Genomic DNA, 72,089 nt, shown 5'->3' with positions numbered 1-72,089 from the left:
CTTTAGTTAATTGTTTAATACCTTTGTATGTGGTGATTGTATGATATCTAGTATAGGTTGTGCTTATCCGTCTTATGTGCGTCACGAACATGTAAGATAACCTGTTAATCTCTTGTGAAGCGACAGTGAATCTTGAGATTTGGAACTTGTCATGCTAGCATAGGTTCATGTATTGTATGCATGATTAGTGGGTAACTCTAACCGTTTTACTTGTCCAGTGTAATCATCATGAATAACTTGCGCTTAAATCATTATGTTGTCAAATTCTGTAGACATATAGGGTCTCAACATAATTGATGCCTATTCAACTTCTATCTTAATTGTGGATGCTTGGTAGAATGGTATTCGTACAACGAAATTTGGCGTTTATCAGTTTCGTGTTGTTCGATTAATATCATCACCATTGCATGCTAAAGATAATAACAATAACTATTGAATGAAATAGTAATGAAGTTAGGATCTCATGTGTGTTTAATATTGTTAATTTAAGTGTTTAATTCTCATAAAAATTATTAGTTAACCAACCTTAATTGTTATTGTCTTGACATTGAAGAATAATCATACATTGGTGAGTAAGTGTTAATTAGATATAATTAATCAGAGTCTTTGTGGGAATGAACTAGAAATCATTCTATATTACTTGTGAACGCGTATACTTGCGTGAATTATTTAGCGCATGCTTTGTGCCTAACAAGTTTTTGGCGCCGCTTATGTACTTGCCATCAGTGGTCATTAGGATTTATTGATTAAGACTTGTTACTTACTGCTTCCGCTTACGTTTCAGATACTCTAGCGAGCGTTTATGCAAGCACGTTCGCGCACTCGTAAGAGAAATCTGGATAAAGCTGAGGAAATATATAAAGCTCTTGACTCTCCGGAGAAGATAGTTTTTGAAGATTCGGATAAAGAGAGTGAAAAGAAAGAACCTGAAATAATGGGTGATCGTCTAGTTCAAGCTGATCCAGCTCTTATGGACTTTTCTCGGCCTAAAATTGATGACATTCAGTCAAACATCATTCATCCAGCTATTCAGGCCAATACTATTGAAATCAAGCCGGGCACTATTCAGGTGGTGCAGAATTCCGTCTCTTTTGGAGGTGCTGCGACTGAAGATCCCAACATGCATATCAGGAATTTTGTCGAGATCTGTAGTACTTTCAAATATAATGGTGTTACTGATGAGGCTATCATGCTAGATATATTTGAGAAGTCATGTCTAATATGTTTCATGTTTAGTTTTCAAATCTTAACAAACAGGAAATATCAATACTTACTGGAATCAGTACTTACTGGAAGTCAGAACTTAAGGTCATATTAGAACTTAAGGTTATGTCAGAACTTAAGTGTGGGAGGACTTACAGTTAAGGAAGGAAGCTGATTTACAGGATAGAAGATCAAGACTAAAACAAAAGAAGATATGCATGAAAAGAGTTAGAAGATAAGAAGACTTGTATAAGATATCTGATTGATATATTTTAGGAGACATAATTATATTCCATATCAATTAGAAGTTATCTTGTAACTGTGTACTATATAAATACAGACATAGGTTTATACTATATGTGTTATCATTATCGAGAAGATCATACATTATAACCTAGCAGCTCTTAGTGATATTTGTTCATCACTGAGAGAGAAAAGATCCATTGTAACAGAGATTATTATATTTAATATATCTATTTACTGTTACTTGTGTTCGAAATTGATTTGATTGTATTAAACACTGTATTCAACCTCCTTCTACAATGTTGTGTGACCTAACAATTGGTATCAGAGCTTATCTGTAAACACACGTACAGGTAAAGATCCAAACAATCATATCTGAAGAAGAACAAACTCCAACCAAGCCCACTAAAACTGAAGAAACTCAAAAGACTCAAACCCACAATCGATATGAGACTATTAGGGTTCCCATACTGAGACCTTCTGAGTATCCCATATGGAAAGTGAAGATGGATATGTTTCTGGAAGCCATAGATCCAGAATACCTTGACAGAATTAATGAAGGACCACATAAGCCAACCAAGCTCTCTGTTGTAGTTGCAGATCACCCAGCAAAGACCATACCAAAGGAGAAAAGTGAGTATACAGTTGAAGATATCTCATCTATTTCCAAGGATGCAAAGGTAAGGCATTTGCTGCATAGTACCACTGATAATGTCATGTCAAACAGGGTAATTCATTGCAAGACTGCAAAGGGGATATGGGATGCTTTGAAGACAAGATGTCAGGGAACTGATGCAATCAAGAAGAACAGGATGACTATACTCACTCAAGAGTATGAGCACTTTGACTCAAATACTGATGAGTCATTAACTGACTTATATGACAGGTTTGTCAAACTCTTGAATGATCTGTCACTGATGGACAAGAAATATGATCTTGAAGATTCAAATCTAAAATTTCTCTTAGCTCTTCCTGAAAGTTGGGATTTGAAGTCTACTCCTATAAGAGACAACTATGCTCTTGATGAAACTACTCTTGATAAATTTATGGTATACTCAAGACTTATGAACTTGAGATGGATCAAAGGAGCAAGAGACATAGGAGAAAGTCAAGAACAGTTGCTCTTAAAGCTGAGGAGGAACCCCCCAAGGTGGCTGTCTCAAAGAAAGGCAAAGGAAAGGCTCTCATCATAAAGTCTGATTCAGAATCATCAAGTTCTGATGATGATGATTCAGAAACTGAAAGTTTACCTGAAGTAGATGATGATGAAGAGATGATGAAATTGTGTGCTCTTATGGTGAAGGGTATCACAAAGATAGCCTACAGGAAATTGAGAAATGGGAAAGAAGTTTTACAAGAAAGGTGGAAGTTCTGATAAGAAAGGGTTCAGAAAGTATGAAGGCAAAAGTGCAAAGTCTAACAGAGGAGATAACACAAATGTCAAATGCTAAAATTGTGGTGAAAGAGGCCACATATCTCCTGACTATAAGAAAGGAAATAGTGACAAAGGCAAGGCACTTGTCATACAGAAGAAAAGCTGGACAGACTCTTCAGATTCTGAAGATGAGGTGAATTATGCTTTAATGGTAAATGTTGATGGCAGCCCTGAAATTGTTGAATTGAAGGTACCTCAAACAACTTATGCTTTTCATACTGATGATATTACTGAGTTGAGATTATATCTTAAAACCATGTTTATTAGTTACAGAGATCAAACTTTAACATGTGAAAGATTAACTTCTGAAAATCTTGCTTATAAGAAAATGAATGACTCTTTGGAAAAAGAGTTAGTTATGTTCCATCAAACTCAGAGAGAAAGAGATGATGTTTTTTATGTTAGAGATGAATTGCTAAAATTGAATCAATCTCTAAAAACTGAGTTAGAAAAAGAAAGAGAGATTATCAGGACTTAGACTAACTCTGGCAGAACAACTCAGAACTTATTAAGTAGTGGAAACTGGAAAGAGGGCTTAGGTTATGGAGATGATAAAAGTGAAAAAGAAGTGAACAAATTAAGCCAATTGTTGTTAAACAGACTGTTAAGCAAAAGGTAAATCCTGTTAAGTTTGTAGCTAAAACTGTAAAGTCTGATTCTGAAAAGATGAAAGAGTCTGTGACAGAAGTTAAGGAAAAGTCAACTTCTGACAAATTAGAATAGGATAAACCAGCTGAAGTTAACATAGGCTTAGTGACTAAGAAGCAGCTTAAGCATACGCTGAAAGAAATAAGGAATGTCAACAAGGTAAAGGCAGCTAGGAAAAATAGGATTGGAAAGGAAGGTGTGAATAAAAGCAATAATTATATGCCTGTTCCTAATGCTCCTAGAAAGAAATGTTATAACTGTGGAAACTCTAACCATCTTGCTTCTTTTTGCAGGAAGAATAAGAATATAAACTTTTTACCTCTTAAGTTATGAGTTAAGAGTCAGTCTGTTAGGTTTAAACCACAAAATCCTTCTTTTCATTGTGGCAGTTTATGGCATTCCATTTATACTTGTAAGGAATATCCTAGTTTGTATTATAATTATTATCAAATAAAACCTTCTTTGAAGAAAGTTACTTTAATTCCTTGTAGTGTAAAGTCTGATGCAAAGTTTGATATAAGTTCTGATAAACAGCATGTTAGCATAAACTCTGATATTAAATCCGGCTCAAATGCTAACAAACTTAAAAGGCCAAAGGATCCAAGCAAGTCTGGGTCCTTAAAACTAACCCTTAGTGGTCTTTGTGATTGCAGGGCAACAAGAAAAACATCCTAGTACTGGATAATGGATGTTCAGGACATATGACTGGAAATAAAGCCCTGCTCTCAGACTTTGTGGAGAAAGCTGGCCCATGAGTTTCTTATAGAGATGGAAACATGGGAAAAACTCTGGGATATGGCAATATTAATCTTGGGAATGTCATCATTGAAACAGTAGCTCTTGTCTCAGGACTTAAACACAATATGCTAAGTGTGAGTCAAATCTGTGACAGAGGTTATCATGTGGATTTCTTTGAAGAATAATGTGAAGTTGTAAGCAATTCTACAGGCTTTCTGAAAGGTTACAAGCATGGTAACATTTATGAAGCCAGACTTTTAACAAGTACTGATGGTTCTGCAATCTATCTGTTGAGTAGAGTATCAATTGAAGAAAGCTGAAATTGGCACAAAAGACTCTCTCATTTAAATTTTAACAACATAAATGAGCTTGTAAAGAAAGATCTTGTGAGAGGACTGCCAAAATCAGTATTTGCTCCTGATGCCCTTTGTGATTCATGTCAAAAGGCAAAACAAAGAAAATCTTCTTTCAAGAGCAAAACTGAGTCATCAATTCTTGAGCCTTATCACCTACTACATGTTGATCTATTTGGTCCAGTCAATGTCATGTCTATTGCAAAGAAGAAATATGCTATGGTTATAGTGGATGAGTTCACAAGGTACACATGGGTGTACTTCTTGCACAAGAAGAATGAAACTACATCTACTCTAAGTGATCATGTCAGACAGCTGGATAAGCTGGTCAAAGATTCTGTTAAAATTATAAGAAGTGATAATTGCACTGAGTTCAAGAATTCAATCATGGAAGAGTTCTGCAAAGAGCATGGAATCAAACAGGAATTTTCTGCACCTGGAACTCCACAGCAAAATGGAGTTGTAGAAAGAAAGAACATGACTCTCATTGAAGCTGCACGAACTATGCTTGATGAAGCAAAGCTGCCAACCTACTTTGGGCTGAAGCTATTCAGACTGCTTGTTTTACACAGAATGCTACACTCATAAACATGCATGCAAAACACTGTATGAGATGGTGAAGAAAAAGAAGCCAAATCTGAAATACTTTCATATATTTTGTTGTAAGTGTTTTGTTCTTAAGACTCATCCTGAACCAGCTGTCAAAATTTGATCTAAAAGCTGATGAAGGAATTTTTGTTGGATATCCACTTTCCAGAAAAGCCTTCAGAGTCTACAATTTAAGAACAAGGGTTGTCATGGAATCTATCAATGTATCTTTTGATGATAAGAAGATTACTGGACTTGAAGATTTCAATGATCATGATCAGCTAAGATTTGAAAATGATGACTTAAATTCTGATTCTGCAAATTCTGATGACTTAAAATCTGATCCTGTAAGTTCTAACGGGTTAAGTTCTGATGTCATTGAATCTGTGGTAACAACTCCAAAGGAAAATGCACCTGTCCAGGGGGAGGAAGCTGGAAATCCTACCACATCTCAAGACTCTCAAGAAGCATCGAAACCTGTCACTGGCTCTTCAAGTTCTGATTCATCTAGTTCTGATGAGCCAAATTATGATAATTCTGGAAACTCTGATACTTCAAATCCTGAAGGATCCAAGTCAAATTCTGAAGTCTCAGAGAGCATATCTACAGGGGGAGCATCAGAAAATGCTGATGGAGACAGCATAGATCATGGGGGAGGATCCAATTCTAGAAGTCAACTTTAATCTGCAAGGAAGTGGACCAAATCACATATAATTGGAGATCCTGAAGCAGGTGTCAGAACTAGAATTGCAACATCAAATGAATGTCTCTATCATTCTTTTCTATCTCAGACTAAACCAAAGAAAGTGGAAGAAGCTCTTCAAGATGTTGATTGTGTGCAAGCAATACAGGAAGAGTTAAATGAATTTGAAAGAAATAAAGTCTGGACCCTAGTGCCAAGACCAAAGAACAGATCCATTGTTGGCACAAAATGGGTGTTCAGAAATAAAACTGACAGTGATGACATAATTACAAGGAATAAAACAAGGTTGGTTGATAAAGGCTACTCTCAACATGAGGGTATTGATTATGATGAAACATTTGCACCAGTTGCTAGATTGGAAGCCATAAGAATCTTTTTGGCTTATGCTGCTCACAAAAAGTTTAAAGTCTTTCAAATGGATGTGAAAAGTGCTTTTCTTAATGGAGAATTGGAAGAAGAGGTCTATGTTGAACAACCTCCAGGCTTTGTAGATTCAAAATTTCCAAATCATGTCTACAGGCTTGACAAAGCACTTTATGGACTTAAGCAAGCTCCTAGAGCATGGTATGAGACTTTAGCTCAATTCCTTCTGGAAAGTGGATTTCACAGAGGTACAATTGATAAAACATTGTTCTACCTCAACCATGGAAAGGACCTACTTTTGGTACAGATATATGTTGATGATATCATATTTGGTTCTACCAATGCCAAACTTTGTGAAAGGTTTGCAAAACTAATGCAGTCAAGATATAAAATGAGTATGATGGGAGAACTCATCTATTTTCTGGGACTTCAAGTCAAGCAAAATGAAGAAGGTACTTTTATCTGTCAATCCAAGTACACCAGAAATTTACTGAAGAAATTTGGAATGCAAGATTGTTCAACTGCATCCACTCCCATGGCCACTGCAGCCAAGTTAGATAAAGATATTGGTTCATCAGTAGATATTACTAACAACAGAGGTATGACTGGCTCTTTACTATATTTAACTACAAGTAGACCTGATATCATGTATGCTACCTGTCTTTGTGCAAGATTTCAGGCTGATCCAAGAGAACCTCACTTAATAGCTGTGAAAAGAATTCTCAAGCACCTCAAGGGTACAGCTGATCTAGGATTGTGGTATCCTAGAGAATCAGATTTTAAGCTAATAGGTTACTCAGATGCAGATTTTGCAGGATGCAAAATAGACAGGAAAAGCAGTAATGGAAGCTGCCAATTTCTTGGAGGCAGATTGGTTTCTTGGTTTAGCAAGAAACAGAAGTCAATTTCCAAATCAACTGTAGAAGCAGAATATATTGTTGCAGGAAGCTGTTGTGCACATATTCTTTGGATGAAGAATCAGTTACTGGATTATGGGTTAGAATTTTCTAAAATACCTATTTACTGTGATAATCAAAGTGCTATTAATATGACAGGTAATCTAGTTCAACACTCAATGACAAAGCACATCAGCATTAGGTACCATTTCATAAGGGAACATGTGATGGAAGGAACAGTGGAATTGTATTTTGTTCCAACAGATCAACAACTAGCAGATATCTTCACAAAACCACTATGTGAAGCTACTTTTACAAGACTGGTAAATGAACTTGGAATGGTTTCAGGTTCTTTCTCTAAATCTGCTTAGTTTTTGTTCTCATGCATCAGACTTTATGATCAGTGTTTACAGATTGTCTTATCTTCATGTAATTTGTGCTTAAATTGAAATTCATTAAATGCTGATTGTTATCTGATGTTGATCTATATACCTTGATAAGTGTTTTGAATGTTCTGTGACAATTCAATCCAAAGAGGATAACTGTGCCAGATGCTGACCTAGTAGTCTTTAACATACTAGAATTCCCATGTTTGAATTAATTGTTTATGTGGAAACTCTTTAACACAAGCAAATTCTGATATTGAGCTTAGTCAAGTTTACTTTGTGTATCTTATTACTAAGTCACAAACTAGATTCCTACTTCTTATCTGTCAAATTCTGATGTCAGTAAATCTTAAGAATGAACTAAATGCTGATAAGCCTCACTTATCAAAAGAAAAGAAAAGAAAAGTCAGGTACTCCTTTGAGAGCTAGAGTAAATATGTGAAAGGGAAGACCCAAGTGCATTGCTGGTATTAAGTAATATGCATTAGAAAAGCAAATAAATTTTTCTTGGTGACTTTTCACATTCTCTTATTACTGGAGAAATACTCTGATAATAGCATAAATTCTGTTAAGCAGTTGTGACTCACTTACACTGAGAAGCCACTATAAAAAGGAATTTCAAAAGATGCATAAAATAAGCATAAACAGTTGAGGTGGACTCCTGCATAAATTTGTTCTATAGTAGACTTCATGATTGATGACAAATTTTAAGCACTTTTCTTAGTTATGCCTTATTTCTAAGATGTACTGAAGTTTATCAGACTTTAATCTTTATCTGATATTCTGTTGAATGCACACACTTTCACTCCATATGAATGATGAAAATTAATGTGGTGATTAAGTTGTTTCTGACAAACAGTTAAGTGTCATATGCATAAATTCTGAGGACAAGTTCTGATGGAAGTTCTGATGATTAAACTCTGAATAAAACAAGTCAGTATTTGTATGAAGAATTACATAAGCAAACATTCACTTTTTGACTACAGAAGTCATATTCTAATGACCATTAAGTTCTGATAATAGTCAAGTTCTGATGTAAATCCTGATGGAAACTCTGATACTTACGTGGAATTATTTATTTACTTGACTTATTTGTGGTAAATACTGAACGGTCATATTTAATCAGAATATAATTAGGTGAGATAAAAACAGTCATAATCATTAAGGGTTAGTGGTAAACGTGTCTGTCCTTAAAACCTGCATGTGCACGGTAATTATTGCTTATTTCCCGTGCCCATTAACTTCTGCTTTAACTTTTTACTGACTGTTCACACGTTGCCAGATGTAAATTGTCTTCCATGCTTCAAAAATATAACTGTTGAGTGGAGAGAGTATATATATATGGGAGTTACAAGATTTTTTAATCTTTTACTTATTTTTCTATTCTTAATCTCTCTTATTCTCTCTCTCTAATATTCTCTGAAGCATTTTCTTACAGGACTTTTATCAAACACCTTGCCACCACTCTCTTTCTCACTTAATTTCTTACAGAGATGGCACCAAAAGACTTGATTTTCAATGGAGCTAAGTTTGTTCCTAACAACTACTCGTCTATACTTAGCAAGGATGAAGCTCCATCAAAACTTCACTTTATTCTGGATTTCCTTGCTAATTCTGATATTGGGTATGCTTTGACCCAACCTGAAGCAATCTCTGGAACCCAAGTGCTGGAGTTTTGGAGAAGTGGAATCTATGATGATGGTGGTGCTCAAGGGTCCCCAAGTATCATCTTTACAACAGGGGAGGATGAGCATGTCGTGACTTTGGCTACAGTTCACCAAGCATTGCAACTACCTGAGAATTGCATTTATTCAACTGTTGAGGAGCCAGTTATTCTATAGATGATGGCCAGTCTGGGGTATGAAAAGACATTGGCAAAGCTGGGTCAGTTGAAGAGACCTTACATAAGGAGGGAATGGAGTTTCTTCTTTGACTGCATTACAAAGGCCTTCGCCAACAAAAGTTCTATTTCGATGCAATCCATATACTCAGTCAACAAATCGGGTATGCTCTCATTAATCAAACTGATTTTGATTATGCAAGTGTTGTTTTAGGCTTTATGGGGGATAGGATGACAGAAGATAGGAATACTGTCTATTTTGCTAGATTCTATCAGCTTATTTATAGTTTTTGTTGTGCTAATAAGCCCCAATTAGCTAGTGAATTAATTCCACCATTTAGACTAGATAAAAGAGCTTTTAATGACTTATTATCTACTGATAATAAGAAGGCTGTGTTGAGACCCCTCCAAATTCCTATATCCATCAAACAAGCCTTAATAAACTATGATCCAGTTACATACACTGCACTATATCCTGATGTTCAACCTTCTGAACCTCAACCTTCAACTCCTACCATCACCACACAAACACCTCAAACTTCTCAACAACAACAACAACCAACCATCAGGATATATTTCAAACCAACACAATCATCTCAACCATCAGCACATACCATCGGGCCTTCATCTTCTAAACCTTCTAAGAGGGAAAAGTCTATTCCTCAACCTCCACAAAACTGAAGGAAGATGATTCTCAGCGATGAATCTGATAGTGAAGAGAAAATTGAAGCACATGTTCATGTTTCAGAACCTGTGATAGTTGAAGCTGAGAATGTAAATTTTCAGAAAGAAACAGAAGCTGAAGGGTCAATCCCTCAGGTAAATGCTGAAGCTCAAAGTTCTGATACTTTGAAGAGGAAAAGAACTGTAAACTCTGCTGAAAAGGCAACTCCTTCATTGGTAAGGAGACTAAAGAAAATGAGGGCAAAGAGGTATAATGTTAAATCTCAATCTGAAGATTCTGCAGAAGCTGAGGAAGGGGATCAGGAATCTCTGACCTCAAAAGAGCCAATTATCATTGAAGCCCTTCCAGCTAAAGCTCAAGACACTGTTCCTAATACAGTGATCATTCCTACTGTTTCTCCGGTAAGAGAGACAACAGTTGAAGGTTCAGGATTAAGTCCTGAAATTGATATTACTAGGCTGCACATTCCAACTGTTCTTTATTTGGAAGCTCCTACAGCAGCTCAGCCATCTATAGTCAACTCTCCAATCTTAGATGCTGAGATACCATCTACACCAGTTCTGGAGATAAATTCTGATGCTCAGAATTTAGATGATGTTATTCCTGAATCTCTAGTTGCTTCACACACTGTAGTGCTGTTAGAACATAATGAGTCTTTCTCAAGTTCTGAAGACAGTGTTTCTGTTGAGACTCCAGCTCCCATTCTGGGCAAGGAATCATTGGTAAAGAAATTTGTTGAACATGATGCACCTATTCCTTGGGAGGATACTCACAGAGGTGTGGAGTGGACCAAGAAGTGGAATGAATCAGATTTTATTCCAAGCACCAAAATTTGGACAGAGCATGTGTCAAAAGCTGATGAGTTATTGTCAAATTCTGATTTCAAGACTCAGCTCAAGGTTACAGCTATGAGTACAAGAAGTCTTCATGGTCTACATTCTATTACTCATGCTAAGGTTGATACACTAAAGGAAAATGCTGATAAGCTAGATGTACAGATCAAGCTTGACAAGAATAGATATATCAGACCTACTCTTGAGAAAGTTGAAGCCATTGAGAAGATTCAAGAGAAGCAACAAGCCCAAATTACTTAGGTCCTACAAAATCAAGCTTCTCAGAAAGCTCAATTGGATGAGATCCAATCTTCAGTTGAACTTCTTCTCTCTCTCTTACTTCCTGATGATGCCAAAAAGGGGGAGAAGGTGGTTAAGTCCAAATGCTCACCTACTCAAATACTGAAGAAGAAGGATGACAAAGGTGATGACCAGGGAAACTCTGATAAGAACAGAGGTCAAGGAAAAGTTCAAGGAAAATCTTCACAGAAAGTAATTTCTGATGTTAGCAAATCTTCTACACAAAACAAGTCAAGTTCTGATGATGTGAATGTTAAGAGTCTAAAGTCAAGTTCTAATAAGCAAAGTCTGATGTCAAGTTCTGATATCCTGATTAAGTCAGGATCTAAAGACTCTCAGAAGTTTTTATAAACTCTGAAGCTAAAGGGGAAGCAGACTACTGTTTATTACAACGATCCTAAAATCCAGACACTTGATGAGGAGATAGCTAGAAGATTATTTCTGAAACAAAATCCAGGAATGGATTTGGAAACTCTCAAGGAGGAAGAAGCTAGATTTATAGCTGAGAAGACAAATCTAAAGTCTAAAGCTTCTGATGCAAAGAAACCTCCAAGGCCTAAGGAAAAAGGCATTGTGATCAAGGAAAAGTCAAATTCTGAGGCTTCAAAGTCCAAGACTAGATCACAAACTGAGATTGATCCTAAGTCAAAAGGAAAAGAAAAGGTTGGTGAACCTTTAAAGATTCAGAAAAAGATAAGTTCTTCTATTCCTGTATATCAAGCTACAATGCATGATGATGATTTGATAGAAGATGAAACTGTTCAAATTCTGAAAAGAAGAAAGTTAATTGAAGAATCTAAAACAACCTCTGACACTGCTCAAGTTGTTCAGAATGAAGAACAACAAGCTACAGAAGAAACAGCAAATTATGATCAAGCTATCAAGACATCAACCACTGACAATGATCAAGTTGATTTGAAAAAGATGACAATTGCTGATAAGAAGAAGCTGTTATGGAAGAAAGCTACTCCAGTTGAACCAAAATCCAATCTTATGATTAATCAACTCGCAATATTTGGGTTGAGAGCCAAGCAACCTAGAGATAGAGCTGGATTAGGTTCTGATGAAGAAAAGATACAAACAGGAGTTGAAGTTACTCTAAGAGATCCTTCCATGTTGACAGACAAACCATATGAACAAATCAAACAAAAGCACCTTGACAAAGTGTTGTCTGCTCAAATTGTGAAAGATGCTCATGATAAAGATGATCTAAAAGAGAAATTGATCTTATTTCTCAATGATGGAAGAACTTACAGACTAGCTGATACTGATGTGCTAAAGAAGTCTGTCAGAGAGCTTCAACATATTCACTATCTTCTGGAAGTAAAATATGATATTACAAGAAGATGGTCAGAATACATTTTGAAGGCTATAAGAGATCTTCTCAGAATCTCTGGTACAAAGGCTTCTCAGTACATTCCAATGATTACTGAAGATGATGGAAGAGAAATTCCTATGCTGAAGAACTCTGCTAAGGTGGAAATTATTCTGAAAGGAAGATGTTTATGTTATAATAAAGACTCTTCATATCCTAGAGTTATCAGACTTGGTGATGGACTTGAAAGAACATCAATTCAAGCTCTCAGAACAGCCATTTATCAAATTGGTGACAGTAAAGATGAAGAACTGATGCAGGTCAAAACACTGTTAGTTGAAGTTCTGAGAAAAGCTGAAGATAAGCTGGTAAAAGATTTTGTTAAGAATCATTATGGATTCAGATTGATCCAGTGATGATGGTAAAGCTGCATGTTCTGTAAGTTGTAGTTAATAGTCTTATTAAACTCTCATTGCATTTGAACTTAAATGTTTTGACATCATCAAATCTATTAACTTGTATATTTTTGCATAATTTACAAGTTGGGGGAGATTGTTAGATATATTTGAGATGTCATGTCTAATATATTTCATGTTTAGTTTTTCAGATCCTAACAAACAGGAAATATCTGTACTTACTGGAATCAGTACTTAATGGAAGTCAGAACTTAAGGTCATATCAGAACTTAAGGTTATGTCAGAACTTAAGTGCGGGAGGACTTACAGTTAAGGAAGGAAGCTGATTTATAGGATAGAAGATCGAGACTAAAATAAAAGAAGATATGCATGGAAAGAGTTAGAAGATAAGAAGACTTGTATAAGATATCTGATAGATATATTTTAGTAGACAGAATTATGTTCCATATCACTTAGAATTTATCTTGTAACTGTGTACTATATAAGCACAGACATAGGTTTACACTATATGTGTTATCATTATCGAGAAGATCATACATTATAACCTAGCAGCTCTTAGTGATATTTGTTCATCATTGAGAGAGAACAGTTCCATTGTAACAGAGTTTATTATATTGAATATATCTGTTTACTATTACTTGTGTTCAAAATTGATTTGATTGTATTAAAAACTGTATTCAACCCCCTTCTAAAGTGTTGTATGACCTAACATATCAAGCTGAGGCTTTTCCCATTCTCTCTGTGGGACAAAGCTAAGGACTGGTTATATTCTTTACCAGCTGAGTCCATCACTACTTGGGAAGATCTTGCATAAAATTTTCTGGTGAAGTTCTATCCAATGGCCAAAACTGCAGCTATGAGGAGTTCTCTTACTCAGTTTGTGCAGCAACAAGGAGAATCTATGTGCAAAGCTTGGGAGCGCTACAAGGAGATGTTAAGAAAGTGTCCACATGGTTTCTACAATGGTTTAGGGGCCCAATCTCGGCCCATGCTCGATGTAGCTTCTGGAGGCGCCTTGTGGGCCAAAAGCTATACTGAGGCCTATAATCTTATTGAAACTATGGCTGCAAACGAGTATCAAAACCCAACTTAAAGGATGATGCCTGGGAAGGTAGCAGGTATTCTGGAAGTTGATGCAGCTACAGCTATTACAGCGCAGCTTCAGGCGCTATCTATGAAGGTCGATTCTTTAGCCAACTATGGAGTAAATCAAATAGCTAGTGTATGTGAGCTTTGTGCAGGCTCTCATGCTACGGATCAGAGTTCTCTTGTTAATGAATCTGTTCAGTACGTGAACAATTTTTAGAGACCGCAGCAGCCAGTGCCAGCTACTTATCATCCTAATAAGAGAAATTATCCCAATTTCAGCTAGAGCAATAATAAGAATGTTGTTGTTATTCCCAAGGAAGTAACAATGATATTTACAGAAGGGGGGTTGAATGTAAATCTCAAAACTTTTTCAAGTTTTGAGCAGTTCCAAAGGCTAAGTGTTTTGATGAACAGTTGTGTGTGAATTGCTTTGAGCAGGTGCAGACAGATATATATTCAAGACACAAATGTAAAGAACACAAAGACTTTAAAAACTTTTCTGGTGGATTTGTTTTTCCACCAGAGATGTGTATTTCAGAAAATCTGTGATTTAAAGAATTGATCACAGCTGCGTCCTAGTATAAATTAGATGATTTTCTCTCTATGTTTTTCTAAACAGCTCTGGAAAATTCATCATCTAATTACTAGCTGCAACTTGGTTTATATATCACCAAGTTTACAAGTGAAGACAAAAATAAAATACAATTTTTAAAATAGTTCTTCACATGTTTCTTCTTCATTTCTCTATCCAATGCAATCTTGGATAATCTGTGAATCTTTGAATACTTCCTTGTTTGCACCAGAATGGAAATACTGCATTTTCTTGATTCCTCTAAGAGGCTACCACATTCCAATTATCTCTGTCAGGACATGTGCCTCTGTCAGCTTATGAATTATCACTGTCAACTGCTATTGAACTGAGCATCCGTTGAAGCTTTACATTCGTTGATGGCTTTATCCGTTGATGCTTTATCAGTTAAAGCTTTACCCGTTGATGCACTCATCTGTTGATGGATGTTATCCGTTGAAGCTTTGTTTCTCATCCGTTGAAGGCCTTTAATCTATCAGTTGATACTACTTCATTTATACAAAATTACAAGGCATGAAATATTTACAATTAGCCCTCCTATTTGCATATCCACTAGTAGTCAACATGACTTATATTTTCCCACAACTTTTAAGAATTATAACTTAAATACAGAAACTGAAATGTGCTACAATACTAAACTTATTTCTAAGTAAAGCTACTCCATCAACGGATAGCCAGAGTAGTCTTATCCGTTGAGGCTACAAATACTAGATTTCTACTTAAGTGTTTTGCTTAACTTATCATCAAACTAATACACATATTCCTAACAATCTCCCCCTATTATGTCTACTAGAATTGTAGGCATAAATTTAGGTTTAACTTGATGATAACAAAACACTTAATAAATATATGAGCTGAAATCAAGTAGAAATTCAAAAGTGCTACAAAAGTGTATGTACTGAGATATAATTGAAGAATTACATCGTTTCCAAGGATGCTCCTTTAGACTGAGCAATTTATTTTCTTTTCCTTTGTTCCCTTATTTTCTTCCCTAGCCTCCTGTCATTTTCCTTTACTTGGAGTTGGAGTTGTCTATAGAATTCAGCTTCATCTTCTTCACTGATATCCAACTTAGATTGCATGTCCTTGAGAGTTTCATTACTGGCAATTTTAAGCTGGTCTTCAAGTCTGAAAAATCTTCTGACTCCTTTATTGTCTCTGAACTCCATCAGCCAATGAGGTGATTTATGAATTGTAATTCCATGCTCAGGGATGAGTAATGTTCTAAGCAAGGAATTAGACTCCCACCAAGTTTTCCTTATGCTGGCAATCTTATTGAGAATCTCAGTTTTGGCAATCCTGGTAAAGCCAGAATCTCTTTTGATAGTTGAGTAGACTCTAACCAAGGTAGAATAGCCCTCATTCAGAATTCTTTGAAGAGGCCAAGTCCTTTCCTCACTTCCTTTATACTTGAACACTAGCCTTTCTGGGAGCTGTTTGTAGGCACTTATTCCCATTACTTCTTCCAGCTCATCCAGATAGAGTTCAATATCTGTATACTCTTTTATGTCACAAATATGAACATAATCATCCTTTGAGGCTTGTGGCTTGTGGCTTAGGCTTAGGTTTATGTTTCTGAGTGAATTTACTTGAGGTTAAGGGAGGTGTTGATTTGGATTTTCTTTTCAGTTTCTTTGGTGGTGGAGAGGTAGTTATAAATGTAGGCAAGTTGATGGTGTCCCAATCAATAGGTTCCTCATTAGGGATGATTGGTTCATGATGGACATTTATACTGGGATCAGCAACAAAAGGTTCAGGAATGGAAGGTAGTGGTTTAGATTTTGATTGGGTTTCCACAGTGTCATCTCCACTCTTCCTTTTTGCATTGGCCTTCTTTTTGTTCCCCTTCTGCCATTCCTTTCTTTCCTCCCTTCTTTCCTCCACACTCTCACCAACCACATTCCCCATATCCACATTTCTATTTTCAATCTTGTCTTCTTTACTCTTGTCTTCACTCTTCTTCTTTTCTTCAGTCTGACTTGACTTTAGCTATTTTTCAAGCTTTGATTGTGCTCTTTTGTCAGCCTTCAGCTTTTCAGCTTCTTCCTTTAACCTCATGGTTTCTTCCCTCTTGGCTATTGAGAATTTGGGATGTCCTTGCATCACACGGATACTCTTTCCCTCTCTATAGATGATAGCCATATTCATTCTTTCCACTACATCCTTGGTCTCTTTGTGTTTTATGATGTTACCACCCAAAACTTTGTCTTCATCAGGCTTTGGAAGAGGAAAATCCACTTCTTTTAGTTGAGCAAAGCTTAGAGGGTTCTTTGTAGAGTCCTTGTTGAATCTAGTGGTTGGCTTGAGTACCATGGGCTTCAGGTTCCTGAAAGAAGTTTCTCCAACCTTATTCCTCCTTACTGGCTTGTGCTCCATTGTGATTTGCTCAACTTTTGTGCTATGTTTTACAGATAAGGATTTTGTAGTTGTAGAGCCAAACACCTTTTGCATCCTTTCATCAATTTTTCTCCTTTGATCTTTCACATTCATCTCAGCTGCTGCTAGCTGGATTAGATCAATTCCATCAAGCTTTCCTTTGATTTAAAGTGTTGGAGAATTATTGATGGCAGGAACTAGCACTTTGGATATTTGAATGTTTGTAGATGGCTCCCCTCCCCCCTTCCACTTTATTCTCCCCCTTTTTGTTATCATCAAGGAGAGGAGTCAATCTTTGTGCTTTAGCCAGTTGCATTAGAAGACTGGTCTGAGACTGTTGATTTTGAAGAATGGTGACCACAGGGTTTTCAATAACTTGAACTCTGTCCTCCAATTTGGCCAGCTTCTTTTCAGCATCTGATTCTCTTCTCAGTCTCAGTAACAGGTCCTGCATGGTACCATATGGCATGATTGAATCCAGCTTCTCAGAATTCTAGGACTTCAAGTCAACTATATCCTTCTTGAGTTTATCCACACGCAGATTCTGTCTTAATTATTGTAGCTTCATGAGATGTAGAGAATCTAGGTGGGCTTGAAGAATAGCCTTGGTACCAGCATTTGAGGTGTTCTGAATGGCCTTTTGGATAGACATGACTTATTTAACTAAGGATACATTGAATTGTCCTGGTGTAGACTGCTTTGTCAATGCCCATTCAGTTAAATCTGGAATAGAACTTGGGCCTTCATCTCCCCCTAAGTTCATGCTTCCATCAATGAAACAGAGTCATCATCATTAGAATTTACTCTAAATTTTTCAGATGGCTCACCAGCTATAGAAGGCATCAAATTGACAGCAGCTTTATCCCTTTGTAGAGATTCTGAAGTGTGGACTAGATTTAAAGTCTTCTCTGCCTCCTCATTGCCCTGAGTAGCCAATAGTTGATAGGCTGACACAGGATGAGTAAAAGTGTCAGCATCCAAGGAAATGTTATCAATTATAGCTTTGTAATGTTGCTGAAATTGTCTTTCCTCTTCAGCATCATCCAAAATCATTGACTCATGAGCAGTGGTTGGTTCCACCCTTATACCTTCTGTACCTGCTTTTCTCTCAATTTCTCTCTTTTCTTGCATCAGGGGCTCCCCCTGGCTCACACTCCTCACACCCTCACCTTCACCTACTAAGGTGGCACTCCTCTCACTTTCTTTTGCCATGCTGGAAGAAATAGCATGCATATTTAGACTCCCAATCTCTCCTTTTGCCTGGGAGCAACCCAGCCTCTCACTCAAATTTTCACTCCCTTCCCTCAATCCTAGAAGTGATTGTACAATAACCATGTCTTCTACACTTGGAATTAATTCAGTTGTTTGTGTAGAGGTTATCAATGGATAAGGAATATCTGTTGAAGTGGAAACTGATGGTATCAACGAATAACTGATGTTAAGCTTATCCGTTGAAGAACAACCACTTGTCAACGGATGAGAGATATCCGTTGAAGAAGGAAAAGAAGTAGAGATTGAAAGTGACATAATTATTGAATCTGTATGGATTGATTTTAATTTAGGTGACACAGATTCTTCAACTAAGTCTGAAAGAATTGGCTGATGATCCAACAAACCATCTAAAAGATGATGATCACCATAATTTGAGTGGGGCTCCTCCCTTAGTTGTAAAGAGAGAGAATCAGGAATTGATGTGAATATCATGTCCACATCCAGAGATGGTGATGGAGAATTTGGTGATTGATGTGTGTCAATTTTGAGAGAATGGGGCTGTGACTCCAACAAATGTGGAGTCACATTAAGCTGAAATTGAGAAGGCATAGATACAGGTGGGTGTATTTGTGCAGTGTGTGCACCCTATATGGAAACTAGGGTTTTGACCCTTTTTCCTCTTGTAAAGGCTTTTATAGGTGAGTGTGTGGCTTCAGTGTCCCTCCCTCTTTTGTTCAGTGTCCCTGGTTGGGGACTATTTTCAATAGTTGCACCCTTTTGGGAGGATGCAACTAGGGATGAGTTTGAATCCTTTTCAACCACCACAGTCTTTTGAGAAACTGTGGCTTGGCTAGCTGGGGTACCACTCACCTCTCCTACCTTATCCTGGGGGTTTTCTTGATGTTCACCCCTCCCCTTACCATTCACACCCTGTTCACTCCCCTCAAGGTTTATGGTAGTTGTTATAACTGTTGTCTTTTGAGAAACAACAGAGGTGGCTTTCTTTGACTTTGGTTTTGAAACTTTAGGTTTGGTGGCCTTGGTAGGAATCTGTTGGGACAAAGACACAGATTCCATGGCCACACTTGAAGGCAAAGAAATGATGGGGTTGGAAGTGGTAGGAGTTGAAGAAGTATTTACCTCACTTACATGAGGTGCATTCATGATTGGTAAGTATACCAATGGCACCTGATTGTTGAGGTTAATTCTCAAAAGGTCTGCAAGGACCCTCTTCTCTTGTGCCCATCATTTGAGTTTATTATTCTCATTGGTTATGACCAAACCTTCAGCAACATGGTTGCCAATAACATAAAGAATCTAGCATAGTAGATGTTATGAGGTCTATAAGCCTTATTACCTAACCTAGTACCCAATTCTAGCATAACATAATTGCTAAAATTAAAGTACCTATCAGAAACTAGCATATAGAGCATATTAACCAGAGATGAAGTTATTGCATCAAAATTACTAATTTTCCCAGAGAAAACCTTGATAAAGGCATCACCAAGAAAACTCCATTCTTTCCTAAGGCCTTTTCTTCTAATACTTCCTAAACTAACGAAATCAAAGGAATAGGCTATGGAATCTAATATGCTCGATACATCATTATCAGTGTGTGGTGTCATGGCATTATTTTCAGGTAGTTTGAAACAGGACTGTATATCATCACAGTTAATACAGTAATCTTTACCTTTAAGAGAGAAAGTGATGGTCATATCAGTGGGGTTGAACTCTGCAGTTGTCCAAATCTCCTCAATTACCTCACAGTAAATTATTGGGGCTTCCAGCATTGCATAGCTTAGTTTGTAGTTTTTGATGAAGTCCATCATCTTGTGATAATCTGAGTGGGCTTCGTTCTTTTCCACCAAAACTACGAAATTGTTTTTCTCATAGACAAATCCAGATTGGGACATTATCTTTACTACTGGTGCCATTGTAGTGGATAGAGGTTGCAGAGAAAGGATGAGAGTTTTGGGAGAGAAAGAGAGTAAAAACTTTTGAAAAATTGCAAGAAAGCGTAAAGTGAAAATAAGAATTCAAAGGGGCTTTTATACTTTCTCAAATTAAAACATAAAGAGAATAATTAAACAATATTTTTAAGTAAATTACAGCCGTTTGAGAATAAAGGAAAACCGTATGTATTCTAAAAACTGCCTTTAATATAAATACATACAACTGTGTATAGATATATGTATCAACGGTTAAGTAAAAAGAATCAACGGCTATTACTTACTTAAAACGACTGATGTGACACTTCAACCGATGGGGTAAACAGTTATCCGTTGAAGATTAACACAGTTTTACCCGTTGAAGGATAAAATTACCATAAATGTATTTGTCTTTCAACGGATAATGAACATCCGTTGATAGAACAGTTTTGGCTTTCAACGGATAGGGAATATCCATTGATAGAATAGACTTTACTTAAAGCCAACTTTGTTCTTGCAACAGATTCATTTCAGGCTACAAAACAAATTACAATAAGGACATAAATTTATGAATAATTAAGCCTACCTAGCTCACTTACTAATCTTGTGAATATTGATTCATCAAGTGGCTTGGTAAATATGTCTGCAATCTGTTTTTCACTTGAAACAAAATGAAGTTCCACTGTACCATTCATCACATGTTCCCTTATGAAGTGGTACTTGATGTCAATGTGCTTGGTTCTTGAGTGCTACACTAGATTTTCAGTAATGGCAATGGCACTTGTGTTGTCATAAAATATTGGAATTTTATCAACATTTAGCCCATAGTCAAATAGTTGATTCCTCATCCATAGTATCTGTGCACATCAACTACCAACAGCAATGTACTCGGCTTCAGCTGTTGATGTAGAAACAGAATTTTGCTTCTTACTGAACCATGACACAAGCTTATTCCCTAGAAATTGACAGGTGCCAGTTGTACTTTTTCTGTCTATTTTGCAACCCAATTAGATCAAAACCATACTCTCTAGGGTACCAAATTCCTAGATTTGGAGTCCCTTTGAGATATCTGAAAATTCTTTTAATAGCAACTAAGTGAGATTCTTTAGGGTCAGCGTGAAATCTAGCACAGAGACATGTAGAAAACATTATATCAGGTCTACTAGCAGTTAAATATAGAAGTGAACCAACCATGCCTCTATAACTTGTAATGTCCACAGACTTTTCAGCCTTGTTTAATTTCAAACTTGGTGGCAGTGGCCATGGGAGTTTTTGCAGATGAACATTCCATTAAGTCAAACTTCTTTAAAAGATCATAAATATATTTAGTTTGACTAATAAAAATTCCACCACTAACTTGTTTAACTTATAAACCAAGAAAATAAGTTAGCTCTCCCATCATACTCATTTCCTCTTTACTTTGCATTAACTTAGCAAACTTTTTACAAAGCTTATCATCTGTAGAACCAAATATAATATCATCTACATAAATTTGAACAAGTATTGTAGAGCAATTAACATTTCTAAAGAAAAGAGTTTTGTCAACAGTACCTCTTGTGAAGTAATTATCTAGGGGAAATTTTGACAAAGTCTCATACCAGGCTCTAGGTGCTTGCTTTAGTCCATAGAGTGCTTTCAACAGATAATACACATAGTCTGGAAAATTTGGATCTTCAAATCCTGGAGGTTGGCTCACATAAACTTCTTCCTCCAATTCTCCATTCAGAAATGCACTCTTGACATCCATTTGATAGACTCTGAAATTGGCATGGGCTGCATAGGCTAGAAAAATTCTGATGGCTTCAAGTCTTGCAACTGGAGCAAATGTCTCATCAAAATCTATTCCCTCTTGTTGAGAATAGCCCTTGGTAACCAATCTAGCTTTATTCCTTATGACAATGCCATTTTCATCCATCTTGTTTCTGAATACCCATTTTGTGTCAATGGAGCTCTTGTTCTTTGGCTTGAGTACCAGCTTCCATACCTTGTTCCGCTCAAATCGGTTTAGCTCCTCTTGCATTGCTAAAATCCAATATGGATCCAATAGAGCTTCTTCCACTCTCTTAGGTTCTTCCTTTGATAGAAAACTACTGTATAGACATTCTTCTTGAGTAGCTCTTCTAGTTTGCACCTTAGATGTTGCATCACCAATGATCAATTCAAAAGGATGATTCTTGGTCCATTTCCTTTGAGGTGGTAGATTAGCTCTAGATGAGGTTGCCTCAGTATTGTCATGATGTGGGATAGAGTGTTGATTGGTTGAAACTCCCCCTGAGTTACTGATCCTTTGAAAGGAATTGGGAGCTCTATCAACTGATGAAGTAAATTGATTATCCGTTGATAGACTATGATCAACGGATGCTTCATTATGTACTTCAACGGATGATGCACTTTGTCTTTCAATGGATGATGCATTACTTCTATCAACGGATGCTGAATTATGACTTTCAACTGATGCAGCATTTTGTGCATTATCCAGAGGCAGACTTTGAATCCTTTTCGAAGTGTCTTCTCCATCATTTTCGTCTTCACTATCATCACAATATATCTCAATGTTGTCAAATTTGAGTCCTTCATGATATCCATCATTTGTTAGTCCATCAATCTTTTTATCATCAAACACAACATGCACAGATTCCATAACAATGTTGGTTCTTAAATTGTAGACCCTATATGATTTTCCAGCAGAATAACCAACAAATATCCCTTCATCAGCCTTTGCATCAAATTTTCCTTTGTGATCAGGTTGGTTCCTTAGAATGTAGCATTTGCAACCAAAAACATGTAGGAAGTTTAAGGTTGGTTTTCTTCTCTTGAACAATTGATAGGGAGTCATGCCTTTTGCCTGATTGATTAGAGAAATATTCTGAGTATAACATGCACAGTTAATAGCCTTAGCCCAAAAATATGTTGGGAGTTTTGACTCTTCAAGCATTGTTCTTGCAGCTTCAATTAGTGATCTGTTCTTTCTTTCCACCACACCATTTTGTTGTTGAGTCCTTGGAGCTGAGAACTCATGCATGATCCCATTTTCTTCACAGAACAACCTCATGGTAGAATTCCTGAACTCAGTTCCATTGTCACTCCTGATATTTCTTACATTGAAATCTGGATGATTGTTGACTTGCTTGATATGATTGATAATGATTTCACTAGCTTCATCCTTTGATCCAAGAAAGTAGGTCCATGAAAACTTTGATAAATCATCTACAATCACTAGACAATATCTTTTCCTTGAAATTGACAATACATTGATTGGTCCAAAAAGATCCATGTGTAGCAGTTGTAATGGTTCATCAATTGCTGATTCAAGCTTCTTACTGAATGATGCTCTCTTTTGCTTTCCTTTCTGACAAGCATCACACAGTCCATCCCTTTAGAATTCCACTAGAGGCATTCCTCTAACTAAGTCCTTTTTGACTAGATCATTCATTATCTTGAAATTCAAATGGGACAGCTTCTTGTTCCATAGCCAACTTTTATCTTGACTTGCTTTGCTGAAAAGACAAGTAATTGATTCTGCATCTATAGAGTTAAAGTCCGCCAAGTACACATTCCCTTTTCTAACTCCAGTTAGAACCACTTTGTTGTCCTTCTTACTTGTGACAACACAGGCTTCAGAATTGAAGGAAATAGTATTCCCTCTGTCACATAGTTGACTGATGCTCAATAGATTGTGTTTGAGACCATCAATTAATACAACTTCATTAATGATGACATTTTCCTTTGAAATCAAGCCATATCCCATAGTGAACCCTTTGTTGTCATCTCCAAAGGTTATGCTAGGGCCACCTCTCTCCTTGAATTCTGTTAGCAGGGTGAAATCTCCTGCCATGTGCCTTGAATAACCACTGTCCAAGTACCATAGATTCCTTCTTTTTCCCTGCACGCAACAAAATCAAATCAAGTTCATTTTGGTACCCAAGTTTCCTTGGGTCCAGCCTTGTTAGTCTTTTTCCTAGACTTCATACTTCCTGCACCTTTTGACTTAGGTAACTTTTGGTCAACCTTGGTCTCAGATGTAGTTGGTTGAAGTGTAGGGTTAGTCACAGAATCATTAAGCACATTTGGTTGAATTTGATAAGGCATAGATTGTGCAAACATGTTATTCCACATAGGCATGTTGTATGGCATTTGAGGCATACTGAATGCAGCAAAATAAGGATTATTAATATATGGCATATTTGTAAAATGTGCATGAGGATTCTGTTGAGACATAACAGGCATAACATGCAGAGGTGACATAGACATGTTAGGCATGGAAGGAGTTAAAGGCATGGGAGCATTCTTAACAAACTTGCAGTTAGTAGATAGATGATTAACACTTTTACAATGCACACAACTTTTTCTAGGAGCATACTTATCAGGTGTGTAATTGTTGTGCTTGTTAATCCCTACCTTCCCATTTCTATTAGATTTCCTTTTAGTTTCCTTTTTATCCTCAACCAACTTAAGCCAATTTTTCAACTGATCTAAAGTCATGTGTCTTATGTTCAACTTACTGGCATCTTTGGATGTGCTAGCCTCTTCTTTGACAAAGTTCTTGGAAGTTGAACCAAACTTCTTATTGAGATTTTTCAAATTATCCTTTTTAGAATCATTTGCCTGTTTTAATTGATGAGCCTTCAATGGATGCTCCTTTTCTTCCTTCAACGGATAACTTTCATCATCCGTTGATTCCATATTTGTTGACAATCCATCAATTAATTTTACTTCCTTTTTGTTTTTCTTCCAGGCATTCTCACAGAGTGATTCAATTCCCTGAACCTTAACAATCTGAGTACTAACATCCCTGGATGTTTTCCAGGCCTTGATTACTTCTTGCTCACGTTCTAGTTGTTTAGAAAGAATTTCTACTTTCTTAACAGACTCTTCTAGTTCACTCTCAACAGATAAGCATTTGATTTTAATCTTTTCAAGCTCAATTACCTTACCCTCTAACAAAGCATTCCTATCACTTAAAAACAAGTTATTCTCTTTAATTCTTGTGTTCTCTTTAGCTAGTGATTTAAGGGAAACACGTAAATGATATAATTCATTGGACATATCATTTATAGCTTCATTGCATTCATTTTTAGAAAGCTGAGAAAGGTTAGTAGTAATTACCTGGTTACTTGATGAACTAGTTTCATTTTCATCAGAATTAGCATTCAGGGCTAGGTTGACATACTCCATATCATCATCTTCATTGGCTCCATCAGCTGCCCAGTCATTTTCCTGAGTCAGAAAAGCTCTTTTCTTTTATTTGAGCAAATCGAAATATTTCTTTTTGTAATCCACTTGCTCAAACTTCTTCTTTTCAGAGTTTGGCTTTCTGCACTCATTTGCTAAGTGTCCACGTATGCCACAGTTATAGCATTTGAACTTAGATTTGTCCACCATGTTCTTTGTTTGGCTTAGTGAATCTAGTATTTTTCTTGAATTTCATCTTTGCAAACCTTTTGGAAAGAAAATCCAGATGTTCATCAACATCATCAGAGTCATCTTGACTGGAATTGTCTTCAACCTCAACTACTTGCTCCTTTCCCTTGCTTGATTCTGATTTGCTTGTGCCAATTTTGAGACTTGGCATTGTCTTTTCTTCATTCCTGGCTTCAGTTCTCTCATTGTCAGCTACAAGTGCAACTGATCCACTTTTTCTCTTTCCCTTTTCGAACAGCTCATCTTGCTCCATCTCAAGTTCATAGGTCTTCAAAATTCCATATAATCTTTCAAGTGTGAAGTCCTTATAATCTTGAGAATTCCTTAGTGAAACAGTCATAGGTTTCCATTTCTTTGGTAGAGACCTCAGAAATTTTAAGTTGGAATCCTTGACTTGGTACACTCTGCCATACAGCTTCAATCAATTCAACAGTTTCTGAAATCTATTGAAGGTATCATTCAGTGATTCTCCTTCTTCAAAATGAAAATATTCATACTGTTAAATGAGAAGCTGCATTTTGCTTTCTCTAACTTGTTTAGTACCTTCACAGATAAGTTGCACAATATCCCAAATTTCCTTAGCAGTTTGGCTGTTAATGACATTATCAAACATATCTTGGTCTAGGCCATTAAACAGAATGTTCATGGCTTTCTTGTCCTTGTGAACCTCTTCAATATCTTCATCAGTCCATTCTGCATTTAGCTTGGGAATAGACTGTCCAACAACAACTGTGGCAGTGGCAGCTGTGGCTACCTTGTGAGGGATGTGAGGACCATTTTCAATGCAGTAGATATAGCTTTCATCTTGAGAGAAAAGATGTAGATGCATCTTCACTTTCCAGTGATGATAATTATCTCTTTCCAGGATTGGAATCTTTACTCCAATATCCTTCTTACTTATGATGTTAGTAGAATAGATCTTTAAACTCTTTGTATGTTAAGAGCTTGCTCTGATACCAATTGCTATTCCCAAGGAACTAACAATGAGATTTACAGAAGGGGGGTTGAATGTAAATCTCAAAACTTTTTCAAGTTTTGAGTAGTTCCAAAGGCTAAGTGTTTTGATGAACAGTTGTGTGTGAATTGCTTTGAGCAGGTGCAGACAGAAATATATTCAAGATACAAATGTAAAGAACATAAAGGCTTTAAAAACTTTTCTGGTGGATTTGTTGTTCCACCAGAGATGTGTATTTCAGAAAATCTGTGATTCAAAGAATTGATCACAGCTGCGTCCTAGTACAAACTAGATGATTTTCTCTCTATATTTTTCTAAACAGCTCTGGAAAATTCATCATCTAATTACTAGCGGCAACTTGGTTTATATATCACCAAGTTTACAAGTGAAGACAAAAATAAAATATAATTTTTAAAATAGTTCTTCACATGTTTCTTCTTCATTTCTCTATCCAATGCAATCTAGGATAATCTTTGAATATTTCCTTATTTGCACCAGATTGGAAATGCTGCATTTTCTTGATTCCTCCAAGTGGCTACCACATTCCAATTATCTCTGTCAACCCATGTGCCTCTGTCAGCTTATGAATTGTCACTGTCAACTGCTATTGAACTGAGCATCCGTTGAAGCTTTTCATCCGTTGATGCTTTATCAGTTGAAGCTTTACCCGTTGATGCACTCATGCGTTGATGGATGTTATCCGTTGAAGCTTTGTTTCTCATCCGTTGAAGGCCTTTAATCTATCAGTTGATACTACTTCATTTATACAAAATTACAAGGCATGAAATATTTACAATTAGCCCTCCTATTTGCATATCCACTAGTAGTCAACATGACTTATAATTTCCCACAACTTCTTAGAATTATAACTTAAATACAGAAACTGAAATGTGCTACAATACTAAACTTATTTCTAAGTAAAGCTACTCCATCAACGGATAGCCAGAGTGGTCTTATCTGTTGAGGCTACAAACACTAGATTTCTACTTAAGTGTTTTGCTTAACTTATCATCAAACTAATACACATATTCCTAACAATCTCCCCCTATTTATGTCTACTAGAATTGTAGGCATAAATTTAGGTTTAACTTGATGATAACAAAACACTTAACAAATATATGAGCTGAAATCAAGTAGAAATTCAAAAATGCTGCAAAAGTGTATGTACTGAGATAGAATTGAAGAATTACATTGTTTCCAAGGATGCTCCTTTAGACTGAGCAATTTATTTTCTTTTCCTTTGTTCCCTTGTTTTCTTCCCTAGCCTCCTGTCATTTTCCTCTATTTGGAGTTGGAGTTATCTATAGAATTCAGCTTCATCTTCTTCACTGATATCCAACTTAGATTGCATGTCCTTTAGAGTTTCATTACTGGCAATTTTAAGCTGGTCTTCAAGTCTGAAAAATCTTCTGACTCTTTTAAGACTACTGTTGAACACACTCTGCCTGAGGGTAATACAGGGAGAAATAGCTCTATCCTCCACCACCTTTTCCTAAGCGATTGCAAAAACAAAAGCTGGACAAGCAATTTGGTAAGTTTCTGGATGTGTTCAAGAAACTTCACATCAACATACCTTTCGCTGAGGCTCTGGAGCAAATGCCTAGTTATGCGAAATTCATGAAAGGTATTTTTTTGAGGAAGGTGAAACTGGATGATCTTGATACCGTTGCTCTGACGGAAGAGTGCAGTGTCATTCTGCAACAAAAGTTACCTCCAAAGCTTAAGGATCCAGGTAGCTTCACCATTCCTTAACCATTGGCAAGTTGTCATTTGACAAGTGCCTTTGTGATTTGGGAGCAAGCATCAATCTGATGCCGTTGTCTATCTTCAAAAAGCTGAATTTTCCTGATCCGAAGCCCACCTACATGTCTCTACAATTGGATGATCGTTCGATTACATACCCACGAGGCATCATGGAGGACGTGCTAGTAAAGGTGGACAAGCTCATCTTTCCTGCAGATTTTGTCATTCTGGATTTTGAGGAAGATAAGAAGATTCCCATAATCTTGGGAAGACCTTTCTTGGCTACAGGCCGTACCTTGATAGATGTGCAAAAAGGTGAACTCACTATAGGGTGCAAGATCAAGATGTAACATTCAATGTGTTCAATGCAATGAAATTTCCTACGGAAGATGAGGAGTGCTTCAAGGTGGATTTGATCAATTCTGCAGTTACTTCAGAACTTGATCATGTGCTAAGGTCTGATGCCTTAGAAAAAGCCTTATTGGGGGATTTTGACAGTGAAGATGATGAAGGCAATGAGCAGTTATATTATCTGAATGCTTCTCCTTGGAAATGGAAGTTAGACATGCCATTTGAATCTCTTGGTAATACTGATCTCAAGAATTCTGAGGGAAAGCCCCAACCATCTACTGAGGAAGCACCTACTTTGGAGCTTCAACCATTGCCTGAACACTTGAGGTATGCTTTTTTAGGTGATGCATCTACTTTGCCTGTTATTATTGCATCTGACCTTTTAGGTAGTGATGAGGATAAGCTCATGAGGATTTTGAGAGAATTCAAATCGGCCATCGGATGAACTATAGCATATATAAAAGGGTTCGTACTGCATGCATAAAATTCTGCTAGGGGAAGGTAGCAAGCCAACTGTTGAGCAACAGCGAAGGCTTAATCCTATCATGAAAGAAGTGGTGAAGAAAGAAATTCTAAAATGGCTGGATGTAGGAATCATATATCCTATTTCTGACAGTTCTTGGGTGAGCCTCGTGCAATGTGTACCTAAGAAAGGAGGTATTACTGTGGTAGCAAATGAGAAGAATGAGCTCATCCCCACTCGAACAGTCACATGATGGAGGGTATGCATGGACTATAGGAAGTTGAATAAAGCCACGAGGAAGGATCACTTCCCTCTTCAATTTATTGATCATATGCTTGACAGTTTGGCTGGTCATGAGTATTATTGTCTTCTGGATGGCTATTCGGGCTACAATCAGGTATGCATTGCACCAGAAGATCAAGAGAAGACCGCTTTCACTTGTCCATTTGGCACGTTTACTTTTCGCAGAGTTTTTTTTGGCATATGTGCTGCACCTGCCACTTTTCAGAGATGCATGATGGCCATATTCTCTAATATGATTGGAAATAATGTCGAAGTATTCATGGACGACTTCTCCATCTTTTGATATTCGTATGATGAATGCTTGAATAATCTCTGTTTGGTGCTCAAAAGGTGTGTTGAGACCAATCTGGTGCTCAATTGGGAAAAATGTCACTTCATGGTGCAACAAGGCATCATTCTTGGGCATAAGGTCTCTAGTAAAGGTCTTGAGGTGGATAAAGCCAAGGTGGGAGTAAATCTTCCACCACCTATTTATGTGAAAGGAATCCGTAGCTTTCTTGGTCATGCGGGTTTTTATCGGCATTTTATCAAGGACTTCTCTAAGATATCTAAGCCGTTGTGCAATTTACTCGAGAAATATGTGCCTTTCAAATTTGATGATGAATGTTTGGCAGCATTCGAGACTCTCAAGAAGATTTTAATCACCGCACCAGTTATTACCGCACCGGATTGGAGAGAACCTTTTGAGATGATATGTGATGCAACTGATTATGCAGTGGGAACAGTTCTTGGGCAGCGAAAGACTAATATCTTTCATGTGGTCTACTATGTTATTAAGACGCTAAATGGAGCCCAACTGAACTACACCACCACTGAGAAGGAGCTCTTGGCTATAGTTTTTGGTTTCGAAAAATTTCGATCTTATCTACTTGGGACAAAGATGATAGTGTTCATTGATCACGTTGCCATCCGCTATCTGGTCTCAAAGAAGGATTCGAAGCCTAGACTTATTCGTTGGGTTCTCTTACTACAGGAATTTGAGTTAGAGATCAAGGATCGAAATGGAACTGAAAATCAAGTAGCTGACCATCACTCTAGATTGGAGAATCCCGATTCTACTTCACATGATAAGACATTGATCAACGAATCTTTTCTGGATGAGTAGTTGTTCGCAATTCAAGAGGAAGAGCCATGGTTCGCAGACACTGTGAACTATCTTGTTAGCAATATAATGCCTCATAATATGAATGCGGCTCAAAAGAAGAAGTTTCTGCATGAGGTGAAGTGGTACATGTGGGATGAACCATATTTCCAGATCATCAAGAGATGTATCCCATTCTATGAGATGTGGGGGATATTACGAGACTGTCATTCCACAGTTTATGGTGGATATTATGGTGGTGAAAAGATAGCAGCTCGTATTCTTTAAGCAGTTTTTTCTAGCCTACGTTGTTTAAGGATGCACATCAGTTCATTTTAAGGTGTGATCATTTCCAAAGAGTTGGGAATCTTACCAGAAATGATGAGATGCCTTTAAATGTGATGCTTGAAATTGAGGTCTTCGATGTTTGGGGAATCGATTTTATGGGACCATTTATCTCGTCCTGCAATAATCAGTACATCTTCCTGGCAGTCAATTATATCTCGAAATGAGTAGAAGTCAAGGCTCCACCGATTAATGATGCAAAGGTAGTGTTGAGTTTTCTTCATAAGCAGATATTCACAAGGTTTGGAACGCCACGAGTTATCATAAGTGATGAAGGGTCGCAATTCTGCAATCGTAAGTTCACTTCTATGATACAACACTACAATGTGAATCATCGCATTACTACTGCCTATCATCCGAAAACTAATGGTCAAGCTGAAGTGTCTAATAGAGAGATCAAGTGCATTCTAGAGAAAGTCATTTGTCTGTCAAGGAAAGATTGGTCTTTGAAGCTCGATGAAGTTGTTTGGGCTTATAGAACAGCATACAAGACTCCACTTGGGATGTCCCCGTTTCAACTTATATATGGTAAGGGATGTCATTTACCAGCGGAGCTTGAGCATAAGGCTTATTGGGCATTGAAGAAGTTAAACCTTGATCTAGATGCAGCTGGAAAGAAGCGAATACTTCAGTTAAATGTACTTGATGAATTTTGACTTCAAGCGTACGAAAACAGCAAAATGTACAAGGAAAAGGTAAAAAGGTGGCATGACAGGAAGCTATCGCCTAAGTCATTCATGTCGGGGCAATAAGTTCTTCTATTCAACTCTCGTCTCTGACTTTTTCCTGGAAAGTTGAAATCAAGGTGGTCAGGACCATTTGTCGTAAAAACTGTATTTCCACATGGAGCAGTGGAGATTTTTTAGGATGATCCGGGCTAAGCATTCAATGTAAATGGTTAGAGATTGAAGCACTATTATGGGGATATGGAAAACCGTGAAGTGGTTAGTGCCGTTTTATTGACAACTTGATCGCATAACTCTACGCCAAGCTAATGACGTAAAAGAAGTGCTTCTTCAGAGGCAACCCAAGATATGAGACCATAGGACACCTTAGAATTTAGTACTTTATCCAAAAACTCAAAAAAATCCGAAAAAAGTTGGCAGGAATTTTTTTTCTAGAAGCCTTGCAGGCGCCCACCTGCTAGGATCAGGCGGCCGCGCGCTAGCAGGCGCCCTCCTGCTGGTGCCAGGCGGCCGCGTGCGCCCCTGATTTTTGAAAAATCATTTTTCAGCCTATAAAAAAAATAAACAAAACAAAAACAAAATTTACAGAACCCATATCACCCATTAACCCATGACTTCTCCCTATACATAGCCACAATCCCCACTTCTAATCAAATTCTAACCCTACTTTTGCCCTCTATATGCATACAACCCCTCCATACACATCCCACACACTTCAACTCTACAAAATCTCTCCTACATACCAAACACAAACTCTCCAACTCTTATTTTCAGTTCTCATGGCCCCAAAGAGATCACGAACTGTTGGGAGCAGTAGCACCATTCCGACTGTTGATTCTTCGAGGAATACTGCTGCGAGGCCCCGATTGTTGGATGGGTCTGCTGAAGAAGAGTACACCAAGCTTCTAACTAAGCCTATTTTGAGGGAGAGGGGGTTCTTGTCATCAGCGAGGGATGGTGATTTGCTACCGATGATTGCTGAGAAGGGATGGATTACATTATGCGAGTCATATGAGGTGGTTTCGATGAGTATCATTCGCGAGTTCTATGCGAACGCCAAGGTCGACAAGAATGGGTTTTCTGTTGTTCATGGGCTTACTGTTGATTATCAGCCCGAGGCGATTCGCCGGGTAATTGGACAGCGAAAAAGGAAACCACAAGAGGAGCATTGGAATGAAAAGACCCCTGAGGACTTTGATATGGACTTAATTATTGCTACTCTCGGTCGGCCGGGCACAGTGTTGAAGTTCAAAAGGGGAACCAACGAGTATCGTAATTTCCCTGTTGTCGCGATAAACAGGTATGCTCGTGCTTGGAATGCATTTATGTGTGCTAATATTCTTCCTTCTTTGCATTCACATGAGGTTATAGTGGAGAGGGCGAGGTTGTCATGGGGAATTCTGAATGATGAATATAACGTGGACCTTGGTGAGTACATCTACCAAGGGATTTTGAAGTTTTTGAGGGGGAAATCGCAATACTCTATCCCGTATGCCTCTATTGTCACGAAGCTTTGTAAGGCAGTTGGAGTTTAGTGGCCTTCGTATGAGCAGCTGCCGAATGCCAGCCACTCCTATTGATTCATCGACTTTGAATGCGATGCAGGAGTGGACGGGTGGAGAGCCCGAGCCACATGGTTTGGGGTATCACCTTCCATGAGGAGTTTCAGTAGCTGGTGCTACCATCGCTAGGCCCAGTCAGGCTCAGGGAGAGGCAGGATCTTCGAGAGCCCAGGGAGGAGATGGTTCAGGATTGGCTGATGTCCAGTACAGGAGGCTTTCCAGGAGGATGGATGCGATATATGAGTCATAGAGTCGGTTTGCGCAGGAGCTCACCCAAGCACTTGGGACTGCATTTAGAGGCCTTGGAGCCAACATCCAATGGCCCGTTTATGGTGAGGATTCTGCTTATCCACCTCCTGACACTCCACCCTCCGAGGGTGATGATGATGATGACGATGATTCGTCTGAGTAGGTATACCATGTGTTCCTTTCTATTACCTTCACTGGGAATGGTGAAGATTTTAAGTTTGGGGGTGGTAGTTAAGGAACATATTTGTGTGTGTGTCATGTAGTTGTATTTTCATGTTAGTTTAGTTCATATAATTGCATATTTTTTCCATATAGTTTTTTTTATATAGTATTTTTTTATTTTATAGCTTTAATTATAATGTCATATAGCTCATGCATATACCATGATCCCTTTGTGTTGCTTTACTGATTAATATGTGATATTGATGTGAGTGTAGTGATAGCATTAGAGTGATGTTGAATCTTGTTAGGTTGACAAGCATGCTAGAAACACTTGTAATTTCACTAAGTCTTAGAGTATGCTTAAGGACTAGATTGTTGTCATGATTTGATGGTTTTTGAGGTTAATCTATTACTTATGCTTAGAATACATGATAGGCTCTTAATGATAAAAGACATGAAAAGATAAAAATTGGAGATAAAAATTGGAATTCATTGCTAGTTGTGGCTAGGCGTCAAATGGCTAGTAGCCAGCTCATATTGTATACGAGTAGTCTAGGGTTGAGCAAGATGGAGCGAAATGCACTTGGTCAGAAATAGAAAAAAAAAGAAGAAGAAAAAGAGAAAAAAAAAAAGAAAAGAAGAAAAATATGGTTAATGCACAATTGATCACGAGTGAGCTCTTTGGTATTCGAGTTATTAAGTTCTTAGGGGACTTTGTGCCTAGTGATCTAAGGCTTTTATTGTCTGGGATCCGCTAACCTAACGCTCGCTAAATGGGTACCATTGCATAAGTCTTTTGTGGACCTCACTCATTGCACGATCAAATAAGCATTTATTTATGTGTTAAATAAAAGCATGATTCCGTAATAAACTCCAATAATCTTATAGTGTTATAAGTCATTTTGTGTCTAGAATATATTCTTCGTATAAGCTTGTGATTGCCGTGAGGATAATTAAGTTATGGTGATTGATCTAGTTTTGAAGCATATATGTTAAGCATTCGCATACATCACGTTTCTAGTTGTATATTAGCTTGCGTGATTTGATTGATCTTTAGTCGCCTAATTAAATTTGTTGACATGTCATGTGTTGGTTGGTTTAGTCATCGCGAGAGGATCGCTGCATTCATACAATTGCATTTATGCATGTTTTTATTCTGAGTTTGAGTCTGTGATGCTTGAGGACAGGCATCGATTTAAGTTTGGGGGTGTGATAAGTGGCATTTTATACCACTTAGAGCGTCTCATAACGGCTTGAATTGGTTTCTTGAACTCGAGTATTTTGTGTATTTGACGCATTTTCTAGTGTTTTTGCATTTCAGGGTATAACTTGCGTCTCATAACGTCTGTGATGCTATAGAACACAACATTTGAGTGAGCATTGAAGGAGATATGGAAGTTTGAAGTTTCTGATATTGTTTTGGCCGAGAGCTTTTGTTCTTAGAAGCAAAAGTCAACTTCTCTTCTTTTGTTTTATGAAATTATGCTTGGTTGTTTCTCTTTTTGTCTTGATAATTGTTTAGCTTTTTACCAGGGTTAATTTTCCATGGCCCAAAATCAACCAACAAAACAAAACCCATTTGTCATGCTTATGTCATCAAGCTTGTGTCATCTTTTTAACACTTGTCTTCCCTTTGCGGTGTGATGACATCATCATCTACTAACCTCTTTGATTAACCCTTAATTACTTGGCTAATGACCGCTTACTTGTTATACAGTTCTCTTATCTTTCGTTCTCGTTTGTCGTTTGAGGGACCATATCCGGGATCTTATTAATTGGGTTCCCCTAAACCTTTCTCAATATTTTATATTCCTTTTATGATCCTCTCTTATAATCCTTGAATTTAAATCCTTTTAATCATGTTACCTTATACTCAATTCCTTCGGTATCTGGTGGATTTTCGGGAAAAATTAAAGTATTCAAATTTGGATTCTGACGATCTTTACATACACTTATATACCATATGGAGTACTAATAAGATCTCAGAATATCAATAAAAGAACTCCTACATAGTGTGGCATGAAAAGTTTTCTTAAACAACATAATCAGCAAAATCACTATTCATAAGGATTACAAAAAGTCCAAATTTTTTGGGGTTATTACACTTGCCAACCTTTTTATGTTTTCAACAGTTAAAAAGGAAATTGTTGGTAACGAGGATTCCTAGTCCAATGTGTGAGCTAGGATTTTAGGTTAAGTTGGATCGAGCTAGCAGGAGCTTTATATTGTAAATGAGTTATGCAAGATTGTAAGAACGATATCATTATCAGTTGTAAGTTGAACTAGTTGGGTTTTAATACGATGTAATAAAGATAAGGTTGTGGCTTGTTTTCATACTTGAACCTGTTGCGATCCGTGGTTGTGTAAAGAAGGGTCAATGTATATAATATTTTATATACAAGTTTATATATTGTGGTGTGTGTTGTGAGCCCCAAACTTCTGAACCGGGTTTGGAGTATTAGATATATGGGTGATTGGCTCTAGTGCAAGTGGGAGATTGTTAGTGTTTGTGCCCTAGAGACAACACTATGATGTTTTAGTTTAAGACATTAGGATTATTAATGTTTATGTTCTATCGATTATTCTTTTTATAATTTATTAATTCTTAATTTACTGCAATATAAATGTTAGATTAATAAATGTCCTTGGAATATGATATGCAATTCTATATGTCTAAGTACGTGACTTAGAAATGAGATTATGAGAATAGTATCAATATTCCTAAAGGTCCCTAGTCGAGTATTATTATTAAGGGACAATAATAATGCATTAAGACTGGTGTGTTCGTTGACTGATGATCACATCTTATTGGTCATAGGTATGATGATACTAAAGTCAAAAACACAGGAAGATGTATATGTACATGGTGTTGGACAGACCCAATATGAGATTCTACATGTCTGTTGTGTCATAAGTAATTTTCACGGTGATAATAATGTAATGGTCCTTAGACCTGCAGTCATTATATTTCTATACGATAATTAATATACATTGATTCCATTAAAAGTTGTCCTTGACTGGGTAATGATAAAAATGGACATTGGGTATATTATGAATCGTATGAGAAATATAAATGATCTAGATGGGATTTAACCCTCCTATTATGAGTGATATTATTGGCCTCTTGTGTGAGCTAGACTATGAAATGTGTGGCCACACTCAAATGTTGATTTGATATGATAGTCTACTCATTGATCAAGGAAACTTAGATTAAACTATGATGAGGATGACATATTACATGCCTCTAGTTTATCTATAATATTTGGTTAAAGGGATTATATTACATTATACATTATTCACGAAAGGTTTAATCGATCACCGATTCATTATTATTACTTGGGTAGCAATGATGTATTACTAGATGCCGCTCATTGTTTACGATTTTAAATTAGATTTAAAATTCGTTGTCAACGTAATAATAACCTATAGGGTCACACACTAAGAATGCTTGAAAGATTATTTAATTTAAATTGGATTTAAATTATATTAAAGTGATTCGAATTATTTATAATATTAATTAAGTATGACTTAATTAATTAGATAAATATTGATATTCGAATTTACTAATATTAATTATGAAATTCATTTGTTAAATAATTAAGTGTGACTTAATTATTATACAAATAGGAATTTTGAATTAATAATAACTCCTAATTAGTTAAGAGTTATAATCCTTATTATACTCTCTATATAATATTTCTTGTGTGGCTGATTTTGCATGCAAAACTTTTACTAAAACCTTAGCCACCAAGGGAGAAGATGGAGAGAGCAAGAAGAAACGAGTTTGTGCTAGTTCACAATCAATCCTTGCGTTCAAGCATTCGTGTGGATACCGATAGAGCGTAGATCGCGAGAGCGGGATGCGTGGTGATTGAAAAAGCTTTCAATCTCCATTAGTCAACCAATTTGTAAAGCTTCTTAAGGTAAACAGTTTGATTTACGAATTAAATATTTATTTTTTGCATGGATCCTGCGGTGGGTTTCGAAAATTCTGATTTTTCACATTTTTAATTACTGTTTCCGTTGCGTTTATGTGCTCGAAACCCTTCAATGGCATCAGAGCTACTTGCAAAAAGTGTTTAATTCATTTATATGTTTACTGGTTTTATGATGATAACATGTATACAATATTTCATGACTGTTATGTTTGCGATTTTGTATGTTTTACATGTTGTTATGTTTATATATGCGTATGTATGTATATGTTTTGAATATATGATATTCATGAGAGTTGTATACCCATAAGTTGATTATATAATATGTATATATACTGATATATACATGTTTTGTGTTTGTTCTTATTTATAAATCGTATTTGATGCGATTCTGAATCGGATGCAGCGGAATCTGGGTTTGGTGTCCGATTTTGGCAACCGAATAGGCTATTTCATATGGAATCGAGCGTCTGAACGAAACTGATAGAAAAAGCTATCATCCACTGATCTGTAAGGCGTTTGACGTTGTTAAGACTCTATAATCAGCGATTTAATGTTTTCAGAATTTGATTATGATTTTTCTGATTTTTTCCATATTTTGTTTTTATGATTAGATCATGATGGGTATGATATGTTAAGATCATATAATGTGTTTTAACATATTCTTATGTGTTAATTGAGCATGGTGGATGGTTATGGCTTATGACCTTAGGTTAATGGTTTTGATTTTTTAAATAAGGCTTGCATGTCGTTTAATTTTATAATTTTTAAATCTCGAATGTAACTCGAGTTCTTCTTGTAAGTTCATTAGATTAATTTTTGTATTTCATTCTTGTAATGTACATGAAGACATGAAGATTTGAAGATCAAAGGTAATCCCACATGGAGGCCATCTAAGGAAATAATACAAGAAAGAAGACATATCATAGTTAGCTTGTATTTATTTTTCACCTTAGATTGACCTAGATCTTTGTCATTAGCTTGATGAAGATCACAAAGGATAAAGCCATAACCAACCACATTTATTTATTGCACTTTACATATATATGCACATATGATGAATGTATGTGTAGAATAGTTTATAAAGTTGCATGTTTAATTAGATTAAGGATATATGTATTAGATACGACACTCATGCCATGCTTGCTAAACAAGATACGACACATAAGCATTTCGTGTGTCTTGTTTTCTCAGAACCTCCTAAGAAAAGCTGCGCGAAACTCCTTCCAACTATGGATGCTTCGGGAGGGGATCCTGCTGAACCATCTCTAGGCTCCCTTAAGAGTTAATGCGAAGAACCTAGACTTTGTCAAGTTATTGTAGTAGTATATTTGCGCGATCTGCTCAAAGTAATTCAGGTGTTCTTCTGGGTCACCCAGACCATCAAAAGAGTCAAAATTGTAGTGCTTTAGGTTCCGCTTCCGGGAATAGCCTCCAAGGAGTGGCTGAAAGGAGTTAAAGTTTCCCCAATTTCCATTCTTGAGTCTCTGTCCATTTTCTTTTTTAATTCATAGATCATATCCTTTAGATCTTTCTGCTTCTCCTCATCTTCGTCATCAGAAATGAGCTCCGGAGTAGGATCCCTCCGGGTCCTCTTAGTCCTGGACTTGGTCAATAGCTTCTCCTCTTCTAACTGCATCCTTCTTTATATCTTTAGTTTGAGCTTTGCTTCTTCTTCTTTCTGATTTGCTCATGCATCTCTTCTAACCTTTTTTGCTTGGCCGCTTCTGTTTCTCTTATTGCCCGAATCTTTTTTGTTCTTCTTCTTCCCCTTAGCTCTAATTCGATCAAAGACAGATCTCTTAGATTGCTGGGAGTCCCCGGATTCCTCCAGTTCTTCCTCAAGTTCAGCTTCTTCCAGGATCCGGGCTTGCTCCTGCCTGTAGAGTCGGATTGCTTATGCCAGCTCATCACTTGTGAGGTTGGCCATATGCTCCTCAGCCACCGGGACATTAGTGTACTTGTATTGGTTCAACTCAATAAGACTCCCGGCATCTCGGGTGTTGCTATCATCTCCATAACTGTAGTGTGTTGCAATGGTTGCTCCTGGAATATTTCTTGGTCGGCTCACGGGTCATGAGCCTGGGAGTAATCCGGCTTCTGGACCTGAGTACTAGCAGAGGGTCTCCCAGAAGTATATTTTCCTGCTCTTGCCATAGTCTCAAAAATACCAACAACAACTAACAAAAAATTCCAATTAAAAATATCGATCCAAGGTTGCTTTTCAAAAATTGCAAAAACTATCCAGAACAATAACAAACAGCTTTCTTGGACTAGTTCAAGCAATCTTCTGGGACTGTTTAACAATATGGTAGAACGAGTGCAGCTGTGCTCTAGGACACAAAGGCAATATGCAAACTATAGCAAAATCGGGGTTCTAAAGCAATAAAAATGAACAATAGCACACACAAATGTGGCTTAAATTAACAAAACAGAGCTCACACAAACGTGGCCTAAAATAACGAGTACACACAAACGGGGCTTAAATAAACAATATTAATATTTATGAGAGGGTTTGATTTCTTGGGTTCTTACAAGTTAAAAAAATGGACTCTTTCAAGAACTTGCTGATGAAGGTGAATCCAGGGGCACCGAGACCCAAGGATGGAGAGCCCCTCCTTCTAGCGCTAAATGATAACTCCTGGTGGCGGGGCTGCTCCTTCGACGCCGTTCCTGGATCATTCGTCGCTGTGGAGGTGTAGCTGTCGTGGGGCTCCTATAAAATAACACCGGAAGGGGGTTCGGGTCCCGCAGCGCCTCTGGTGTGAGAGTAAGAACTTGCTTTTGGGGAAGATGAAGATAGAGTAAAATGCAAGGCGGTTGTGTGTGTATATGAGTGTAAGAGAATGATTAACCCCAAAACCTTACCTTCTTGGGTTATTTATAACCCAAAGATAGGGTTTTGGGGTTGGTACCTTTGAACCGTAGTCGTTGGTTCTAGGAGAGGAGGACACTTGGATGGGGCGGATGCTTTATACGTGCCAGGATGGGAGCGGTTGAGGAATGTTCTAAGGATCTCCTGACACGTGTCCTGATTGTGCTCATGATTGATGAATGACAGCTGTCCCTATCATGCGTTTCGGCATTGTGCCTCACGTGCTGGGTCATAACTCCTGGTGGCGGGGCTGCTCCTTCGACGTCGTCCTGGATCCTTCGCCGCTGTAGAGGTGTAGCTGTAGTTGGGTTCCTACAAAACAACACCGGAAGGGGGGTTGGAGTCCCGCGGCGCCTCCGGCGTGAGAGTAAGAACTAGCTTTTTGGGAAGATGAAGATGAATATGAATGTAAGGTGGCTGTGTATGTATATGAGTGTGAAAGAATGATTAACCCCAAAACCTCACCTTCTTGGGCTATTTATAGCCCAAGGATAGGGTTTTGGGGTTGGTACCTTCGAATCGTAGCCATTGGTTCTGGGAGCGGAGGACACCTGGCGGGAGTGGATGCTTTACACGTGTCAGTGCGGAACTAGTCGAGGAATGTTCTGAGGATCCTCTGACACGTGCCCTGATTATTCCCATGATTGATGTGTGATAGTTGTCCCCATCACGTGCTTGGGCCAACGTCTCACGTGCTGGGGTTTATCAGGGTTCTGCTTGCGAGACTGCTCTAGTTGGGAGTGGTGCTGCACGAGACTACTCCTCCTAGGAGTCGCGTGGAGTTAGGGGCTTAGGAGTAGTCCTCCCAGGAGTTGTACGGGGTTGGAGGCCTAGGAGTGGCCTCCCAGGAGCTATATGGAGTTAGGAGCTTAGGAGTAGTCCTCTCAGGAGCTGTGTGGAGTTGAAGGCCTAGGAGTGGCCCTCCCAGGAGCTATATGTACTATCATGTGCCCCCCACTCCCTTATGCAGATTTTCTGGATGGGGGAGTGAATTTGGGTATGTTTGAGGAATATGAGCCTTTGATTGTTTTGTTTGAAGGACTTGAGCTTTTCTTGCCCCCAGTTCGGATTGCGTTGAGTTCGGCGGATCAGGACAAAGGTGTTTGTCCTTAGCAGGAGTTGAGCTTTTCTTGCCCCCCAGTCCGGATTGCGCTGAGTTCGGCGAGTCCGGACTAGGGTGGTTGTCTTTAACAGGAGTTGGGCTTTTCTGTCCCCCCAGTCCGGGGTGCGGTGAGTTCAGCGAATCAGGACTAAGGCGGTTGTATTTAGCAGGAGTTGAGTTTTTCTGTCCCCCAGTGCGGAGTGCGGTGAGTTCAGCGAATCAGGACTAAGGCGGTTGTATTTAGCAGGAGTTGAGCTTTTCTGTCCCCCCAGTCCGGAGTGCGGTGAGTTCAGCGAATCAGGACTAAGGTGGTTGTATTTAGCAGGAGTTGAGCTTTTCTGTCCCCCCAGTCCGGACTTGGAAGTTGAAACGGTTTTGGGGGTTTTCCCCCCAATTATTTGAATTATTACAGCTGTAAAAATTTTGAGAGGCGTGTCTCATCATTACTTGTCTTTAATTACAGTTTTGATGGACGAACTGGATTGTGCCATGTGGCGAGAGTGTTTTGGTTTCACCACCTCTATAAAAGGAGACCCTGTATCTTTTCTTTTGTTTTTTACCTTCTCTAATTTCTTCTTTGCTCTCTTCCTTCACTTCTCAATTCCTTCGAAGCTTTTCCTTCGGGATTTATTTGGTGTTGTGTCGGCGCTGCCTGGTCTTCTCCAACCTCTCCGTAATATCTTCATTTGTTAGCTCCTTTTTCTTGCTTTCTTTCCTTCAGTTTATTGTTTGATTTTGTTTTGTGTGTGTGCCAAAGATTGTATGCTTTCTTTTTCGGTTATTGTTGGATGTTCTTGTATATATATGTGTATATGTGTGTTTTTGTCTATATTTTGGTGTTTGATTCTGTATTGATATTGTTTCTGGAATTAGGGTTTTCTGTTAGGGTCCGGACTTGGATACTTAGTCCGGACTAATAGGCTAGGTTTTGGAATTTGCAGTTGGTTTTCTTTTATGTGTTTGTGTGTTGTTTGAGTTCGGAGTAATGGGTTAGTTTTGGTTGTTTGGTTCGGGGTTTTTTGCAGTCTGGAGCGCCTGTTTAGGGGTGTGCTCTTTGTTGGGTCTCCGGACTCTCGCTTTTAACTTGTGAGGAAAATGAATAATAGGGTAGTCCGGACCATGTAGCTTCAAAGATAAATAAACTGTAGGAGTTTTAGACTAACTTTTGTCACTTGTTTTAGGTTTATGGTCCGGACTAAAGCTCTTGCCAAGGCCTACATAACTTGCTATCTGGGGCCTTCTAGTTCGGATTCTGAGTATTCTGGTAATTCTGAGCGAATTGAAATGGGGAGGAAAGCTTCTACTTCGGACTCTGAGGCCATAACGAAGCTTTCGGTTGCTAAGATCTCGTCGAGGAAGGTACCATGTAGTCCGGAGGGGCTCTGGGTGGAGAACCTCGGGTATTTCATGATGAAGAGTGAGGAGATTGAGGATAGCTTTTATTATAGGAACATTAGGTCCGGATATGCTAGGCAGCAGAATGCGGCTCCGGGGCTTTACAATCAGGAAGAGTTGGATAGGAAGTTTGCCGGTAGCATAGTGGCTAAGAAGCCCTATGAGTTGAAGGAGGAATACGCTGCCTTGGACCATGAGGCGTAGGATTCTTCCATCCGGGCTGCCTTTCAACTGGATCGACGGATTGAGTGGAGGTGGCCGACTCCGGAGGAAAGGATTTGTCATAGGCCGACTGATGGGTTTGTTCCGGTATGGCTGGAGCATCTCCGGTCCGGATGGAACCCGCACTGGCACTTGTTTCTCAAGCACTTGTGCAAGTATATATATAAGGTTTCTCCGATCCAGATTACGCCCAACGGTATAAAATGGATGACTTGGTTTATTGCCACCTGCAATAAGTTTAAAGTTCAGCCCACTTTTAAACTATGGCATCACTTATTTCATTTGGTCCGGTCCGGTCAGACTCCTCTTTATGAGCTTCGGTTCCGGGCTTCTGAGTGCGGTTATGGGGGTTCTTATAGGCCAGTGATTCAGCAGTCTTCTTTGAAGCATTGGAATGGAGAGCTTATCATGCTGAGGGGCTTGGATTTGTTTTATCTTCCGTATATAGCTGCGGGAGGAGTCCGGACTAGGTTCCGAAGGGATGTTCTCCGGGGAGATGCGCTCCGGATGATTTTTGCATTTTGTGAATGCTTGGGTTTTCAAATGACCCGGGATACTTTTATGATGTATAGGACTATGCATAGAATAGGGTGTAAGTACTTTCTCTTTTTGTCCGGACCTTTTATGTGTTTCTTATATGTCTTTCTTTTCCTTGATTCTGTACTAGTTTTGACTTGTGTTTTTGCTTTGATCCTTTGCAGGTTTGCCTCACTACAATCCGGACATGTCGTCTTCAGCGTACAGTGATGCATTGAAAGGTCTTGGTAAAGCTTTCAAGTTGCCAAAGAAGACTGCTGGTGGTGGGTCCGGATCAAATGCTTCTGTGGAGGAAGGCTCCCAGAGTAATGTGGTCCCTAATCCGGAGCCTGAAGTTCCTGTGAACCAATCTACTCCAGAGCACAATGTTGATCTGGATATGGGGAATGAGTTTGATAATCTTGAGGATCTAGGTCCTATTGGGGAGATTCCGGGTGCTGATTCTGGGCGGAGGAGGAAGAGGCTCCGGACTCTTGGGTCGAAACCTCCCAGGACTGAAAATTATGAAGATGGCTCTGGGTCCGGGGCTGGCAAAGGTAAAGCAGTTGATGAAGATTGTCCGGATGAAGGTGGTCCGGAGCTGGAGGAGAAGGTGGCTCGCTTCATGGCTGGGATTCCAACTCAATCTCAGTGGAGTAAGATGAATGGGTCCGGATTTGATGCCACTATGAAGGAGTGTTCCCGGCTCTGGGGTCAGGTATTTCTTCTTTCCCTTCTTATTTATTGTATTAGTTTGACTTGGAATATTTTTCTAAGTTTATCTGTCTTTTGCAGCTTGGTGGGTATATGGCCGGATCCGCCTCTCTTGCTTACAATGAGATCAAAGGTTTCCGGAGCGCTGTTGCTGATAAGGATGCTGAGATTAGCCGGCTCCGGGACCAAATCATTGCGGAGGATAATTCTTTGTCCGGGTTGAACAAGCATCTGGATGAAGTGACTATCCGGGCTGATAATGTGGAGAAGGAGGTTTCTGACCTAAAATTCGAGTTGGCTGAGCTCCGGAGGCAAATGTCTGCTGTTCATCCGGAGGCTGATGTTATTGATGAATTTAAAAGATCTGAGGAGTATGATAGGGCTCTTGCCAATGCTGGTGCTCCGGAGATAGCTAGATGTTGGTTGGTTGCTGAGCGACACATCAAGACTAATCCGGAGGCCGATTGGGATAGCTTCGTCTCCGAGTTCATCAAGGCGAAAGAAGATATTGAGCTCGGGTTGGGAGAACCGGAGCCATTTGACGGCCCCTGTCCCAGTTTCATTCCTCCCAGCGCTCCGGACTCTTGACTTTATTCTTGTGAACTTAATATTTGTCGAATACATTTGATTCTTGTAATTTTTTGTACTTTGTTCCGGGGTCGTTTAGTCCGGTGAATTTGTAATGAATGCTTTCCTTGATGTTATTTTCTTTTCTGATCATGAATCCTAGGAACTTGCCTGCTCCTACTTCGAAGGTGCATTTCTCCGGGTTTAGCTTGAGTTGGTTCTTTCTTAGATTTTCAAAGCATTCCTTCAGATCTTCCATGTGCCCTGGTATAGTTGTTGATTTGGAAATCATGTCATCGACATAGCACTCTAAATTTCTCCCAATCTGGGACTTGAATATCTTGTTCATGGTTCTTTGGTAAGTGGATCCTGCGCTGGTAAGGCCGAAGGGTAGCATCACATAAGCGTAGACTGCTCTATGAGTTATGAATGCTGTCTTAGGGATGTCCTTCGGGTTCATCTTTATCTGGTTGTATCCGGAGAAGGCATCCATGAAACTTAGCATTACATGTCCTGAGGTGGCATCTATCAGTTGATCAATATTTGGAAGAGGATACGGGTCCTTCGGGCATGCATCATTTAGGTCAGTGTAGTCCACACACATTCTCCATTTGTCGTTGGACTTCTTAAGCATGACCACATTAGCTAGCCACTCCGGATACTTGATTTCTTTGATGATTCCTGCCTTGAGTAGTTTTTCTACTTCTTCGTCAATGGCTCTTTGCCTCTCTGGAGTAAAGTTTCTTCTCTTCTGTTTTACTGGCTTCCTGTTGGGGTTGACATCCAAGCTGTGCATTGCTATGGATTCATGTAGTCCTGGCATGTCCCTTGGACTCCAGGCAAAAACATCTTTATACTCCCGGAGAAGGGATACTAATCTCTCTTTGAAGGACTCCTCGAGTCCTGACCCAATCTTCACTTTTTTGCTTGAATTGCTTTCATTTACTTCGACTTCTTCTGTTTCGACTGCGGCCTCGATCTTTGCTTTTTCTTTGTTTGAAACCATTTGATGAATTCGGGCCTCAGAGTTCTTCTTCAAATAGATGTTTGCTTGTTCAGGTTATTTGGTTGCTTGCATGGTAGGACGAGGTTGTTCTAGGACTCGACTTGTCTTGTCCAGTACCATGACTTGGTTGCTTGCCAGTTCCTCTGGACTTGTTTTGTTCGCTTCTTCCCTTATCCGGGGTCGGTGCTTCTTCATGCTTTGTTGCTTGCGAAGGACCGTAGCCTTCCTCTTGTTATCTTGGTGGGTTTCTGCCATAACTAACCCCTGGTTGTAGCATGTTTCAGCAAATCTGTAATCTCCTTTAATTTCCCCGACTCCTGTCGGGGTTGCGAACTTAATCTTGAGATGGGAAATTGAAGTTATTGCTTGTATCATGGTTAGAGCTGATCTTCCAATGATTCCGTTGTATGAAGAAGGAGCATTTATCACATAAAATTTGATGACATGAGTCACTTGGTTAGGAGCAGATCCAAAGATGACTGGCAGATACAAGGTTCCTTGGATTGGGACTAAGTTGTGGCCGAAGCCATAGAGTGGGTCTTCTCGACATTCATTTGAGCGGACGTTCCCTAATTGCATTCTATCCACTGTGTGCTTGAAGAGGATATTTACAGAGGAGCCATTGTCTATGAGCATTCTTCTTACTTCATTATCGAAAATGTCTAGAGTGACAACCAAAGCTGCATTGTGATGAGGGTTAACTCCTTCGTAGTCCTTGCTGCTGAAGGATATCACCAGGCCTGGGAGTGATTGGATTGAAAGTACTTCTTCGCCGAAGTCCGGGTTCCGGGGTGGGGAGTAGGATCCGCCTAGGACCACATTGACTACATTCTTTCCTTTCTTCTGCGCTTCCCCTCTGCTGTTGTCCCGAACTAAGTACTTGTTCATATTCCCCTTTTTCACTTGGTCCTCAATGAAGTACTTGAGTGATAAGCAATTCTCGGTCTTGTGGCCATGGGTCTCGTGATAATCACACTGCCTATTGTAGGGCCTGCTCTCCGGAGGAGTTTGCATTGGCTTCGGAGGATAATAGAAAGGCTTGTCTTTGACTTCTTTCAAGATTTCCTCACGGGTCATGTTGAAAGGTGTTAGGGCGAAAACATGCACTAATATTCACGCAAGTATACGCGTTCGCAAGTAATATAGAATACTTTCTAGTTCGTTCCCTCAGAGACTCAGACTAAGTTATTGTCTAATTAAACTCACTCACCAATGTATGATTACTTCTCAATGTTAAGATAACACTTAAAATTGTTGATTAAATATTAACTATAATTAACTACTTAATTAACCACTTAACTAACACTTCAATTTATCAATAATAAAACACTCATGAGATCACAACTTCATTATTACTTCCTTTTATAGCCATTGTTATTACCTTTAGCATGTGACAGTGATGATATTAATCGAATAACACGGAACTGATAAAAGCCAACTTTCATTGTACTAATACCATTCTACCAAACATCCACAATTAAGATAGAAGTTGAATAGTCATCAATTATGTTGAGTTCCTATATGTCTACAGAAATTGACAACACAACGATTTAAGCACAAGTTATTCCTTTTGATTACATAGGGCAAATAAAACTGTTAGAGTTACCCACTAATCATGTACAACGTACATGAACCTATGCTAGCATGGCAAGTTCTAAATCTCAAGATCCACCGTCGCTTCTCAAGAGATTAACACCCTATCTTATATGTTCGCGACGCACATAAGACGAATACGCACAACCAATACTAGATATCATGCAATCACCACACACTAAAGTATTAAACAATTAACTAAAGAATTCCATAATAAATCCGTTGCAACCCCATGATCACGATTAGCCCATAATAGAACTTATCGCCATCATGGGTTCATATGAAATCATGATAAACAACACAAGAAAATAATAACTAAACTAATTATATTAAAACAGAGTACGTCACAAGAGTAAATAAGTCAAAGCAAGAATACTAGCATCCAACGCTACAACGAAACAAGAATCACACAAATATATGCTTCCTCTTCGCTGCAGTGTGCTAAATCGGTCTTCTTCCTTATCTCCTTCACGTCTTGCACAAAACACAATCTAAAACATAATCTCCTTCATTCTCTGTGTGAAAAACGTCTCTAATCTACTTATATAATAGTCCCATAAAACTCAGATTACATAGAAGTTGGAAGCCAAACAGAAGTAGAAGTCTAAAATAATTTATCCTTTTCCCCGACCCTGCGCGGCCGCTCAGCATTTCTGCGCTCCATCTTGCTCAACCCTAGACTACTCGCATAACATGCGAGCCGGCTACTAGCCATTTGACGCCTAGCCACAACTAGCAACAAATTCCATTTTTACTCCATTTTTTTTTCTCTTTTTTTTTTCTTTCATGCCTTTACCACTAAGAACCTATTATCAAATTCTAAGCATAATAAATAGATTATCCTCGAAAATAATCAGATCATAACAACAATCTAGCCCTTAAGCATTCTCTAAGACTTAGTGAAAATACAAGTGCTTCTAGCATGCATATCAACCTACACAACTTAATATCACTTTAATGCTATCACTACACTCGCATCAATATCACAATTCAGTCGATAAATCATTGCAAAAGGGATCATGGTATATGCATGAGCTATATGATATGACAAACAAATAAAGCTATATAAATAAAAAAAACTATATGGCAAAATTATGCAACTATATGAACTAACTATCATGAATATGCAGCTATATGACACACACAAAATATTCCTTAACTACCACCCCCAAACTTAAAATCTTCACTGTCCCCAGTGACGGTAGTAGAAAGGAACACAGGGTATACCTACTCGGAATCATCATCATCATCACCCTCAGTGGGTGGAGTATCAGGCGGCGGGTATGCAGAGTCCTCACCAAAAACTGGCCACTGGATATCAGCTCCAAGGCCTCGAAAAGCAGTCCCTAACGCAAGAGTGAGCTCCTGAGCAAACCTGCTCTGCGTCTCATACATGGCATCCATCCGCCGTGAAAGCCTCCTATACTGGGCATCACCCATCCCAGCACCCTCCTGAGCTCTCGAAGAACCAGCCTCACCACGCCCTGGCCTAGCCATAGTAGCACCTCGTGCTGGACGTCCTCCTGGAAGACGATAACCCAGCCCATGCTCCTCAGGCTCACCACCGGTCCACTCCTGCATCCCATTCAGAGTGCCAGAATCTATCGGAGCTGCTGGCAACTGCAACTGCTCATGAGCCGGCCAGTTCACTCCTACTGCTCGACATAGCTTCGTAACCGTGGATGCATAAGGGATGTTCATATGCTTTGCTCCCCTCAAAAACTTCAGAATTCCTTGGTAGATAAACTCACCAAGGTCCACATAGTATTCCTCATTCAGAATTCCCCACAACAACTGTGCTCTCTCAACTGTGACCTCGTGTGCATGTGAAGAAGGCAAAATATTAGCACATATAAATGCATTCCATGCACGGGCATACCTGTTCATGGCGATCGCCGGAAAGTGACGATACTCATTATTGGCTGGACTGCGGTTCTAAACTGTGCCCGGTCGACAGAGAGTCGCACAAATCAAATCCAAGTCAAAATCCTCAGCAGTCTTTTCATTCCAGTTCTCCTCCTCGGGCTTCCTCTCTCGCTGTCCAATCACACGGCGAATCGCCGCAGGATGATAATCAACCGTCAGCCCACGAACTACAGAAAACCCATTCTTTTCAGCCTTCGCGTTCGCGTAGAACTCGCGAACAACACTCATCGGTACTGCTTCGGGTGACTCACAAAAAGCTATCCACCCCTTCTCTGCAATCATGGGCAACAACTCACCATCCCTCCCTGATGGTAAAAACCCCCTCTCCTTCAGAATCGGCTTCCCCAACAGCCTAGTGTACTCCTCCTCCGCAGCTCTATCAGTTAACCGAGGCCTTGCAGCAGTACCCCTTGATGAATCAGCAGTAGGAACTGTGTTGCTGCTGTCAATAGTTCGTGCTCTCTTGGGTGCCATTGATTTGTGAATAAAAGTGTGTAAGAACTGATTTTTTGATATTTATGAGAGGGTTTAAGTGTAGGAAGTTTGTGGGAGATATGTAGGATAGGTGTATGTATATATAGGGTGTGGAGTAGGTTAAATTAGATTAGGAGTGGAGTTGAGGGATAAAATCATGGGGTAATGGGAAAAGAATTCGTGGGTTTATGTTCTGTGATGGGTTTTTTTTTTTGTGTTTTTGTTTTTTTTTTTTCTCTGAACTACAAAAAAATTTCTGGAACTCGACCCCTGCGCGGCCGCTCATCATTTCTGCGCGGGCGCGCAGCAAGCTGCGCGGCCGCTCAGCATAGCTGCGCGGGCGCGCAGAGGGTCTCTGGAAATTTTTTTTTTCAGCCCCTGTTTTCTGATTTTTTTGTGTTTTTGGATAGGTTATTAACTTCTAAGGGTTCCTGTAACAACAATTCATGGGTTGCCTCCCACGCAGCGCTTCTTTTTCGTCATTAGCTTGACGTTCCGTACCTTTCTCAAGTAGTCAATAAAATGGCACTAACCACCTCTAGGTTTGCCATGTCCCCATAGTAGTGCTTCAACCGCTGACCGTTCACCTTGAATGCTTGGTCCGAATCATTCTCAAAAATTTCCACCGCTCCATGTGGAAACACAGTTTTGACAATAAAAGGTCCAGACCACCTTGATTTCAACTTCCCAGGAAAAAGTCGGAGCCGAGAGTTGAATAAAAGAACTTGTTGCCCTGGCACAAATAACTTAGGATGTAGCTTCCTATCGTGCCACCTCTTCACCTTTTCCTTATACATTTTGTTATTCTCGTACGCTTGCAGTCGAAATTCATCAAGTTCATTAAGCTGAAGCATTCTTTTCTTACCAGCTGCATCTAAATCCAGGTTCAATTTCTTCAATGCCCAGTAGGCCTTATGCTTAAGCTCCGCCGGTAGATGACATCCCTTACCGTACACCAACTGAAACGGTGACATCCCAAGTGGAGTTTTGTATGCTGTTCTGTAAGCCCAAACAGCTTCATCGAGCTTTAAAGACCAATCCTTCCTTGACGGACAAATAACCTTCTCTAGAATGCGCTTTATCTCTCTGTTAGACACTTGCGCTTGACCATTTGTTTGCGGATGATAGGCAGTAGCTACTCGATGATTCACATTATAACGCTGCATCATAGAAGTGAACTTACGGTTGCAAAAATGCGATCCTTCATCACTTATGATTACCCGAGGCGTTCCAAACCTTGTGAAAATTTGCTTATGAAGAAAATTTAGTACTACCTTTGCATCATTTGTCGGTAAGGCTTTAACTTCGACCCATTTTGAGACATAATCGACTGCCAGCAAGATGTACTGATTATTACAAGACGAGATAAAAGGCCCCATGAAATTGATTCCCCATACATCAAAGACCTCGACTTCAAGCATCACATTTAATGGCATCTCATCCTTCCTTGACAAATTTCCCACTCTTTGGCAACGATCACACCTTAAAACAAACTGATGAGCATCCTTGAACAAAGTAGGCCAGAAAAAACTTGCTTGCAGAATACGAGCTGCCATCTTCTCACCTCCATAGTGTCCACCATAAACCGTGGAATGGCAGTCTCGTAATATCCCCTCCGTCTCACGGAACGGGATACATCTCCTGATGATCTGATCAGCTCCCTGTCTAAACAAATATGGTTCATCCCATATATACCACTTCACCTCATGCAGAAACTTCTTCTTTTGAGCGGATGTCAAATTAAGCGGCATTATATTGCTGACAAGATAGTTTACAATATCTGCAAACCATGGTTCTTCCTCCTGAATTGCAAACAACTGCTCATCCGGAAAAGATTCATTGATTAACGTCCCATCTTGTGAAGTAGAATCGGGATTCTCCAACCTAGAGAGATGGTCAGCTACTTGATTCTCGGTACCTTTTCTATCTTTGATCTCTAACTCAAATTCCTGAAGTAAAAGCACCCAACGAATGAGTCTCAGCTTCGAATCCTTTTTAGAAACCAGATAGCGAATAGCTGCATGATCAGTGAATACTGTTACTTTCGTACCAAGCAGATAAGATCGAAATTTCTCAAAGCCAAAGACTATAGCCAAAAGCTCCTTCTCTGTAGTGGTGTAGTTCAATTGGGCCCCATTTAAAGTCTTACTCGCATAGTAGACCACATGGAAAAGATTTTTCTTACGCTGTCCCAGAACTGCACCTACCGCATAGTCACTCGCATCACACATCATCTCAAATGGTTCTGTCCAATCTGGTGCTGTAATAACTGGTGCCGTGATCAAACTCTCATTGAGAGTCTCGAATGCTGCCAAACATTCATCATCAAATTTGAAAGACACATATTTCTCAAGTAAATTGCACAACGACTTAGATATCTTTGAAAAGTCCTTGATGAATCGCCGATAAAAACCCGCATGACCGAGAAAACTACGGATTCCTTTCACCGAATTAGGTGGGGGAAGATTTTCAATGACTCCCACCTTAGCCTTGTCCACCTCCAGACCTTTGCTAGAGACCTTATGCCCAAGGATAATGCCTTCACGCACCATAAAATGACATTTCTCCCAATTAAGCACCAAATTAGTTTCCATGCATCTTTTGAGTACGGCGCACAGATTATTCAAACATTCATCATATGAGTGTCCAAAGACGGAGAAGTCATCCATGAACACTTCGACGTTATTTCCAATCATGTCAGAGAATATAGCCATCATACATCTCTGAAAGGTGGCCGGGGCACCACATAACCCAAACGAAACTCTACGAAAAGCAAATGTGTCAAATGGACAAGTGAAGGTAGTGTTTTCCTGATCCTCTGGTGCAATACAAATCTGATTATATCCGGAATAACCATCCAGAAGACAAAAATACTCATGTCCCGCCAATCTGTCAAGCATTTGATCAATGAATGGGAGAGGGAAGTGATCCTTCCTTGTGGCTTTGTTTAATTTTCTATAATCCATGCATACTCTCCATCCTGTAACTGTTCGAGTAGGGATGAGCTCATTCTTTTCATTTGCGACCACAGTGATACCTCCTTTCTTAGGTACACATTGCACGGGGCTCACCCACGAGCTGTCAGAAATAGGATAAATGATGCCTGCATCTAGCCATTTCAGAATTTCTTTCTTCACCACCTCCTTCATGATCGGGTTCAGTCTTCACTGCTGTTCCACAGTTGGCTTACTACCTTCTTCTAACAGAATTTTATGCATACAATATGAAGGACTTATCCCCTTGATGTCTGCTATGGTCCATCCTATAGCCGATTTGAATTCTCTCAAAATCCTTAAGAGCTTGTCTTCCTCACTACCTGAAAGGTCAGCTGAAATAATAACAGGTAACATAGATGAATCACCTAAAAAAGCATACCTCAAGTGTTCAGGTAATGGTTTGAGCTCCAAGGTAGGTGCTTCCTCTATTGATGGTTTGAGCTTCCCTTCAGCATTCTTAAGGTCAGAAGTACCAAGAGATTCAAATGGTATGTCGAGCTTTCGCTTCCATGGAGAAGCGTTCAGATATTGTAATTGCTCGTTGCTATCTTCATCATCGCTGTCAAAATCCCCCACTAAGGCCTTTTCCAATGCATCAGACATTAGCATGTGATCGAGTTCCGAAGTAACTGCGGAATCAATCACATCCACTTTTAAGCACTCTTCATCTTCTGTAGGGAATTTCATTGCCTTGAATACGTTGAAGGTCACATCCTGATCTTGGACCCGCATAGTAAGTTCCCCTTTTTGCACATCCATCAAGGTACGGCCAGTAGCCAAGAAAGGCCTCCCCAAGATTATGGGAATCTTCTTATCTTGCTCAAAATCCAGAATAACAAAATCTGCAGGAAAGAAGAGCTTATCCACCTTGACGAGCACATCCTCAACTATGCCCCTTGGGTAAGTAATGGAATGGTCAGCCAATTGTAGCGACATGTATGTGGGTTTTGGATCAGGCAGATCCATCTTTTTAAAGATCGACAACGGCATCAGATTAATGCTTGCTCCCAAATCACAAAGGCACTTGTCAAAAGTTAGATTGCCAATAGTGCAAGGAATGGTGAAGCTTCCTGGATCTTTTAGTTTTGGTGGTAACTTTTGCTGCAGAACAGCGCTGCATTCTTCCGTGAGAGTAACGGTTTCAAGGTCATCTAGTTTCACCTTCCTTGAAAGAATAGTCTTCATAAACTTCGCATAAGTAGGCATTTGTTCCAGAGCCTCAGCGAAAGGTATATTGATGTGAAGTTTCTTGAACACCTCCAGAAACTTCCCGAACTATCTATCCAGCTTTTGTTGCTGCAATCTCTTAGGAAAAGGTGGTGGAGGATAGAGCTGTTTCTCCCCTGTATTAGCCTCAGGCAGAGTGTGTTCAACAGTAGTCTTCTTTGGTTCCGCCACTTTCTCCTTTTGCTTAGATTCTTCATCTCTAACTTCAGCTTCAACTTCTTTTGCCTTTTCAGCATCAGCTACTTTTCCAGACCTTAAGGTAATAGCCTTGACTTTCTCTTTAGCTTCCTTCCTGCCTGGTACTTCCGTGTCACTGGGAAGAGTGCCAGGTTGACGATTGAGCACTGCATTGGCTAATTGACCGATTTGATTTTCCAAGGTCTTGATAGAAACCGCCTGACTCTTGCACAACAACTTAAGTTCCTCAAAATCAGCACTAGTAGGTGCAGCTGCACTTCCCTGTTGAGGATATGATTGCCTTGTAGCATACTGCTGTGGTTGCTGGAATCCAGGTGGGTTAAACTGTTTACTCACTCCTTGCTGATATGGTGGCTGAATAGCATTCTGATTATTTCCCCAGCTGAAATTTGGATGATTTCTGTTGTTAGAATGATAGGTCGCTGGCACAGGCTGCTGTTGTCGCTGATAATTATTCACATACTGAACAGATTCGTTGACAAGAGAACACTGATCCGTAGCATAAGAACCTGCACAAAGCTCACAAACCATAGCTATTTGATTAACTCCATACGTAGCCAGAGAATCAACCTTCATTGATAGCTCTTGGAGCTGGGCTGCAATAGCGGTGGCTGCATCAACTTCCAAAATACCTGCGACCTTGCCTGACGTTATCCTCTGAGTTGGGTTTTGATGCTCATTTGCAGCCATTGTCTCTATAAGATTATACGCCTCAGTATAGCTTTTAGCCCATAAGGCTCCTCCAGCTGCTGCATCGAGCATGGGCCGAGATTGGGCCCCCAAACCATTATAAAAACCAGTGATTACCATCCAATCCGGCATTCCATGATGTGGACATTTTCTCAACATTTCCTTGTAGCGTTCCCAAGCCTCGCACATAGATTCTGTAGGTTGCTGCGCAAACTGAGTAAGAGCACTCCTCATAGCAGCAGTCTTTGCCATTGGATAAAACTTCACCAGAAACTTTTGCGCAAGATCTTGCCACGTAGTGATGGACCCAACTGGTTCAGAATGTAACCAGTCTTTAGCCTTATCCCTCAGTGAGAATGGGAAAAGCCTCAACTTGATAGCCTCATCAGTCACGTCATTATACTTAAAAGTGCTGCAGATCTCGACAAAATTCCTTATGTGCATGTTGGGGTCTTCAGTTGCCGCTCCTCCAAAAGAAACAGAATTCTGCACCATCTGAATAGTGCCCGGCTTGATTTCAAAGGTGTTAGCTTGAATAGCCGGATGAAGGATGCTTGACTGAATGTCATCAATTTTAGGCCGAGAAAAATCCATAAGAGCTGGATCAGCTTGAACAATATGATCTCCCATGTTTACTGGTTCTTTCTGCTCAGTTCCTGAATCCGAATCCTCAAAATCTAACTTCTCCGGAGTATCAAGAACTTCGTCTTTCTCCTCAGCTGTATCTATGGTCCTCTTGCGAGCACGAGAACGAGTTTGCATAAACGCTTGCTAAAGTACCTGAAACACAACCGAAAAGAGTAATTAACTACTACGTCCTAATCACTGAGTCCTAATGACCAATGATGGTAAGTACATAAACTAAACAAATACGCTGAGTCCCCGGCAGCGGCGCCAAAAACTTGTTAGGGTGAAAACATGCACTAATATTCACACAAGTATACGCGTTCGCAAGTAATATAGAATACTTTCTAGTTCGTTCCCTCAGAGACTCAGACTAAGTTATTGTCTAATTAAACTCACTCACCAATGTATGATTACTTCTCAATGTTAAGATAACACTTAAAATTGTTGATTAAATATTAACTATAATTAACTACTTAATTAACCACTTAACTAACACTTCAATTTATCAATAATAAAACACTCATGAGATCACAACTTCATTATTACTTCCTTCTATAGCCATTGTTATTACCTTTAGCATGTGACAGTGATGATATTAATCGAATAACACGGAACTGATAAAAGCCAACTTTCATTGTACTAATACCATTCTACCAAACATCCACAATTAAGATAGAAGTTGAATAGTCATCAATTATGTTGAGTTCCTATATGTCTACAGAAATTGACAACACAACGATTTAAGCACAAGTTATTCCTTTTGATTATATAGGGCAAATAAAATTGTTAGAGTTACCCACTAATCATGTACAACATACATGAACCTATGCTAGCATGGCAAGTTCTAAATCTCAAGATCCACCGTTGCTTCTCAAGAGATTAACACCCTATCTTATATGTTCGCGACGCACATAAGACGAATACGCACAACCAATACTAGATATCATGCAATCACCACACACTAAAGTATTAAACAATTAACTAAAGAATTCCATAATAAATCCGTTGCAACCCCATGATCACGATTAGCCCATAATAGAACTTATCGCCATCATGGGTTCATATGAAATCATGATAAACAACACAAGAAAATAATAACTAAACTAATTATATTAAAACAGAGTACGTCACAAGAGTAAATAAGTCAAAGCAAGAAAACTAGCATCCAACGCTACAACGAAACAAGAATCACACAAATATATGCTTCCTCTTCGCTGCAGTGTGCTAAATCGGTCTTCTTCCTTATCTGCTTCGCGTCTTGCACAAAACACAATCTAAAACATAATCTCCTTCATTCTCTGTGTGAAAAACGTCTCTAATCTACTTATATAATAGTCCCATAAAACTCAGATTACATAGAAGTTGGAAGCCAAACAGAAGTAGAAGTCTAAAATAATTTATCTTTTTCCCCGACCCTGCGCGGCCGCTCAGCATTTCTGCGTGGGCGCGCAAGGCTGCTGCGCGGCCGCTCAGCATTGCTGCGCGGGCGCGCAGGACCCTACTGGAAAAAATCCAGGTTTGCTCCGTTTCTTCGCCGTAATCTGCCCGTTCTTTTCCTCTCGCAATGGTGAACACATGCCAAAGCTTATTCTTGATGATTCCCCCTCCGAAATGCAACTAATACCCTGAAATGCATAAACACTAGAAAAACGCATCAAATACACAAAATACTTGATTTCAAGACACCAATTTAAGCCATTTTAAGACGTTCTAAGTGGTATAAAATGCCACTTATCAAGAGGAGTCCAGTCCGGCTCCTGCTTCGGCTCCCGAGCTTGCTTCATGGGTCCTAGTTCGCTGTTCGACTCCTGCTTAGGACCGAGTCTTTGGAAAACTGGGTTTGCTTGTCTTTCTTGGCTTTGGTTGCTTTGCTTGAATTTCTTTTCCTGATGGTAACCCCCTTTCGGTCAGTCATCAGTATTTTTACTCCTAGACCCTCCATTCCGGGTCATTCTTATTGCCTGGAGCACATCTGTTTCCTTAATGAATCTGGCAGCCATGAAATAAGCTGCTGCCAGACTTTGCGGCTCCTTATTGATCAGCTCCACAATATACCTTTCGTTGTGCTCTAGGTCCAGGTTTCTTCTAAAGATTCTTAAAGCTTCCCTCTCATCCAGATTTGAAACTTTATTGATTGCTTCCTGGAACCGGCGCATGTATGCAGAGAGGGACTCATTGTCGTGCTGCCGGATCGTCTCCAGGTGACATATGTGCATATCGTGCGTTTTGTTCGCCCGAAATCTCCTAAGGAAAGAGGCTCGAAATTCCTTCCAGGAGTGGATGCTGCGGGAGGGGATTCTGCTGAACCACCTCTGGGCCCCTCCCTTAAGGGTTGAAGCGAAGAACCTTGATTTCGTCAAGTCATTGTAGTAGTATATCTGCGCTATCTGCTCAAAGTAGTTCAAGTGCTCCTCCGGGTCTCCTAGACCATCAAAGGAGTCAAAGTTGTAATGTTTCAAGTTCTGCTGCCGGGGGATAGCTTCTAAGGAGTGGCTGAAAGGAGTTAGTGTTTCTCCAATCTCCACTCCTGAGTCTCTGTCCATCTTCCTCTGCAATTCATAGATCATGTCTTTTAGGTCCTTCTGCTTCTCTTCTTCTTCTTCTTCTTCATCAGAAATCAGCTCCGGAGTAGGGTCTCTCCGGGCTCTTTTGCTCCTAGACTTGGTCAACAGCTTCTCTTCTTCTAATTGCATTCTCTTTTGGATCTTTAGCTCGAGCTTTGCTTCTTCTTCTTTCCTGATTTGCTCCCGGACTTCTTCCAACTTTCTCTGTTTAGCAGCTTCTGCTTCTTTCTTGCCTTGGTCTTTTTTGCTTTTCTTTCCTTTGGCTCCAATGCGGTCGAATACAGACCTCTTTGATTGTTGGGAGTCTCCGGATTCCTCCGGCTCCTCCTCTAGTTCTGCTTCTTCTTGGAGTCGGGTCTGCTCCTGTCTGTACAGTCTGATTGCTTCTGCTAGTTCATCGCTTGTAAGGTTGGCCATGTGCTCCTCGGCTACCGGGACATTGGTGTACTTGTACTGATTGAGCTCTATGAGGGTCCTGGCATCCCTGGTATTTACAATTCTCTCCACTACGGGAGTGTGTAGTGGTTGCTCCTCGAACGTTTCTCTCTCGGCTCCTGGGTCAAGGGCCTGGGAGTGGTCCGGCTCCTGGACTTGAGCACTAGCAGATGGTCTTCCAGAGGTATTCTTTCCTGGCCTTGTCATTTCTCAACAATACCAACAACAAATAACAGCAATATGCCACAGAGAATATCGATCTATGGTTGCTTTATGAAATCTGTAAAAACTACCCAGAATAACAAGAAAAACTAACAAATAGCTCCCTGGGAACAGCTCAAACAATCTTATGTCACTATTCAACGATGAAGTACAACGCAAATGCCGTATTCAAACTAGAGCAATAACGATTAAAATTACCGATAGCTCACACAAACGTGGCTTAAATCAATAAAACGGGCTCACACAAACGTGGCCTAAAATAACAAGCACACGCAAACATGGCCGAAATAAACAACATTCATGCTTATGTAAAAGGTGGGTTGCTTGGATTCTTACAAGTTTGAATGAATGGACTCTTTGAAGAGTTTGTTGATGACGACGAATCCAGGGGCACCGAGACCCAAGGATGGAGACCCCTCCTTCTAGCGCCAAATGATAACTCCTGGTGGCGGGGCTGCTCCTTCGACGCCGTCCTGGATCCTTCGCCGCTGTAGAGGTGTAGCTGTGGTTGGGTTCCTACAAAACAACACCGGAAGGGGGGTTGGAGTCCCGCGGCGCCTCCGGCGTGAGAGTAAGAACTAGATTTTTGGGAAGATGAAGATGAATATGAATGTAAGGTGGTTGTGTGTGTATATGAGTGTGAAAGAATGATTAACCCCAAAACCTCACCTTCTTGGGCTATTTATAGCCCAAGGATAGGGTTTTGGGGTTGGTACCTTCGAATCGTAGCCATTGGTTCTGGGAGCGGAGGACACCTGGCGAGAGTGGATGCTTTACACGTGTCAGCGCGGGACTGGTCGAGGAATGTTCTGAGGATCCTCTGACACGTGCCCTGATTATTCCCATGATTGATGTGTGATAGTTGTCCCCGTCACGTGCTTGAGCCAACGTCTCACGTGCTGGGGTTTATCAGGGTTCTGCTTGCGGGACTGCTCTAGTTGGGAGTGGTGTTGCGCGGGACTACTCCTGCTAGGAGTCGCGTGGAGTTAGGGGCTTAGGAGTAGTCCTCCCAGGAGTTGTACGGGGTTGGAGGCCTAGGAGTGGCCTCCCAGGAGCTATATGGAGTTAGGAGCTTAGGAGTAGTCCTCCCAGGAGCTGTGTGGAGTTGAAGGCCTAGGAGTTGCCCTCCCAGGAGCTATATGTACTATCACTGGGACCTCCCAAGGTTGGGCTTGTGAGACTAGGCCAGTCTGGATTAGTAGCGTGCGGGACTGGACTGTGTCAGGAGTCCGGACCTGATCCTCCTAAGAGCTACATCTACTTCTTATTTCCACAATACCCATTTTTTACATAAAATATTAATTAGTCTCATTATTGTACTTAGTTTTTTAGTTTTTCTCTATTATATAATAATTAATTTTATTTTCCCTGCTCATCCCAGATATAAACAAACTGGAAGGCCAAGGAGGAAATACAAAAATATGATTAACAGTACAGTATATAAAAAGGTGCACGGCGGAACAAGTTTAGCAATGTGGGAGCAAAATACAGAGAGACGGGGACATGGCAATAAAGGATAAAGTTGGAAGTTAAAAGGACATCCCATGTGTGATCACATGCGTAAAGTAAACGAGAATCTGTATTATAGTGCCGATACCATTCTACATGCTTCCAAACATGTTACCTCCAAACTATATAAAGATGAATGACATATGTCTTGCTCAATGTTTCAATATACAAAAGATTCCGCGATCAACTGGCCTACAAAATGAGTTCTGATACTTCCATTTTAAATGATAATGGTGAGTTTATATTACGTGGTCAATTAGTTGTGTCAACGCATCCAACTTTATCTAAACTTAGAATTAGGTTGTGTTATATCAAATTAATTATACTCTTTAGATGCTTCAAAATCACCCTACATGCAAAAGGATGTGACGTGGGGATTTTACCGTGAGAGGGACTCACCGGCGTACAAATAAATTCTGATATGTAAAACAAAATCGAGGTATATATTAGCTGGTAGCTGGCAGGGTTAATTAGAATAAAAAAATGAGATTTAAAACCAACCCACAAAAGTAATTATGACACGGCTGCATCCCATCTCTCTTAAAAGTGAATCACTTCGTCATGACACGAAAATTCTCTCCTCTCTAACTCATGTAACAATTTATTAGATCATCTCCAAAACCCACTTGACGCCCCCGGTATCATACAACAACTCTAATAATATCACAGTGTTAAGATTATGTAACATGATAAGTCTTGACATTTTTATCATCACGTTATTCAAATTGTGAGATATTATTAAAATATCATGAGTTAAAATGAGATGCTAATTTGGGGGTGTCACATATGTTAATTTGGGTGCCACAAGTTGACATCCCCTAAAATAAGATATCAATTTTATTTATGATTCCAATAATACATAAAATATTATTTATTTAATTTTGGTACATTTTTTGTTATATACTTATATTAGTGTAGTTGACATCTTGGCTTGTCAATTATTGGAGTGTTTTTTTATAAAATGGTGTCAAAAATGAGATGGAAGAGAGAAAATATAAAATATAAATTTTTTAATTATGTGACAAAATTGACACCTTTAAAGAGTGCATATAATTAAAGTCACGTCATTTTACATCATTTTACATGTAGTTGACATCGTTCATCAGAAATTCTCTAATAGTAGAGACACTGCGATTATTTGGATCACTATCTTATAAGATAATTTATAATATTTATTCTAATCCATTATACATATGTTTTACTTTTTTCACATATTTTTAGGAGTTTTGAAAATAAAATTAGAATTAATATTTTTCATTTTTTTAGTCTAATGTAATATATATATTAATTTAGAAAAAGAAAAAATATTAAGTTGCGTGTAAAAAGCATATGGAGCTATGTGTAAAAGGTCAAATGTCCTATGAGTAACTACTCTATTTGTACAGTGCATAAACATGCTCCCGTATGATCAATATTGCTCTATAGTAATAATCATTCCATTAATTATTGTGTTCATGAAGGGGGTTGGAGGCGATTTTGTAATCTGACCTACCTAAATTAGTTTTAGAATTTTCAAATCAACTTATGAAAAATAATTATGTCACCCAATTCTATCTATTATATAACTATTCGGGATGGTTTGATTCAGTTTAAACGAGTGTTGTGGGTAAAAAACTAGGTTATATTTATGCTTATTCAATGCAAGGGTTCGTGAGCTCATGACCTTTTATGGTCGTGTTTACATTTTTTTTCTTGGCTTAAATCTTCCTTCACAGGATGTCTAGAAATTGAAGCCAAAATGTCTAAGTGGAGGGGTGAAACCCTTTATATAGATATTAAATTTCCATGTATTGGACTATGGTTGAGAGACGTGGTGAATAAGTCTCCCTCTTTGATTGGACATTGGAGTCATAAACCGTACGAAACAGATTCCCTATTGGTTTAAGTGTCTTGGAGTCTATTTTTATAGAATGTATCCTTAATTGAATACAATTAATGAGATGTTAATTTATCCCATTTATTAATTACAAAAATAATAAATAATTAGGATTTCGGGTGTCATGAATTGGGCTTAGTAATTGGACCATATTAGGTCTAATAAATATAGCATTGATTATGCTTTCAGGCCTATATTAGCCCATATCATTTCCCCCAACTTCTACAAAATCGTATAAGTAAAGTGTGGAGTATCCTAAACATTTACAACGATTCTCTCTTTAGGATCCATTATTGTTGGCTTCATAATTTTTCAAATTATTTCGGGTAATTTTTTGATACATTTTATCATTTTTGCTAATTTTTAATATAATTTATCAATAATATTATATTCCAATAAGGTATAAGAAATAATTTTGAAATTGTTTCCTAATTTTTCTAAATTTTTGGGATTTTTTCCTTTATTTATATATTTGGGGAATTTCTAACCATTTTTCCATTTTGGCCTAGTTTCTGATTAATTAAATAAATAATAAAATAAGGCTTATGACTTCATCGTTTCTAGGCATGGGTAATCCCTGAAGGGTTTTTAGCACATAAACGCAACGAAAACGTAAATTTAAATCTTAAAAAAAAACGAAACCCTCCGCAGGATCCATGCGAAAAATAATATTTAATTCGTAGTTCAGTATGTTTACCTTAAGAAGCTTTACATTAATGGAAAGATGGAGGTCTTTAATAGCGATCCAAGAACCACGAGCGGAGATCCTTAGCAGCTGCTCCTCAAGTGTGAAGCACTCCACCGGTATCCACCAAGAAAACGATGTAATGGAGACGGAGGAGGTGGAGAGAATTAGGGTTTTGTAAAAATTTTAGGTTTAGGCAAAAATAGGGTTTATAATAGTGTATTTATAGGCAAAATTTTCAGCTGGAAATTTTCCCATAAAATATTATTATTATTAACCCTTTATTATTCTCATTAAGAATTAAAACACCTTTTAATTATTAATCCTTTTTCTAAACACTTTAGAAATAATTCTCTCTTTTGATTTAATTTCCAAAAATTAAATTCTTAATTAATAATATTAAGAACATTTTCTTAATTAATTTATAATCAATTAAATATTATTTAATCAATTATTAAATTTGCCAATTAATTATTTATTTCATAAATAAATAATTATCAGCCATTATTAATTGATTCCTCCACTATTAAATCATTATCTTTTATGGTGTGACCATGTAGGTTCAATATTAAGCCGGTAGTAAAAATAAATAATAATAAAACTATTTTATCATTATTTATATAAATTCTCTAATTCATTAAATATGATTAATTAATTAATCATATTTATTCTACATCGTGAGGGATACTTCTCAGCATATCGCGACTATCCGGATAATACGAATTCACTGCTTAGAATACCAAGAATCTATTCAGTGAGTAGTTACCGTACAATTAATTTTTTCTACCCTGCAATGTCACGATTAAATATAAGGCATGAAACTTGTGTCAAACCTATCTTATTTAATCACTTGTTTTCCCATTCACTATGCTTAGTTCTATTTAATGTAAATTAGAAACTCCGTTTTAATTTCATTCACTCTGGCAAGAGATTCCTGAACTAACATAAGTGGATCAGCATTGAACATTCTCTTCCTAAACTGGAAGGGGTAGATCCTTTATTGATCATACACTATCTTCGTGTACAAATTCCTTTACCCAGTAGAGCCCTTATAATTGTCCCTTGAGACTAAGAACTAAACCAAAGCATAGTTCAGTGTACACAAGATGATTATGATGACCTCAAGTCTAAGGATACTTGTACAACTATCACTATGTGAACAACTGCTGACACGTGAGTGAACTCCATCAGTTGTTCAGCTGTATAAGTCATGTTCAGTGAACCTATTCTATAATAAGCACCTACATACTAGCTATAGTGTCACCACACAAATGTCTATGAGAACAGACATCCTTCATAATGAAGCAAGCATAGTATGTATCGATCTTTGCGGATTATTAATTACCAGTTAGTAATCCTACGACCAGGAACTATTTAAGTTTAGAGTTATCATCTTTTAGGTCTCATTATTATGATCTCATCACAATCCATAAAAAGCTTTACTCTAAAGTGTGGTATATCTTATTTATACATTTAAATAGATAGAGCCCGCAATAAAAACAAAACAAGTCTTTTATTAATATCAATGAAATCAAAACAGATTACATAAAAGTTATTCCTACCTCATACATGATTGGACTTAGGACATATCTCTTTCAATCTCCCACTTGTACTAAAGCCAATCACTCTAGTATCTAATACCCATCTTGTCTTTATGACGATCAAAGTGACTCTGAGAAAGTGGCTTTGTGAGTGGGTCTGCTACGTTGTTATGTGTGTCAACTCTCTCGACGTTGACATCTCCTCTTTCAACAATCTCCCTAATCAGATGAAAGCGCCGCAGGACATGTTTGGAATTTCTATGAGACCTAGGTTCCTTGGCTTGTGCTATTGCTGCGTTGTTATCACAATACAACACAATAGGCTCTTCAACATTAGGAACAACTCCCAACTTAGAAACAAATTTCCTCATCCAAACGGCTTCTTTTGCAGCCTCACTTGCAGCTATATATTCTGCTTCCGCTGTGGAGTCAGCCGTTGTAGACTGTTTGGAACTCTTCCAACTAATCGCACCACCATTCAGAGTAAACACGTACCCTGACATGGATTTGCTATCACTTTCTGATTGAAAACTAGAGTCAGTATAACCCTCTATTTTCAACTCAGATTCACCACCAAAAACAAGAAAAATGTCCTGAGTCCTTCGCAAGTACTTAAGGATTTTTTCACTGCTTTCCAGTGGTCTTCACCTGGATTGGACTGATATCTGCTCGTCACACTAATTGAATAAGCAACATCAGGCCTTGTACACAACATCGCGTACATGATAGATCCTATTGCTCAAGCATAAGGAATCTTACTCATACGCTCTCTTTCCTCAGGTGTCTTAGGAGACATTTTTTCGGAAAGGGACACTCCATGGCTCATCGGTATAAGACCTCTTTTGGAGTTTTCCATGCTAAACCTTTTAAGCACTTTCTGGATGTATGTACCCTGGGTAAGACCTGTAATATCCGGGATATATCGTGTAATTATTTTTGCTATTATATAATTATTATGTGTGTTCCGTATCTATTCTGTGAGCTAATTGTTAAGTGTTATCTGTACTTGAATATTCAAAAATAATATTAATTGAGTATTTTAATTTTTATATGTCCAAAATAAAATATGGATAATTGTCATATCTTCCTAATTATTTTTATGTTGGTTTATGGATTTATAAAAATCATATGAAATTTCTAAAATCTTTTTCCGGGTAATTAAAATCTATTTTATAAAAACGGGAACCAACCGACGTCAACCGTTGTTACGTTTTTGGAACCCGAAACTCTTTCGAGAACTCCTTCCTAACCTAATTGTAATAATCCGAGCATATTCCATGTTTCGACTTTTTCGATCCGGCTTATGGTTTGTCCTGCGCGGGTCCCGGCGCAACATTTTCGATACAATATTCGTTTCGGTAAATCAATAAAACCCGCATTTTCGATAAACGAGAGCTTTTTATTAAACTATCCCAATTATCACTTCGTAATACGTGTAACCAGGCGTTGAGACCAAGACCGCATTACAAATTGTACTGATTTGGATAATTATCCCGAAAACCGATACCGTTTGGATCAGTTTTTAAAAATAAACGTACCGTTTTATATCCGGAATGATCCAACGGGATACAAATTTTCCGTAATTATAAATAGCCTTTTTCCGTATTTTATTTCGTATCAAAATCATTTGCAGATAGTTAATTATATAATTTTCAGAGAAAAGCCCTAATTTCCTAAAACTGTTCTAAGAATCAAACAGCAAAACGAAGGCGTTACCGATCTCTGTTTTCAAAGCTTGAGTAACCAAAACGAAGGATTTGAAGTGTTCTATCAGATTCTGAGCTTTGTTTCACTGCAAAAATCAAGGTTATTTTTCTAAAAATTTATTTATTTTCGAATTTATTTTATTAAAAATATGAATTTTTGTTCGGATGATTGTTTGTATGATTTGATGATTGCATGTTGTAGAGCTTGTTTTCCTGATGATTTTCATATGTCATACGTTTGATTTGGAGTTCAATAACATGTTCAAATTTGAGTTTGATTTTCGAATTTCAAAATTAGGGTTTATAACCCGTATGAATGTTCTTAATTGAAATTTGGGGGTTTCTTATTCTGTGATAGATTGATGTTGTGTTATAGTGGGTTGTGTTCTCTGTGAAATTTGCAATCTAGTCGTATAAGTTTCATGAACCAACGAGGTCTGTAGAGAAGGGAGTTGTGTTTTGAAGTTTTCCGATGTTCGCCGGAAACTGGAAAACTTCACGGCCAAATTCCGGCCAACTCAGGGATTGTTAGGATGAATTGATTGCATGGTTGTGTTCCTGATGTTGTGTAGATGTGATCTGGAGGTGTTGGTGGGGTGAGGACGCCGGGAACGTGTTCTCCGGCGAACCCGACTGTTTTCCGGCGAAGAGCTGGAAAATTACAGTTTAGTACCCCAACTTTTGAAAACGATGCAGTTAGGTCCCTGAAGTTTCCAGACTTTGCAAATTTAGGATTCCTGTTTATAAAATGTTTAAAAATCATATTTCCTATTTATTTTTATTTTAAAAATTCATTTTTAATTTCTGAAAATTCTAAATATTATTATTTTAATTCTGAAAATTATTTTTAATTCATAAATAAATCTAAATTAATTAGTTAATTAATTTCAGTTAATTTATAATTGATTAATTGGTCAATTAATTCGAAAATTAATTGATTTAATTAATTATTAATTGATTTTAATTAGTTATTTAATTAGATTTAATTATTTAAAAATGATTTAAAAATTCTGAAAATTAGTTTCGAGCTTTAAAATATTATTCTAAATTATTTCCAAGGCTCGATAATTATTCTAAAATTATTTCGGAGCCAGAATGGGCCAACCGAACCCTGTTTATTAACCCGAAATTGATCCAACGACCCGTTTTAATTTCGAAAAATATTTTAAAAATCATTTTAAATACCAGAAAGCCTATTTATGACCCGAGACTTCTTTATAAATAATATATCATTGATTACGTGATGTATTATGTGCTACATGTGACTTGTTAATTGACTATCGGTCTACATATTCGGTGTTTACTTGATTATTGCATAACTTTCAAATCGGTTAATCGGATTTGGGTAAAACGAAGGGTAGATAGAAGTATGTGTTGAATAGAATTCCATGAGTAAATTATTGATAGATGCTTATGATATGTGAGCAGAAGAGGCAAGACGTAGGAAAGGGAAACATGTAGTTGAGGAGTAAAACGGTTGTGATTGGAAGCGAGTGCAGTGTAGTAAGCTAATACCAGGCAAGTGTTCTGAACTTTCTCGTGATATTGTAGTACTCGATAATCCCGTGATATTGCAAGTGCTTTGAAGTACAGAAACCTAAATCCTGATTTCAGTTATTGTCCTTGAGCCATGAATCATATTCTTTCTAATCCATTAATTATTGTATACCCAAACAAGCACCACAAATCTACGATACTACTCTACAAATACATACAAACTAAATACCAAACACTGAAATGAACTATTATATACTCAACCCATGGTATCTTATACTTTGAAAGACCGAATCCTTGAAACCTTGAAACGTTGATTCCTTTGTTATCCAATTCTTTCATTACCCAGCATCCAAGTTTTTAAATTGCCTTATTGATCCTTACAAGGATTGAAACCCTTTCATTGTTAAACATTTATTGTTGTTAATGATTTCGGTTATTGTTTATTATTGCATATTCTGTTATTATGTTAGAATTGGATTATTTTTATAAAATTGTGGACCAGATTCGTGGTCAGACCATATAATGGTCAAGTTAGGCCAATGTGTGCCTTGGATCCAGTAGTTAGAGCAATGCTGTGTGCCTTGCTCGGGGTTAGTGCGTGACTGATCAGCAGCCTAACCTTGGTTTTTGAATTAAAAGTATAATATCCAATTCTAAATCATAATCCATTGTTCACTTGATATCATAACCATATTCACCCGATGATCATTATTCTCAGTTTTGTCATTGTGACTTGCTGAGCTAGTTAGCTCATTTGTGCGATGTTGTTTATATTCTTTCCAGTTAAAAAGGAACCAGTTGGTAAAGAGGATCCCCAGTCCAGCGCGAGAGCTAGGGGTTCAGGTTGAGAAAGCTGAGCTAGTAGGCTTCTTTTGGAATAATTTAAGTTTGTAAAAGTTTGTAATAATGTTTAATACTCAGTTTGAATTTGAAATAGTTGGGATTTGAACGGTTTGTAATATAATAGTGTGTTTGGCTTGTGTGTATACTTTAACCTGTTGCGGTCCGTGGTGATTGGTAAGTAGGGTCATTGCATATATTATTATTGTCTTTATTATTGTTATAAGCAGGTTATAATTAAGGTGTGTGTGTGGACCCCAAACTTCTGACCCGGGTTTGGAGGGCGCCACAGGTTTGGTATCAGAGCCACAGGTTATAAGTCACTGACACAAGCCTAGGTTGACGGGAATGGGTAGAGGGATAGGATTAGAAGTAAGGTATAGGATGATAGAACGTCGAGAGGTTGAGTGTTATGGTATAACCGGTATTAGTATAGTTTGCGTCGTGGTACGAGATTCTTATATTACGATATGATTTCTAAAAATAGAGATGACCGACTCTTTTATTCCCGTATCAGCTGATCACTCAGAGCCTTCAGTTGGAGCACCAGCATCGGATCCACGTCCTGTGATTCCACCAGCATTGGCTATTCTACCTCCACCGGTGTTGCAGCCCGTACCATTGCAGGCTATTCCACCTCCAGGCATGAGGCCACCTGTTAGAGGACCCCCACCTGCTGATTCAGGCTTTACTAGTCATTCAGTCACAGGAGTACCTTTCCAGTTCTCTTCCTATCCTGTTCCATATCATCAGTTTGAGGCTTGCCTTATGGAGCAGCGATTCCTACAGGGTCAGATCCAGGAGTTATTGCATATCATGCGTTCCAGAGAGATGGGGAGTGGTGAGAGGCGACTTAGGGAGAGGCTTCAGGCGTTTCGCAGAACAGCTGCTGTGAGGATTGCTGAGGCTACACATGAGGACATCACCCCTGATTTCCTAGTGGAGTGGGCTAAGTGGATCCTAGAGGAGCTTGAGGAGATAGGAGGTCCAGATTTGCCATGAGTTAGAGATTCTGAGATGGAGATGCTGAGCAGTGTTGTTATGGTTATGTAGTATGGACAGTAGTGTGTAGTGTGTATCAGAAGACTTTTGAGTTGTATTTATAGACTAGCGATGCTGACTAGTGAGTAGGTTGTTGTACCCTTTTTGTTTTTATTTTCAAAGCGTCTTTACGCTTGTACTACCTAAAACTTTTGATCTATATATCAGTACCTTTTCCTTTCCAACACTGTCATTTATTTTATTGCACCTGTTTTACTTTACCTTATTTATTGCACCAGTATATCCTGTGATACCATGTACCCTGTTTTCCATAACTGTTTATATTCTGTAAAGAAGCATGCAATTTACTTAGTTACAACTGTTTTCAAAAAGAGATATTTTTACTTCACAAAACTTTTCTTTTATACAAAGATTTGATTCAAAAGCTAAATAAATTGATTGATTCTTTACAGAAAATGCCTCCCAGAAGAAATACCCGCACCAACACCCAGAATGAAGAAACCAACAACAACAACAATAACAACCAAAATGATATAAACCAAAATGTGAACCCAGGACCCATGGACCCAGCAATAGCCCAGATTCTTCAAATCTTGGCCCAACAAACAGTTCACCTGGCACAACAACAGCAGAGACAGACCAATCCCCAGGTAACTTTCAAAACTTTTCAGGCAGTAAACCCACCAGAATTCAAGGGTTCCTTAGAGCCAATTGAAGCAAATGTGTGGTTAAAGGAAATAGAGAAGGCTTTTGCCTTGGTAAAAGTGAAAGAGGAGCAGAAGGTTGAATTTGCAAGTTACTATCTGAAGAATGAGGCCACCTATTGGTGGGAAATGGTGAAAACATTGGAAAGCACAGATGTTATTACTTGGGAAAGGTTTAAGGAATTGTTTTTAGAAAAGTATTTTCCTCAGTTTGTTCAGGATCAAATGGAGCTGAAGTTTTTAGAATTAAAGCAAGGGAACATGTCGGTAACAGATTATGAGGGGAAGTTTGAGGAATTGTCAAGGTATGTGCCGTCGTATGTTGATACTGATAGAAAGAAAGCTAAGAGATTCCAGCAAGGCTTGAAGCCATGGATCAGAGGGAAGGTAGCTATTTTTGAATTGGATACCTATGCCGGGTTGTACAGAAAGCTATGATCGCAGAGACAGAGAGTGAGATGTTCCAGAAAGAAAAGGAAAGCAAGAAAAGGAAAGTTGAGGGAAGTGAGGGTCAGTCACAAACAGGGAAGTTTCCAAATTTTAAGAAGGGCAAGTTTCATCCAGGGAGAAATTTTAATTTCAGGAGACAAAATGTAGGAGACGGAGGCCAGGGCAATCGTTCAGCTAATGTGAATTAGCCGAATCAGTTGAGATTAACTTTTCCAGATTGTCAAGTATGTGGAAAGAAGCATGGAGGAGTTTGTAACAAGTTGAATGTGGTATGTTTTAAATGCAACCAGAAAGGGCACTACTCGAGGGAGTGCCGAAATCAGCCAGCAAGAGAGCCAGCGAATAAGGATCAGCCTATCCGGAATCCAGCAGTGAAGGTTCCAGCCATTGGATTTACATGCTTTAAATATGGGAAGCCAGGACATATGGCCAGGGATTGCAAGACACCAGCCCCAGTCAGTAATGCATTAAGGATTATGGGATCTACCCCAACAGTGAATGAGACTCTGAGGGCTAGAGTTTTTGACATGTCGGTGAAGGATGCGATCCAGGATACAGATGTCGTGGAAGGTACGCTTAATGTGAACTCTTTATGTGCCAAAGTGTTAATAGATTCGGGAGCAACTCGATCGTTTGTTTCACAAGATTTTGTTAGTAAGTTAAATTGTCCAGTTGGGTATTTAAATGAAATAATGACTGTGGAATTAGCAAATCAAGAACGTGTAACTGTTAACCAAGTTTATGGGAATTGTGAGATTGAGATTTCTGGTAGTAAGTTTTGTGTAGATTTGATACCGTTTAAGTTAGAAGAATTTGACGTTATATTAGGAATGGATTGGTTATCTAAGCATGAAGCTCAGATAGATTGTTGAAATAAGAAAATAATGGTGAAAATGCCAGATGAAAGAATAGTAACGTTCAAGGGACAGAAGCAGGTAAAGAAGTTCTTAACGATGATTCAAGCCAAGAAGTTACTACGACAAGGATGTGAGCATTTCATAGCATATGTGATCGACAGAAGTCAGGAGCCAGCAAAACTTGAAGATATTCCAGTTGTAAATGAATTTCCAGACGTATTTCCCGAAGAGTTACCAGGACTTCCTCCAGATAGAGAAATTAAATTTGCAATTGACTTAGCACCTGGAACCGAACCAGTATCCAAGGCCCCGTATAGAATGGCGCCCGTTGAGATGAAAGAGTTAGCAAAGCAATTGCAAGAGCTGTTAGAGAAAGGAGTAATTAGACCCAGCGTATCCCCGTGGGGTGCACCGGTATTATTTGTCAAGAAGAAGGATGGAAGCATGAGACTGTGCATCGACTATAGGGAGCTCAACAAGTTGACGATCAAGAATAAGTATCTGTTACCTAGAATTGATGATTTGTTTGACCAATTGAAGGGAGCCAAGTATTTCTCCAAAATCGATTTAAGATCGGGATATCATCAACTAAAGATCAAACCAGAAGATATACCAAAGACAGCTTTCAGAACAAGGTATGGGCATTACGAGTTTTTAGTGATGTCTTTTGGATTGACC

At 38.7% G+C, this 72,089-nt stretch overlaps 1 non-coding gene across 1 annotated transcript; it reads left to right on the top strand.

Annotated features, from left to right (window-relative positions):
• Window positions 1-55,026: 55,026 nt before the first annotated feature.
• LOC141675596 (small nucleolar RNA R71) lies at window positions 55,027-55,133 on the top strand. Its single transcript, XR_012556240.1, has one exon. It is a non-coding gene; the product is annotated as a small nucleolar RNA R71 (small nucleolar RNA).
• The last annotated feature ends 16,956 nt before the right edge of the window (window positions 55,134-72,089 follow it).

The sequence above is a fragment of the Apium graveolens genome, chromosome 7 (genome assembly GCF_009905375.1).
Source record: "Apium graveolens cultivar Ventura chromosome 7, ASM990537v1, whole genome shotgun sequence".
In the NCBI taxonomy this organism is placed as follows: domain Eukaryota; kingdom Viridiplantae; phylum Streptophyta; class Magnoliopsida; order Apiales; family Apiaceae; genus Apium; species Apium graveolens.
Note: the sequence above shows the minus strand (reverse complement) of the source record. Positions and strands in the feature narration are given on the sequence as shown.